The following is a 72,089-nucleotide window of genomic DNA, read 5'->3' as shown; positions in this document are numbered from 1 at the left end:
ATCCATCACCATTGAAGAAGGAAGATTCATCCACATTTTGTTAGATTGTTCTAGTTTGATCATGTGTTTGTTATCTTTATCTCTTTTAATATTCATAACCACGCTCATTATGAGCTAAACTCCATTTACCATCTAATTTCTATGAAGAAGCTTTGTTTTTCTTGATGATTATATTAAACATGTGATTTAGTTTGGTAAAGTACATGTTTATTTTGCAATTATCCTTTGATGAAAATTGTTTTATCACTTTAACTCAATACATCAAGGTTAATGATTAACAATTATTCATGATTCACTCATGTTCTTGGAGACTAGAAATGGTAAAAAGAATACATTGATAACTTATTCAAGATAAAACATGGATCCTTATACTGTACTTAGAAATGATGAGATATAAGCTATGATCTATTTCTCTAGTTTTTGATAATTCTGAAATAGCATTGTTAACATGATTGCTTAGGTTACCATGCTAGTTAAAGAAATAATATGTTAATGGAATGTGTAATTATAAACTAATTAAATCAAACAAGGGGTGGTTGTGTGAGTTAACTATAATCACCCGAAGTTGTTAGAATTGGTATTTGAGAAATCAAAGTCAATCCTAATCTTTCTACTTTACTAAACTACTTGCCTACTTAAATTGACATTCTCGTGGTAGTATGAGATTAAGCAATGATGGACTTGAAAATATGCATGCTACTTTCTTTTATGTCATAGAATATGTTCACTTAGAAATGAGGACTATCCTATCATATATTACTAAGGCAAGTTTATCACGTGTTTACTTATTAATCATCAAGGAAGAATGGAGTGGATTCTTGATCTTAGATGGTAACCTTCATATAATTGATTTACTCATTTAGAATTTCTCTTCTTGTCACCAATATATTATATATAGGTATTTTTATTAAAGTTTGAAAATCAACCCCAAAATGATTAAAACTCTCTGATTGAAGTAAAACGAAGATTCATTATTAGAAACATTTGTGTCCACTGATCGATACTTGGTTCTTACCAATGCTATTATACATATGCGATAGGTGCACTTGCCTATTTTGTGTGTGTTTAGTATTAGTAGAAATAACTATTATAAATTTAAAACATGATCTTGTGTGAGAACTAAAATCCATTCCAACCATTTTAAACACACCGCACACACCACATAATGTAACGAATAAGATTTCAAGTGAACGAATGATGTATTGTAATGGCGAATAGGTCTTTTAGATCTGGTTTACAGCTGGCAAAACAGTTACAACTGCCACACGAATAAGCAGTAAAACTTAACGAATAACAAATAAGCCTTCAAATGTTCATATCTGCAACGGTGAATCTTCAACTCTATAAACCAGTTCCATATTCAAACCAAATCCAAACCACACAAAAACCAATCAAACCCGTCCAAAACTCAACCAAATTCCACACTTAACCATTCAAAACATTCGTCTTATCATTCCAAACAAACTCAAACCAATTCAAACCTTAATTACAATCCAAATCATATTCAATTTTGACCAAAACTAGTCAAAATCACACTTTGTTCCCGTGTAAACTCAAAATCCTTGAATATACCGAATTAATACAATTAAAAATCATAGATGATCAATACACCATTTTGAACAATCCTAACATAAATTCAAATCCAATTACTTACAATTAACAATCAATTTGTACTTCAATTGATGCTAATATCAATCCTATTTGTGATTCAATCATATGCAGGCTCTGATACCACTTGAGAAACCATGTGTTAGCGATATCTATCATGGATATAGTCTATTGATATGATATTACGATTAGTATACTTTAACTAGTGTGTACAGTGTGTGTTGACAGAGTATACGGACAGAGTAACGACACTTGAATGATAATAATTAGAGCTGTTAATTACTTGAATAGATTACATGGGTAGATATAGGATATGACCTCATTCGTTGTACAAACCATAACGAATGAATGTCATTCGCTATCATACGTTAAGTTTCTATACTTTACTATAACGAGTCAGCACATTCATTGTTCACATTCGTTAACATCATTAACGAATGAAAACGAGTAAATACGGGGACTCATTCGTTATTGGCTACTCTAACAAATGAGCCTTACATTATAATGAATGTGCATTGCAATTACCAAAATACCCCTATACTTTACATAAAAGACCAAAATACATTAAGCAAAGACCGAGACGAAGATTCATGTATCAACACAATCACATATTGGTAACGAGTCTATGGCACGTCTAAAACGCGGTAGACCAGTCGATTCCAAAGGTAAAATTTCCTCTCAAATTGGAGCAATTAATCAAAGTGGACAAGTCGAGGTACGGTAAAAGTTCTCTAGAAGAGATATTGGACATGATGGTTCCAGAAGAACCTCAGGTACCTGAAAATAAAGAGCTCTTTCTATATTATATCATGTCTAGAAATTTATAGAATCAAAATAAAGTCAACATCGTGATACTTTTGTATATAATGTAGCTCTTGAAATAATGAGGATTAAGATTTAAAATATGCATGTGAATGATATATATAATTGGCCAAAATGAAAAGACGCAAGTAAGGCAGAGTTAAATTCTCAACCGAAGCAGAAAGTTTTTGGACCGGTAATCCATACAACTGAAGTTGTAAAATTTGCTGGATACAAGCAGGTCTTTTATGAGAATCGTGTAAAAATCAAATTAAGTGATACAAGGAAAATGGTGGCACATGGATTTTGCAAAGACCTGTGATTAATTATGAGGAGATGCATTCTTCAATGGTGAAAGTTATGACTTTCTGATACCTAAATAGTTCGTTAACACAAAGAGAGAATTGATCAGAGTCTAAAAAATATTGTGTTTCAGTTGATAATGAAACTTTAAAAAAAAGTCTATGAAGGATTTGAATTAACAAATCATGTAAATTAAATTGTCGATTACATTATGACACGTGTTGTATTGAGATTCATATTTTAATATGTTATAATTATTTTATATATTAAATATAGTTGGAACTCTTGAATAGTTCCTAAACATGTGAATTCTTAAACGGTTAATTGAAACATCTTAAGGATGTAATTCTTGTATACCAAAAAGCATGCATAGAAGATATTGTACATGACGATTATCATATCTTAATAAGCAAAGAATGGGTTTTGAAATATGATATAGAAATTGATATGTCAAATGAGAAAGTTCATGTAGGAAAACTCATGAGGAGTGAATGCACATCAATATTTGGTTAAGATGGAAAAAACTGTGTGATGGACTGAAAACGCCTAGGCATTAGTATGAAAACATCAATAAATGTTCTACGAGGTTAAGAAAATATGTATGAATTAAAATATTCGGTCAAGCGTGGTATAAATCCGGAGATATTCTGATAAAGAAGGATATAAGTTTGAAAGGTAGTCATTTATCAACATTTCAACTTTAAAAGTTCACTATAATCACAGTTACAATGATAATGTATACATCACCGAGAGAAACTGCCGAGCTTTTAGAGAGATAACTTTTTGAAAGACCTTGACACTGTGTGATTTTTTCTTGACTTATATTTCTAGAATATGTATAATTTGTATGTTTATCAATCCATCAAAGTGCATCTAGGAAATGTTGAGACATTTTACCCTGGACACACTTTATCATTTGAGTACGTTAAAAGGTTGTCCAACAATACACTATATCATTTCATATAAAACGACATATTCTTGGTTCAGAAGTACCAAAAATATTTCTTGTTAATTATACATGAGTTTTTAATCTTTTATTTATATTTATTAGTATGTGTCCAGCAATAGGACATCGAACTGGGTTAACGCACATATTTCAGGTAAGAAAGATATGGGCTTATGTTTTACTAACCTATCAAAACAGGTTTGGTTAGTCTTGTTGATGAAGAAAGACACAATATGGTTATGGATACAGTTGATACGTTTACCAGTTAACACAATCGAAATTTTCACGTGAAGATCATACAACATTGTTCAACTTAAGGATTCGAATGTCAAGGGTCAAACACACCAATGATTGACTACAAAAGTTTGGGCGACTTTCACAGAAGATCGATATTAGCATTTTAACGGGTATATAAACCAATGGAAGACGATACGCGTTGCACTCTTTTTCCCTTAGCTATGGTTTTGTCCCATTGGGTTTTCCTAACAAGGTTTTTAATGAGGCAGCATCTCCAAGCGTATTAAGTTGATAACCAAGAGGGGATTATTATGAATAATTGTTATTGTGGTTATTAATAACTAATATAGATTAGGTTTTTTCTCCAAGTTATCTTCTTATATATATATATTATTGTACCTTATTATATGACACACCTTATTAACAAAATATTAATCTTTCTTTCTATATTTTTTTCATATATTGTTTGGATGTTAGGCTTGTTTCACACCAAAAAGAAATTGAAAAATAAATCATGAAAGTGATGTTATGATCAAGGGTCTAAGGGGTCTTATATGCTCATTTTACTATACTTTGTTTCAAACTCATGTTGCTCCAAACATAGTTTGAGTGGGATTATTAAGTGACTTTATTATCAATTATTCATTATTATTTGATTTATCATTTATTCGTAATTTTTTTCCTTTGCTATTACTTTATCTATGGTGCAAATATTATGAAATATTTGTGTTATCATGAGTTGGTTAATGTTACCATAGTAATGTAATCCCTCTACATTAGAAAAAATGTTTTCGTTTATTTAATAATTGAAATATTATTTGTCAAAATCTTTTCATATGTTTTCAAAAGATGTCTTCTTCAAATTCTTCTCATATGTAATTTATATTAACTATTAATATTGTTATATGGGAGTTTATGTCATTATCAAAACCGGTTTGTACACATAAAAAATCTAGTTAAAAACAATAAAATTAGTATATTCACCATGGGTAGTCATAACATCTCACCCTTAGGTATAATGCGTCAGGTGACGTCCAGTCAGAGTTATGGTTATTTTCAAAAATATAGTCATAATGCCCCACCCCTGAGCATTATGCGTCACGTGGCGCCCAGTCACTTTTACATTTTATTTATTTTTTATTTAAAAATAATCAAATAATAATAATATTTTATTAAATAAATATTGCATTAAAATAAAATAAAAACTACTCGTCTCCTTCGTCTTCATCTTCGTCGTCTTCGTCTTCACCGTCGTCGTCGTCTTCATCAACGTATTCATTGTTGCCCTCGTTTTGATTCTCATTTTCACCTGCGATTCATCCAAAGATGTTGGACCAAATCCCCCTTTAGTGCGTTATGTATTTCTCTTGACCGTACGAAATCCGCATTTTGAAATTTTTGCTCCATACTTGCTGGAGTTTGTGGTGGATCCGAGTCCGGTATGAAAGTTGGACATATTGCTCTACCCTCCTCTTCGATGAACATGTTATGCATTATGAACACGCATACATAGCACTTTTTATTCTTTCTAAAGACCATAGACGACAAGGATTTTAACAAAATGTCAACGTTGTTGAAGAACCCCAAAACACCTCTTGATATCCTTTATCGCAGACTCTTGTACTTTCTTAAAATACTGTCTTTTTTTCATCCAATGGGTCTCTAAATGTTTTCTTGATAATCGCATACTCTGGGTATATTCCATCGCCCAAATAGTACCCATGATGGTAGAAGTTATCGTTAGCCCAAAACGAAGCGACGGGAACGGTCTCAGATATGTAACTCTCCATCACAGACGACTGTTCTAAGACGTGACGTCATTGCTAGAACCGGTAACACCAAAGAATGCCAACCAAATCCAAAGGTCATATGAAGCAATCGCTTGAAGGATGAAAGTTGGTCTCTTTTGGTCACCTCGTGTGTATTGACCTCGTCATGCAGTTGGACAATTAGCTCATTCTCAATGCATACAATCTACACTCCATATCATGTCGGGTAAACCATGCACCCTTGCATGGGCATCGTAAAGACGTTGTAGATCGTTCCAGTTGGGCTCTCTCAAATAATGTGGTTCTATAGTTTCAGTATTTCTATATTTTACACAACTTTTATAAAATAATTGATTAAAGTAAACAAGTGATATAATTTTAAAAAAATGAAACGTACCTTAACAAAAATACTCCAAGGTGTCCCGAGTTGTTTTATCGGCCATCTTTAAATACTCGTCGTTGATGTCGGTCGTGTTTCCGTAGGCGAGCACGCGCACGGCTGACGTAACCTTCTGAATAGCCGTGAATCCTAGCGTCCCTCAAGCGTCAGGCTTTTGCTTAAAGTAATCAAACTCACGCTCCATATCATTCGTGATGCGCATAAATAAATTTTTAGACATCCGAAAACGACGCCTAAAGGTCTTCGGGTTCTTGTATCTCGGCGTGTCGCAGAAGTAATCCGCCATCAACCGGTTGTTGGCTTCGGCACGATCTCGTTCGATATATGCTCTTGTTGAAACGGGGGGTGGAGAGCTAATCGCACCCGTAACGGAACTCATATACCGTGTCGCGAGCATAATCGCACTCGTAACCGCCCGTTCCTCCTCCACGTCCTCGGCTTGTTGGTCGGGCCCGAAAAACTGTTTATCTATAGATGGAGGATCCATATACAGTGAATTTGGTGTAAAGGAATTTTTATAGAGTTGAAAGAGAATTTTTATAAATTTAATGAGGTTTGATTGGGGATGAAATAGTTTAATATATAGGAATAAATTTAATTTTTTTTTAATTCTCCAACGGTCAAAAAAGCAACGGTCAAATTTTGATTTGGTGCCATTCTCAGCGTTTTATATACAACGCGAGCAAAATTGAAATCAACATAACGCAGGGGGGGGCGGTGTACCCCCCGCATTTTGCTTCATAACGCTGGTGGCAAACTACGGGTGGTCTAAAAGGCTTGAAAAGGTGATGTCCAGTTAAGGCGTATGTAATACGGTCTGTAAGTTACAAACATATATGCATAATGTACACGTAAGAGATGAGATGCAGCTTGAAATGAACAAAAAAAAGGTTACAATTCATATTCCACAAAGTACAAGACCATAAAGCCAAGTTCATTTGTAATTGTATATTTATAAATAAATTAGTTAGTTAATTAGCACGACGAACTACTAATCAATCACAAGAAATATTTGAACTGTTAGAAGTCTTGAATTTTATGAATTTAAGAAACTAAGCTAGTGGTGATTAATCAAAATTTGGTATCATCATTGTTTACAAGTGAAAGTGTTTACTGCAAGGTATTAACGTTGATCCCTTGAAACGATCGGGTTTGAACTTATTAACCGGAGTGTGCTAAACATTAAGCAATTCGGCTTTAAAGGTTTGAAATTTGAAGGTAGCTAGATACTAGATAGTTTGGTTGAAGGCTTAGGCCTTAGAAATTTGTTTAAAATCTTGGTATGTATCACCTTTTCTCTAAACTTAAAATTACCACTCATATATACATATAAGTGTATATGAATATTGAGATTCAGCTCATAAAACACTATTCTCTTGCTAATATATGATGTCACTTGTAACACGAAAAGTATTTAATGTATTCAAAGTTGAATGTTCATGTTTGTAGATATTCAAAGTGCAGGGATTATATAACGAAATGAAACACTGGAAAAGGGAGTCTGGTCAGTGCTTGCGCAATCCGACTATGCATCACCAATATCTTTCTAAACGACACTTTGGGGCTGTTTGGCAAGTGCTGAGTCATTAAGTACTGAATCAATAAGATGTCTGAATGATTAAGAGGCCCTGAACCAGTAAGTGTTGTTTGGTTGGACCTCTGAATGACAGTACACAATGACTATTTTACCCCTCCGAACTATTTTGTTGTGAATGAAATATATATGTTTAGTCGAGCTCATAATAACCAACCAAAATACATCTCAAAACAAACTTTTATTATAACCAACCAAATACATCTTACAAGTTACAACCAACTTTCATTATAAATTTATAACCAACTAAAATACATCTTAAAAAACTCTCACCATCAAGAGTTCTTGACATCATGAACTAAAAAAATATAAAAAAAATAAAAAAAGAACCCAAAAAAATTGGCAATACAATCTATGACAACAAACATCTAATGTAGTGGAAACGCTTTAGAATGTTTTAAGAGCTACTTAATTTTCTCGTGCAAATCATATGATGCTTCAAAACTTCATCACATGAAAAAAAAAACGGAGGCATTAAATATTCTCCATTAACATTGAGTTGCTTATTCCGCTTAAAACCCTATATTAATCAATTGGAAATTTATAATGGTGGAGTCAGTTATGTATGAATTCGTAAGTAAATTGGAACCACAGAAAGTAAGATGATTTCCTAACTAAAGAATATTTTATGTTGTGTTATCACTTTGATTATAAGATATAGTAGGAACTATTTGATTAACTTGTAAAAGAAAAATGTGGAAGAAATTTTTATGATGTAAAAGTTAAATAGTAATAATAAGAGTTAAAAGGGAAGACTTGAAGGATGTGTAACGAAAATACAAAGAAACCACCTCTAAGAACTCACTCAGAGTTGAACAAGTAGAGTCATAACCACTAACTGAGACTCAACTCTATTATAGTAGCTAGGAATGTTAGATATCAGTCTTAACACATGTAAATTTGATAATTGTTTGAAACTGAATATTTAAAAAAACAAAAATAGAATAAGAATTCTTTAGTATGTGAAAGTTGGTTTTAATATATAATGCACTATGAGCGGGTGTTTTATTTGTACTTCTACGACCAACAAACACTTTCGTAAATGTCTTTGGCCGTTCAAAAAAATCATAGTTCTTCAGTTTAATAAAGATTTTTACTTATCAAACTTATCTTTGTGTGGATTTATGTAAAATTCACCCAATCAACAACTTAAAAGTTTGAACCAACCAAATAAATGAAAGCCAAAATCTAACAAACCTTTTTCTTTTTTTGAACGACCAACAAAGACTATATAATATTCAAAAAGTAGATACAAAGGTCTAAAAAAAGACAAAAATTACACCCGAGTATAACACCTGAAACACACCAACCAACAGATATTCAAGTTTCAAAACGTCTCCACTTCTTCCAAGTTAGTGCCCTTCTTTTAGACCGATTTTTTATCCATAGAAACGCTAGCAACTTGATGTCTCCAGCAACCTACCCCAATATGGCGGGGCCTCCCGTTAAACACCACCTCATTTCTATCCTTCCAAATTACCCACAATGAGGTGCGACAAACTCCTTGGAACATCTTTTTGTCACTAATATAATGACTTTAACCAGTTCATGACTTTCGTGAAAAATCAATAAGAAGATTGTCAACTTTTGTTACTTTTGTGTTTACGCATGTATTTTGACTCTGTATGCGTTGACCCATATATGTTTTGAGGTTAGATGTAATTTACTTTAATTTCAAAGCAACAGTTAAAACATTCAATTTTTGCAAGCTTCCAGTGTAACATCCTTAAAAATTTTGGTCCAAATTTGACAACTTAGAAAAGTTAAAGAATCAAAATTATTCTCTAAAATAAGTAATGATAAAATTTAAATAAAGAAAATAAAATCATTCTATAAGGAAATAAAAATATTCCATAAATAAAGTTATCTTATGGATATGGAATAAGGAAATTTCATGCCACATTGAAAGATGTAAGAAAGTGGAAGCATTCCACATGGGTAGAAATAAGAAAGTTAAAATCCATCCCACATTGAAAGTGATAAAGATTTGGAAGCTCTTTATAAAGAGATAAAATTACATAGTAATATTCTTTTATGTCTATCATACACCTAGTGGTCCTACGTTACGCAATGAGCCCAGAACACAGGTCATCGCGTATCGCGATGGACGTTGATGAATCAGCAAGACACGTGTCAACGTGAAGTATGGCGGCGGAAAAAATACGGCGCCGCGATATGCGACGAGATCACCAAGACTCATCGAGTATCGCGATGGGTTACAAGTTCAGCCTATAAAAGGGGGGGCTCACGGCCCATTCATTCCTCACACCAAATTTTCTCTCTAAAATATTTTCTCACACTACCTCGATTTCCGTGCCACATATCGAATCGCCTCGAAGTACGTGCCGACGAGTCTTGACGACCAGCACACCTCGTTTTGCATGCCAAACATCGTTTGTGTGCCGAACACCTCGTTTTGCGTGCCGAACCTCATAAAGCGTGCCAAGCTCCGAAGTTCAGTCAACCTGAACCATAGAAGTACTGCTCGTACAAGCTTAGACATAAACTCCGAATACCCATGTAAGGTAGGGGTTCTGCCTAAGTTATTATTTTATTATTATATTACATGGCTTAGACATAGTCAGGGGTATAGCCCAAACCTTGATCATAATTACGTTTACATAAGCTTTAAACATACAAAGGATTATAGTTATGTTTCTTTACAATTAAGAAACACATAATTTTTCATTCATAAGGATATAGTCACAATATAGTTTCTTCACGATTAAGAAAAGTAGCATTTCATATACAAGGAATAGAGCTAAAACATTGTTTCTTCATAATTAATAAACATAAGATTTTTCATACAAAGGTAACAGTCAATGAATGTTTCTTCTTGAAGAAGAAACAGATTATAGATGTTTCTTCATGAAAAAGAAACTCAGCATATGATAAGTAAATAAACAGAAAGACTACAGGTCTAAATATTTTATTCAAACAAATGATCAATTAAGGTCTAAAGCTATCAAAACTAGACTAAAGGTCTATAGCCGGATCAAATCCAGATCCGGATATTTATATACCTATTTTATTATAGGTCAATCAATCAGTCAATCAATCAATCATTCACAGCCAAGGTTTCAAACGCACACCGACGGTACAGGTGAATACGTTAACTTTTTCAATAAATCAAAACATATTTATACTCAATAAGATGAACGGGTGTTTGTCTTAAAAAAAGTGTTACACCCGGACCAAAGGCGGCGGAACATGCCGGGGTGCAACGGATTGTCCAAAACACAAGACACTATTAAAATGACAATATTTAGTCAACTCATTTATTTCATAAATCAATAAACAATCACATAACTTGTTCATACATAACAAAATGAAAACAGGTAAACAAATATATATATATATATATATATATATATATTGTTCGTTTTGCTAATATCCTAATAGTCTTGATAACGTTTTTCGTCAAGATCTCGAGTCAATAAAAATCAAACCTATAACATTGCATAAAATAAAGTTTATCAACACAAAGGTTGGTGAGCAATTTCATAGTTTTTGAACGAATATGTATATAATAAGAAAATGCCACAACTTGTATACGAAACAATAAATAATAGCAAAAAGTTTGATAAAAAAATAAAATCGCTAATAGAATTACGTTAGCGACACCTAGCTATAAGGGGATGCCAAATAGTCTAGGATTTTATAGTTATCGTTAATTGCATTACGTTAACGACACCTTCCTATAAGGGGTTGCCAAATAGACTAGGATTTATAGTTTCTCCAACCAAAAGCGGTAAACAAATAAGCATATAATCATGTAAGCAGAGAATACCAAATCGAGCATTTATTTAAGTAAAGTATACAACAAAATTTGTGGTTTAAGACTCAAGTATAAAACTTGTAGTTTGAATAAGCATGCAATATCATCCCCAAAACGAAAGATAGAAAACGAGGTATGAAAAGTACTCACATTCAAGTAAGAAACTTGGTCGGTAAAAGACGGATAAACGGAAGGATGGAGTCTAACGAGCAAGGCCTAAATAAAAATAAAAAACTTGTATTAGAAAGGTTGTTTTATGAAAACTTTAAAATAAAAGTTAAGAAATGTAAACAATTAAAGTTTAAGGTTTAAAAAATAACTATTTAAGAATCTTGTAATAATAACCCTTTAAAATGTAAGTTTGCTCGAAACCGGGTTAAAGTATCTAACCTTAATATTTACTTAACCTATGTTAAGTAATAAGGTGGGTAAAAATGCAAGAATGCAAGTCCCTTTGAAATATTGATACTAAAACAGGTTTTAACGAGTGTTCGGGTTGTTGGTTCGGGTCTTGATAATTGGTCAAACCCAAAGTCAACTTTCCGGAATATTAAATATTATGAGATAACTCATAAAAATATATTAACACTTAACCAAGTATGTAGATATATTGTTTTAGAACTAAAAACACACGTTAAGCGAGTGTTCGGTTTTGTCGGTCCAAACTTTGTTATAAGATCAAGTTGGATTCAACATTCCAAGTACTTTATTAAAATATTTAAAACCAGTTTGTAAAGTATTTTTAATTAAATATACAAGTCTTGATAGCTAAAAACACATTTGTGTGTCTTAAGCGAGTGAAAGTCGGTTTAGTTCGGTTTGGTTTGGTTTCCATCTCACAATAAGTTCATAGATGGTTTTCACATGCCCAAATATCAAATAACTTGTATAATAACTTATAAATGATGAAACTTAAGTTTTACAACCAAAAAGTTAACAATAAAGTCTTTAAACGAAAGTTCGATTTTGATTCGGATCTAGTTTCGGGTTAAGACCGAGGTTATAATCCACATACCCATAACCATAGAACTTTTATAAATGATTTTAGAAGTTTAAATCAACATAAAACATGTTTAAACAGTTATTTAACAAAACTAGTAAACAAAGTTCGGTGTACGGTTTGGAGCTATTTACAGTTAAACCGAGGCATAGACTCTTCAAACCCATAACCATGGAACTTGATAAATAAGTCAGATAAGTATAAGTTAGCATGGTTAGTAAGCAATAATAAGTTAGATGATTAGATGCGGAAAATATATAACAAAGACCACGAAAGTCCTTCATGTAGCCTTGCCTTATGAGGCCTAATACTTAACCAACTGAGGCCAGATAAGTAACTATCAAAGGTAACAAGGGTTGTATTATATATATGTTGTGTCATATGATTCAAGTATTAGTTAAGAGTTAGTAAACTAATTAAAATGAAAAACTACATCAGTTTGACTTTGAAAGTCAAACCCGAAATAAACATGAAAATAACCTTGTAAAGTCTTTGAATCTGAGTGAGGGAACGAGTTATGAGCAGAGATTTATGTTGGAGAGTGCCTTGTATTTATAGGATGAGCTAAATTTGGTTAAACAAGTGATTTAGAGGGTAAAACTTGGATTTAATGGACCAAAGAACCAACAAGGGGACATAAGAGACAATCTGGTCTGCACCAGGTCCCTATACGCGGCGTATAGGGGTATCCATGGGGTGGTGGCCGGTGATGTCTTTCAAAAACGTCAGAATGGTCCCCGGAGTTCGTTTTAAGTGATTTTAACGCGTTTTGAGGCCCGAAAATGATGTTTTCAAGACCCAAGAAGTGTAAAATAATATTGTAACATAAAAACCATCATTTTGATTATATCATAAGCTTCGGTTTACAAAACGGGTCGATTTACATGTCAAACGAATACAAAAACAAATACAATCGAGACGCGAATTTGACGAATGTCGTAGTATCCCCAACTTTTCGGAAATTTCGTCCCGAAATTAAAATAAACTTAAAGAAAAAAAATAATTACTAACGAATATTGCTTTTCTTAAAATAATTGCATGAACAGTTTTTTTGTAAAAGTATAACGTCAAATCCTTGCATGACTCGAAAAACGTCACAAATGAGAAACATAATAAAGGCACTTATATATAGGATGTACCGGCGTCGTATCCACCATGCCTTATCATAACTCGCATTTCTACCGTTTTTCCGCTATCATCCCCAGGTCTGAGTTATCGCACACAAGTGTACTTACTATGGCTTCCATACGGGGATTTCGGTAATTAAGTGTGCACCCATAATTTTTTAGATCGTCGTATGGTCCACATAGTTCATTGTGTGGTTTAAGAGACATATTTATTTTGAAATCTTCAAATAATAGATGTGTAAATAAATTTGTTGAATTTTACCAGTATTGACAAACCAATACCAGCCGTTAAAAATTTCGGGATTGACTTTTATATAAGGAAATGGAATAAATAATTGAAACAACTAAAATCTTAGAATATAAACCAAGGTGAAATTAACAATTCAATTTAAATAAGTAGAGACGATTGAATAAATAAAATCCAGGGTAGACAATTACGAAACGAGGTTTGAAGTCTATGTCATCAATGTGAAAAGAATAAACAAATTATTAAAATCCATGGTTGTACGTCGGGACACTAAATTCGTATAAAATCCGATAAGTGGAATTTTGATAATGAGAACTCGGATAAATGGGTATGAGAAATCCAATAAATGAAAACGAGAATCCGGAGAGTTAAAATGAAAAATCTGATAAGTGGATACATAAGGTTGGGATAAACAACGATACAATTAACAATAACACCGTACAATAAGTTTCATACGTGAACAGACTTGGGGTTATAGGCATTTGAGAATATGATTGCGTGAAGTGTGATAATATGAGAAATGAGGTGAGTTCCTTGGGGTGACGCATACATGTATCAAACATAAATAAAATTTGATTAACTTGACAAAAAGATCGAATAAATGTGATAAAACGTTAATACGGCCACTATTGTGAAACCATTTATATAATCGTCATTATAGTAATGGTTTCTAATAGCGCCAAAACTTGTGGACAACCACACATAAGCCGCTTAATAGATTAAATGAAATGATGTAGAATAATACATAGAATCGTGTTTCGCTTTGAAATACATAAGTGCTCAAATATGAATAGCATAGTCATGAAGATATCATTTAAAAGATAAACGAAATTTTAGCGAAATTGAGGTTTTGAAAGTATCACACAAATTGTTAATGAATAGCTTGAATTTGGTCATAAAAATAAAACACGAAATGAAATCTCATGTGCATAATATTGTCATCGAAACATCCCATCAATTGAAAAGAAATCGTAATACTCAGCGAGACTCGAATAAAAGATGAAATATGTAAGTCACGTATCATATATTCTTTTGAAAATAATAGAATGAAATTGAAAATGACGTCTTAAGTAAATCCGTTTTGCTGTTTTAAAGAAAATGTATATAATAACAAAGTATCGCGATAACGTGTAGCTAGAGAGACATTTAAATTGCTATCAAATGGAAACTTGTAAGTTAAATTGTTAAAGGAATTTGTATACATAAAGCTGTTGTGATGAAAATAATTTATGAAGAAATGATGCTTGCGATAATAAGAGGTAATAATTCGCATAAATCGTTATCGAACGAAAATTTGAGTCACAATATCTAGTATAAAGCATTTATAAAGGGAAAATTCTCAAAATGATCCAAATGAGGAGAGAGAGAAAAAAAATAATCCTAACTATATCAAGATCCCCAAAATAACCCTTAAAATATGTACTGAGAAGACGCATTGGGAAAATAAATGACCATATTTTTTAACTAGTCAAAATGTGACACGTGTAAAGGTACTGACACACCAGACGAGATTTTTAAAAATCCCGTCTGGTCCGACCATAATTTTAAGTTAATTAACTTTTTAAAAAACCGTCTCTCCAGACGGGTTTTTTATGTTTCTCGTCTGGTCCGTTCAAATCATTATTAATCCTAACTTCATCTTCTTCATCTTCATCTTCTTCTTCATACCTACAAGATCTAATACCCACCTCCACGACCACCGCCACCACCACGGCCACCACCGCCGTAACCACCGCCACCGCCATTGGGACACTCCCTAGCCATGTGACCATCCTCCCCACACTTCAAACACCACCACCGTAACCACCTCCACCTCCGCCACCGTAACGATCACCACCACCATACCCATCTCCACGTCCTCCGCCACCACCACCGCCACCACCGCCACCGCCGCTGCCACGGGTACTCCATTGAACTGATCTTCACTAGACGATGAAGATGAAGAAGATGAAGTTGAAAAAAAAAATTTATGACATTAGATCTTGTAGGTATGAAGAAGAAGATGAAGTTAGGATTAATAATGATTTGAACGGACCAGACGAGAAACATAAAAAAACCGTCTGGAGAGACGGTTTTTTAAAAAGTTAATTAACTTAAAAATATGGTCGGACCAGACGAGATTTTTGAAAATCTCGTCTGGTGTGTCAGTACCTTTACACGTGTCACATTTTGACTGGTTAAAAAATATGGTCATTTATTTTCCCAATGCGTCTTCTCAGTACATATTTTAAGGGTTATTTTGGAGATCTTGATATAGTTAGGATTATTTTTTTTCTCTCTCCTCATTTGGATCATTTTGGGAATTTTCCCATTTATAAATGCGTCCCAAAAATATTTGTAAGACCATGATCATTGCGTTTATGCAAAATAAGGAAAGTTGTAATTTGTTATTGAATAAATCTCGAATTCAACAATCAAAATGAAACCTCGTATTTATAAAGTTATTAAGAGATTTATCACCTTAGGTGACAATATTTAAAACATTGAAAATACGCATATAATCGTTTAATAATCTCTTTGAAAACAAATCCTCATAATAGAATTTTGTTGTCATGACAATCTTAGATTTTTTTTCAAAGATGATTTATAAGATTTGGACATAATATGTAAATCGTTAATCTTTAAAGAGTTTATAATCTATAAGTGATTACTTGAACACATGAGGTTGTTATGAATATACTAGTTGTATATATATAAAAAAAATTAAGGAAAAATGAAACTCACGCGCGTAGGGAGGGGCTTTAGGCTTCGAATAGTGAATGATTTGAAAATTTGGTGAAGAGTGAGTGTGTTTTGGTTGTCTTGCGTAGTTGGGTTTTCTTGAGTTGGATTGATGAGGTTTGTTGAGTTTAGGTCGTTTGAGTGGGTTAGGCTTAGTTGATTTGTGTGAGTAGTGGTTGGGCTATTTAGGTGAGGTTTTGCTTATTTGAGCTCTGGTTAAGTTGATGGGTTGGATAATTTGATCTTGACTAGTTTGGGTTGAGATTCGATTTCTACATGTATTTTGTAAGGAGTGTTCGGGGTTGCTACTTTTGATATCAAACCCTATGGTTGGAAAGGAACGGTGTGGCGACATGGTTTGTGATTTGGCATAGCACAGGTCGAAGGATTGAGTCATAGTTGGGTAGACTTTGGTTTGTATACGTTTCAAGGCATTTGTGGATGGGTTTGTCGGTGTCTTTGAAGTATTAGGATGGTGATTTGATAGGTTTTCATGACGTAAAGGTGTAAGTATTTAAGGCTTTTTGTTAGGTTGATTTTGTACATCTTGGGTTAGCTCGGGATTCAAGTGGGTGAGGGTATACCTTTGGTAGGTTAGGTTTCATTCATCTCAGGGAAATATTTAATTGTGTGGGAAAAACTTTTGAGGTGGAGGGATGGTTTGGTTTAAGATGGCAGTTGGAGTTGGAATACGAGTGTTTGGAAACTTGTGGTTGCGTTTAGGGAAAGTGTTTGGCTAATAACAATTTTTAAATTGAAAATATCATTTAATGTTGAAACATTCATGAAACTTTTGATAAATAAAGTTACAAGTTAATATTTATATATATATATATATATAGAATAAAATATTGAAATTTAAGCTTCTGAATTCACAACGAATTTCTTTCAAAAAGAGAATATAGTTTTCATTAAAACGAGAGTTGTTACGACACGTCGGGTTGGCTTAAGTTGAAAATAATTTACAAGAAAATTTTACATCAAACAAGCCCATGTAACGTAAATCGTTTTCTTGAAATGCTTAAAATTAAGTAGTGAAAATATCATGGGAAACTAAGTTAACAGAGTTTGCATTTTGAAGTTTATTATAAAAATAAGTGTCGATTGTCATGAGGAAGCAAAATAAGTCTTATAAAGGTCAAAACAAAATTCCTTGCGTATAAGGAAATAAATATAAAAAGAATAAGTGAATTTGAATGTCGAAATTTGTTACAATGTATCAATATGAATGATGAAAGTTTGTTTTGAGTATAGAAATTTGTGTAATGAAAATTTTACCAAGTTCGTTATTTAATAACGTATAACAAAAATATCACGATAAGTTAAAATGATCGGCACTGTGAATCTAGAAATCGTCATAAACGATTTTTGTCGTTAAAATAGAATTTCTATGAAGTTTTGCATAAGGATTTCAAGAAAATTACAAGCTATAAGTTTGTGAATTTCTTGAAAAATCAAGGCGAAACCATCATAAGAAATTTAAAACGAGTTGTATCGTAAGATGCAAGTTTTGTTGGTGAAAATTTATAATGAACCAAAAAAAATGCATGATGAAAGTTGTTATGAGAATGGATTTAGGAAGTGAAAATTCTACCATGTGTATTATGTAATATAGTGAAATTTAAAACGTCATGAATGTTGGGTTTTAACAAGATTATCAAAGTCCATATAACCCATTATATGTTAAAATGCAGCGGATGATAATGTTTTAAATCTTTTTAGTATGATAAATATAAAACCGATTTTATATAGATTAACCCAATGCCCAGATCCATATACAAAATACATGCTATCAAAAACACAACCATAGGGTGTTAACATACATACCTTCAAGTCCGAAATGAAAGGGATGAATAAGATGAATGGCTAGCTTCCAATGGAGGAAACCTCAAGCTTGTATACCCAACGAGCTAATCAACAAACACCTTGGTTGCTAGGGTCCTTACACTTGATACAAGAACAAACCCTTTTGTTCTCATTCTTCTTCTTCTCGGCTCCAATAGAGAAAAAAGAGAGGATTGTGTGTGTGAAGAAAGTGTGGAATGCTTGGCTCAAGAATTATGATCCTCCAATCTACTCTCTTGCATGTCTTGAAAGAAACAAAAGGAGGAGAGAGAGGAGGGGGAGGTTTTCCCACCCAAATTTCAAATCCACTTTTATTACTTACCATTTATTTACTTATAATGTTTATGTTATAAAACATAACATAAGTAACATGCAATATGTTATTTAACCAATTTAAATAAAATCTTTCAAAATATAAATTATCCATATAATTTATTTAATACACAAGTGCAAATAATTAGAAAACCATTTTCCAAATATTATAAGTATTGATATTTATTACTTAGATCATATCTAATAATAATTATCGTGGCGTTTGTCTAGCTTATTATTGTGTATGACCCGACTTGGATCATAACGTACTAGCCACATCAATTCTAACATGTGTCTTAGGCAGATCGATTCCAACAGTGAAAATTTAAATAATCGATATTGTGAAATGATAGTTTCAAAAGGAACGGGATCGTTATAAAAATAAAGTGTTTATGAAATCTTATATGAAAACTTTAAAGACAATTAAAGATTTATATAATGGGAATTTACTTGAACATTTAAGGTAAAATTTATCATAAAACCTTTTTAATATGATGAAATTTATATGATAAAAATTTTGTTTTTATAAAAAAAATCTAAATGAACAAATATGGCATATAGAAGATCATTAGGAGAAATTCGAGATATATTAACTTAAATTGAAGAAAAATTGCAATAGTCGAAATCCTGTGATGAAATACGAGAATTAATCATAACGGACAAATAAAATTATATAAATGAGAATTTTGTGATGAGAACTTACATGACAAAATAAAAATGTAAAATTGTTTAAATCTTTGAAATTTGTAAATAATGTCTTAAGATTTAAAGGCGGAAAAATCGTGCATGAACCACCATGAAATGATATTCCGACACCAAAAACCTTTTTACAAAAGGAACGGGAAAATTTTAAGACATTATTTACAAATTTCAAACAGTGAAAATTTAAATAATCGATATTGTGAAATGATAGTTTCAAAATTTAAATAATCGATATTGTGAAATGATAGTTTCAAAAGGAACGGGATCGTTATAAAAATAAAGTGTTTATGAAATCTTGTATGAAAACTTTAAAGACAATTAAAGATTTATATAATGGGAATTTACTTGAAAATTTAAGGTAAAATTTATCATAAAACCTTTTTAATATGATGAAATTTATATGATAAAAATTTTGTTTTTATAAAAAAAAATCTAAATGAACAAATATGGCATATAGAAGATCATTAGGAGAAATTCGAGATATATTAACTTAAATTGAAGAAAAATTGCAATAGTCGAAATCCTGTGATGAAATACGAGAATTAATCATAACGGACAAATAAAATTATATAAATGAGAATTTTGTGATGAGAACTTACATGACAAAATAAAAATGTAAAATTGTTTAAATCTTTGAAATTTGTAAATAATGTCTTAGATTTAAAGGCGGAAAAATCGTGCATGAACCACCATGAAATGATATTCCGACACCAAAAACCTTTTTACAAAAATACTATGTTGGGGTCTAAACATGTGCGCGTACCACCGCGTCTTTTTCATGTTTTCGACTCAAATAACGTTTGTAACAAAAATAATAAATCAGAATACAACGTCATGTCAAAACACTAGTCCACGAACCACCGTGGTTCTATTGTTTCAACACCGAAAATTAGGATGGCGACCAGAATGCTCGCATTCGACAACTTAAAGTGGTCGTCTCATATGAGACAATCGTTAAGGAGATTTGAAACAACGGGATCCAAGTTAAGCTCGTGGCCCATAAAATATAATAAAAACTAATGTTTTTGCTGTAAGGTAAGGATACCTTAGATTATTATGAAAGTGTGTATATGTGTACATTTATGATTTAATGAAATAAATAGGTATATAAATAATCAAGTGTAATGAACAATCAAGTAGGGTAAACACGTATAGGCAACACGTATAAGGACCCTAAAGCAAAAAATATACTAGGTCGTTACGTCTAACCACCTAACTCATAGTCTTGTGGCTCTGATACCAATCTGTCACACCCCAACCAAAGGCGGCGGAACATGCCGGGGTGCAACGGATTGCCAAAAACACAAGACACTATTAAAATGACAATATTTAGTCAACTCATTTATTTCATAAATCAGTAAACAATCACATAACTTGTTCATACAAAACAAATAGAAAACAAGTAAACAAATATATATATATATATATATTGTTTGTTTTGCTAATATCCTAATAGTCTTGATAACGTTTTTCGTTAAGTTCTCGAGTCAAAAAAAATCAAATCTGTAACATTACATAAAATAAAGTTTATCAACACAAAGGTGGTGAGTAATTTCATAGTTTTTGAACGAATATGTATATAATAAGAAAATGCCACAACTTGTATACGAAACAATAAATAATAGCAATAATTTGGATAAAAAGATAAAATCGCTAATAGAATTACGTTAGCGACACCTAGCTATAAGGGGATGCCAAATAGTCTAGGATTTTATAGTTATCGTTAATTACATTACGTTAACGACACCTTTCTATAAGCAGTTGCCAAATAGACTAGGATTTATAGTTTCTCCAACCAAAAGGGGTAAACACATAAGCATATAATCATGTAAGCATAGAACACCAAATCGATCATTTATTTAAGTAAAGTATACAATAAAGTTTGTGGTTTAAGACTCAAGTATAAAACATGTAGTTTGAATAAGTATGCAATATCACCCCCAAAACGAAAGATAGAAAACGGGGTATGAAAAGTACTCACATTCAAGTAAGAAACCTAGTCGGTAAAAGACGGATAAACGGAAGGATGGAGTCTAACGAGCAAGGCCTAAATAAAAATAAAAGCCTTGTATTAGAAATGTTGTTCTATGAAAATAAAAGTTAAGAAATGTAAACAGTTTAAGTTTAAGGTTTAAAAAGTAACTATTTAAGAATATTGTAATAATAACCCTTTAAAATGTAAGTTTGCTCAAAACCGGGTTAAAGTATCTAACCTTAATATTTACTCAACCTATGTTAATTAATAAGGTGGGTAAAAATGCAAGTCCTTTGGAATATAGATACTAAAACGGGTTTTAACGAGTATTCGGGTTGTTGGTTCGGGTCTTGATAATTGGTCAAACCCAAAGTCAACTTTCCGGAATATTAAATGTTATGAGATAACTCATAAAAATATATTAACACTTAACCAAGTATGTAGTTCTATTGTTTTAGAACTAAAAACGCACGATAACCGAGTGTTCGGTTTTGTCGGTCCAAACTTTGTTATAAGATCAAGTTGGATTCAACATTCCAAGTACTTTAATAAAATATTTAAAATCAGTTTATAAAGTATTTAAATAAATATACAAGTCTTGATAGCTAAAAACACATTTGTGTGTCTTAAGCGAGTGAAAGTCGGTTTAGTTCGGGTTGGTTTGGTTTCCATCTCACAATAAGTTCATAGATGGTTTCCACATGCCCAAATATCAAAGAACTTGTATAATAACTTATAAATGATGAAACTTAAGTTTTACAACCAAAAAGTTAACAATAAAGTCTTTAAACGAAAGTTTGGTTTTCGGTTCAGATCTAGTTTCGGGTTAAGACCGAGGTTAGAATCTACATACCCATAATCATAGAACTTGTATAAATGCTTTTATAAGTTTAAATCTACATAAAACATGTTTACACAGTTATTTAACAAAACTAGTAAACAAAGTTCGATGTACGGTTTGGAGCTATTTACGGTTAAACCGAGGCTTAGACTCTTCAAACCCAGGACCATGGAACTTGATAAATAACCAAGATAAGTATAAGTTAGCATGGTTAGTAAGCAATAATAAGTTAGATGATTAGATGCGGAAAATATATAACAAAGACCAAGAAAGTCCTTCATGTAGCCTTGCCTTACGAGGCCTAATACTTAACCAACTGAGGCCAGATAGGTAACTACCAAAGGTAACAAGGGTTGTATTATATATATATATATTGTGTCATATGATTCAAGTATTAGTTAAGAGTTAGTAAACTAATTAAAATGAAAAACTATATCAGTTTGACTTTAAGAGTCAAACCCGACATAAACATGAAAATAACCTTGTAAAGTCTTTGAATCTGAGTGAGGGAACGAGTTATGAGCAGAGATTTATGTTGGAGAGTGCCTTGTATTTATAGGATGAGCTAAATTTGGTTAAACAAGTGATTTAGAGGGTAAAACTCGGATTTAATGGACCAAAGAGGGGACATAAGAGACAATCTGGTCTGCACCAGGTCCCTATACGCGGCGTATAGGAGTATCCATGGGGTGGTGGCCGGTGATGTCTTTCAAAAACGACAGAATGGTCCCCGGAGTTCGTTTTAAGTGATTTTAACGCGTTTTAAGGCCCGAAAATGATGTTTTCAAGACCCAACAAGTGTAAAACAATATTGTAACATAAAAAACATCATTTTGATTATATCATAAGCTTTGGTTTACAAAACGGGTAGGTTTACATTTCAAACGAATACAAAAACAAATACAATCGAGACCCGAATTTGACGAATGTCACAATCAATCAACGTTTACATGTGATTATGTGATCTCTAAAAACGTTATAATGCAAGATAGAAAATAAAAGCAACTCAGACCAATTACACATGTGTCCGGATCCATATATAACTGTTCAGCCTAAACATTCTAAGGCTAAGTGGCTGCGGGCTAACAGTCATACTAGTTCTCCTTTCAGGGGCTACCATGGGTCGGGGAACACTTGGGTGTGTGTAGGGTAGTGGTACAAAGCCCTAAAATAAAAATACTTCTACTGAGTGTACAGAAAACTATAATTGTATTGTAATGTCATTCAAATGATTTATAGAGTCATACGTGTTTACCAGCGTATAGCTGACGTATTTTCCCCACATTTCGGGAAAACAGATTAGTACATGTAGCAAAGAATTATAGACATTCATGGAGTTAGACGCTCGCAAGGTAATGATGCCTCAGTTTTAAATTATTTAAATATTATAAAGATTTAAACATGATTAAAAAATCAAACACTTGGGTATTTATTATCCGAGGAGTTTTCAAATAAACTAATATTTTATTATAACCAAAGTCTTCCACTAAAAATAAACAACTATGATATATTTACAAAACAGGTACCAACTTGTGGTCACACGCCTAGGCCCTAAACCGGGGTGTGACAGGTTGGTATACATTTCTACCTTTTCACACAGATAGGAACACATTTCTACCTTTTCACGCAGATGTCCGATCACAATAGTTATACCAGTCGACCTCGATCCGGTAAAGGAAAGGGATGCATTGGAACGTCTCTACTTCCAATTCCTGTGTCTAGTGATGAAGACTCATATCAAAACGACAATGGAAGGAAATTCATATTCATTCGATACTAAGACTACTTCAGTTCCGATAAATGCAAATCAGAATATGCAAGAAGTAGGGTCAAGTAGATCAAAGAAATAAATGTTGTCAAAGGGAAAAGGAGTAATGACTAATCCAGAAGACAGTTATCAGGAACCACAATATTTCAGTTATCCATAATTACAAAAACCTTATTTTGCTCACACAAGGTGAACGCTTGGATACGGATCAGATTCCTTAGAAGGAATGTATGACATTGAAGATAATTCATTACGAAATCAATGTCACCAAATTAGCAGAAGCAATGCTTAAGAAAGAAATGGAAAACGATGAAAGACAAAATGAAGAGAAAATAAGCAAAAACACCAAGAAGGAAAACAAGATCAAGAAATTGATCATTCGCTTGAAGAAGTAGACAATAAGATCTTAATAGTTGTAATCAGTATAGCAACAGTAGTTTTGTACATTCTTGCTACTACAACATAAATAAAAGATGTTTTACTTTCTTCGAAATATTAAACTTATCTTATGTCAAAGAATAGAAAGCATAAACTTTTAGAGTTATTCTCCCATCAAGTCTGGAAGAAAGAGGATATTAGCTTAAGAAAAAGTCCAAGTGGACAAACTTCAAATATTAACTCCAAGTTAATACCAAAAGAGACATAAATAAACCTAGAAAGAGAATTAGAGATATTCTCATGGGAAGGTATGTACTAGCCAATTCAAAAACATACAATAAAGGAAAATGTAGTAATATCCCTATCAACCATCATCAAGATATTCGGAAAAGCTATAGTAATTATAAGATATATGGATATATCATCTTATAAAATTTTCTTAATATCATTACTCAATCAAAAGGCAAAACATATGGATTATGCCCAAAACAAGACGAATAACCTTAAGGAAAAGTTAGTTGAAGTCCAAGAAAAAGAAGAAGTAAAGTTAGAAAGAAATTTCTTTAAGAATACAACATATTTATCGAACGTTTCAAAGATTTCTTGTACTTGTAGCATTAAGTTCACATATTACGTAGTATATTATCAGTATATAAGTTTCTTTCATAATGATGCAATTCCATTTACAGAATGACAAACTTTGAACAGTCAAACAAATAATGATGAAGTTTCCAGCCAAAGAAGCAACAAGAACATGACAGAACCTGACCATGAGATTCATGAACAATATTTAGTCAAAATACAAGAGTTGATTCATGACACAATGAACCCTCTTATCGATACAATAAAAGGAAAGGCATACAAAATTAAACATTCAAATAAGGTTGTTAGAACTCATCCGTGCCAAACTTCTTCTTATCATAAGAAAGACATTCATAGTTCCAACACAAAAAAGAAGAACTCCAAGAGCCCTTTAGTAATGCAAGTTTGTAGTTTTAAGGACTTCAAAACCTATGAACCAAAAGAATTTTGTGGCAACCAAGGTGTTATACCAACTTTACCATGGCTTGAAGAGATCGAGTCCATCGTCAACATTATTCGATGTACTGAGATTCAAAAGATTAAGTACGCATCTTTGAAATTCAAAGGTGAAGCTCTAGAATGGTGGAACACTCTAATCATAAGAAAGGGAAGAGAAACCCTGTATCAAATGAATTGGGAAGCATTCAAAGAACTCGTATTACAAAACTTTTGCCCCATACCAGAAATTAATCATAATTAAACTAAGTTTCAAAACCACAAGAAGGATAGTACTAATCTCATGGAGTACAATAACAAGTTTCTTAAATATTGTCAATCAACTCCGTGTTTAGATGACTCAAAAATACAACAAAGTTATTCAATACATATCTGGGTTACCTAAAGAGATAGAAGATATAGTACGAACCCATATGCCACAAACAACCTCCTCGGCCATGGAATTGGCCAAGTATTTGCTCAAGAATATGGAAAGAAATACAGAGGTTAAAGAGAAAAATAATATAAAAAGGAAAGAAAGAGCAACAATCAAACAAACGAAGAAGATCAACAAGAAGAAACCATTTAAATTTAAATGACCAATCTATTAGAACTATGGTAAACGACATTATGGAAAATGTCGAAAACATAACAAGAACAATACATCAGTCACATGTACTTTATGTAATAAAACTGGTCATTCTGAAGAAGACTGTAAAAGGAAAGCAGTCGCATGCTTTAAATGTGAAGAAAAAGGACATTTTATAAGGGAATGTTCAAAGACACAATAAGCAACAAAAGGATCAGCAATAATAGGAAAAAGGAAACACAAGGAGCATCTGGCAATCAAGAATAAAAGCAAACAAAAGGATAAAGAATAGATAGTTAACTCTAGTAAACCGTTTGTAAACTCGTGTTTAAACGAGAAGTTTTGTAATTGAAAATGGGTATTCAAATCCCTAACATATGTAAAGAAATCTCATACATATATTGTGTGTACACAAGAATGCGTATATGCAAAGGAAAAGAAACAATTAAAATTTAGAAAGTTTTTGAAATACAAATTATCATCTATAAAAAGATGAAATAAAAAGATAGAATTAAACTAAGACATAAGAACATCCGAACTTTGAAAGTTCGAATGTATAATTGATAACGGAAGGAATCCGTCAAGATAAAGGATTACATGATTCAAGAATAAATATCTTGAAAGTTAACGAGATGGATAAATTAAAAGGATTCAATGGACTGAATTTAAGATACAATTTAGTTAACATCAGTAAATGTTTAGAATACACAAGGTAAGGTAAATAGATAAACACAACTGGCCACTGTGCTTAGCAATTTACAATTACTTATGACATTCTGAACCATTAACTGAATACATCGTCCAAAGATGTGAGTTAACAACAATTCAGGAATTTCAACCATTCAAACAGTTCGAGTTGAAACAAATTAGAAAGAATCTGCTAGTAAAGCAATGAGTAAGAAATCATTCACAACGAATCTCGAGGACGAGATTCATTCCAAGGTGGGGAGGATTAACATCCCCAAAAATTTTGGTCCAAATTGGACAACTTATAAAAGTTAAAGGATCAAAATTATTCTCTAAAATAAGTAATGAGAAAATTTAAATAAAGAAAATAAAATCATTCTAGAAGAACATAAAAATATTCCATATTTAAGGTTATCTTATGGATATGGAATAAGAAAATTTCATCCCACATTGAAAGATGTAAGAAAGTGGAAGCATTCCACATGAGTATCAAATAAGTTAAAATCCATCCCACATTGAAAGTGGTAAAAATTTCGAAGCTCTTTATAAAGAGATAAAATTCCATAGTAATATTCTTTTATGCCTAGCATACACCCAGTGGTCCTAGCGAAGGGTGCGAGGCACCCGATGCGCACGGGCTCGAGCGAAGGGCATTGGGCGCAATGTGGCGTTTTGATGGCGCACTTTACACTTCGCACGCTCGCATTGCCGCAAGCCGCCTTAGTATTTTTGGACAATGGGAGTTAAACCCAGAAGTTAAACCCAGAATCAGCAAGACACGTGTCAATGTGTAGTATGGCGGCGGAGAAAATACGGCGCCGCGATACGCGATGGGATCACCAAGACCTATCGCATATCGCGATGGATTGCAAGTTCAGCCTATAAAAGGGGGGCTCACGGCTCATTCATTCCTCACACCAAATTTTCTCTCTCTTGAATATTTTCTCACACTACCTCGATTTTCGTGCCACATACCGACTCGCCTCGAAGTACGTGCTGACGAGTCTTGACGACCAGCACACCTTGCTTTGTGTGCCGAACATCGTTTTGCGTGCCGAACACCTCGTTTTGCTTGTCGAACCTCGTAAAGCGTGCCAAGCTCCGAAGTTCCGTCAATCTGAACCATAGTACACAACGTAGAGTAAAAGTACTGCTCGTACAAGCTTAGACATATATAAATTCCGAATACCCATGTAAGGTAGGGGTTCTGCCTAAGTCATTATTTTATTATTATATTACATGGCTTAGACATAGTCAGGGGCATAGCCTAAAACTTGATCATAATTAGGTTTACATAAGCTTTAAACATACAAAGGATTATATTAATGTTTCTTTACAATTAAGAAACACATAATTTTTCATTCATAAGGATATATTCAGAATATAGTTTCTTCACGATTAAGAAACGTAGCATTTCATATACAAGGAATATAGCTAAAACATTGTTTCTTCATAATTAAGAAACATAAGATTTTTCATTCAAAGCAGTCAGTGAATGTTTCTTCTTGAAGAAGAAACAGATTATAGATGTTTCTTCATGAAAAAGAAACTTGGCTTATGATTAGTAAATAAACAGAAAGACTACATGTCTAAATATTTTATTCAAACAAATGATCAATCAAGGTTTAAAACTATCAAAACTAGACTAAAGGTCTATAGCCGGATCAAATGATGATCCGCATATTTATATACCTATTTTTTATAGGTCAATCAGTCAATCAATCAATAATTCACAGTCAAGGTTTCAAACGCACACCGACGTTACAGGTGAATACGTTAACGTTTTCAATCAATCAAAACATATTTAAACTCGATAAGATGAACGGGTGTTTGTCTTAACGAGTCAGTCAACGTTTACATGAGATTATGTGATCTCTAAAAACGTTATAATACAAGATAGAAAATAAAACGCAACTCATACCAATTACACATGTGCTCGGATCCATACATAACTGTTCAGCCTAAACAATCTAAGGCTAAGTGGCCGCGGGCTAACAGTTATACTAGTTCTCCTTTCAGGGGCTACCATGGCTCGGGAAACACTTGTGTGTGTGTAGGGTAGTGGTGCAAAGCCCTAAAATAAAAATACTTCTACTGAGTGTACAGAAAACTATAATTGTATTGTAATGTCATTCAAATGATTTATAGAGTCATACGTGTTTACCAGCATATATCTGACGTATTTTCCCCACATTTCGGGAAAACAGATTAGTACAGGTAGCAAAGAATTATAGACATTCATGGAGTTAGACGCTCGCAAGGTAATGATGCCTCAGTTTTAAATTATTAAAATATTATAAAGATTTAAACATGATTAATATATCAAACACTTTGGTATTTATTATCCGAGAAGTTTCCAAATAAATTAATATTTTATTATAACCAAAGTCTTCCGCTAAAAATAAACAGCAACTCTGATATATTTATAAAACATGTACCAACTTGTGGTCACACGTCTAGACCCTAAACCGGGATGTGACATCCAGTGTCCAAAGCAACCATGTATTTATACAAACAAGCCTGTCTTCTCCACTCTGCTCAGGTTAGTTTCAAAAACCAGGTGACACAATACTTTATAAACAAAATATAAAACTCAAAACAAAATATAAAACTCACAGTTTTTGTTTTTTTTTCTTTTTGCATAGACTTAACAGTGTTAAATCAAATATGAGTGGTAAATGAATCAGTAAATGAAACTTTCAAAAAAAGAAAAAACCTTTTCTTTAAAACTAAAATTAGTTTTAATGATAACCAGCATTTAAATGAAACTCGGGACACATTGTTAAAATGAAGGTTGTTCTTGTAAACTCAATCGGGCCGGGCTAATCAGCTGGTCCCAGTCTGACCAATCCATAGTGAAGACAGTGTTAGATATGGCGAAATGGTTCAATACGAGCTATGATTAACGGTTAAGTTCTTGATACCAAATTTTAATATCTCACCGTCCCCAATTTTAAGCCAATCCACAACCGATCTAAGCCAGTAGAGTTTTTCTTCATATCATGACAAATACTAACAAAATGAAAGTAAGTGACCAAAACCAGAATTTGAAATTTACACACTACTAATGCTCAAGATGGAAGACATATTCAGTCAAACGCTGCAACTTGGACGGGTCAATTTTCTGCTCGGTAACAACCGCGTTCTTCTTAACTGTAAGCATTTGAGAAGCAGCATCCACAGTCCACCCCTGTTGCAATACATCTGCATTTTCCATTTTACTTATTTAATTAAACTGAGTGACCCAATGACCAACAAAGTATTCTATATAATTGTCCACAAAGCAATGAACTTACAATTTGTGGCATCATTCTCATTCATTCCCAAAAAGAGAGCAGTGTCATGAATGCTTATAGTTGAATAGGCAGACATCAGTAGCGCTAACATCCTTCGCGTATATCTTTCTGCAAAATTTAAGTAAACATCTTATAAAGTAGATGAAATGTATACAGGTATTATGTGTGTGAAGTTTTTATGTATTTTGTGACCATAGAATTTAAAAAATGATAACTTGCCTGCAAATGAGGCAACAAAATCTTGAATCTCTGCACTCCAGTTAAATCCACAAATTGAGTCATACACACCGGCATAATTTCGAGTCCACAACTGTTGACCGATTTTCCAGATGGCAGTCACCTCTGGGTGACTCTCTTTGATTGAAACAGGTATGGATTTCCACAGAAACCTAGCGCTATTTCTGTCAATTGTAAAAAAATAAATAAATATGTAAAACAAGTGTATCTTAAGAGAAAAAAAAAGGCAGAGAGAATGTTGAATTTCAATTAAATATTCTTCCTTTTAATCACATTGTAGAAGTATAAAGATAATTGGATCACACCTTTATTAATCAATATTTTGGAATATCATTCCCTCCACTACATAATCACGCTTTGTGAAAACAAATAACTCGTCACTTTCCGCAACTAAATGACCAAATGTGATCATGTATCCCACTAGGGGTGTTCATTGTTCGGTTTCAAACCGCGAAACCGCCCAAACCGGCCAACGGTTTAGTTTCACGGTTGGTTTTTTACCTAACTTTCGGTCGGTCGGTTTTAAAAGCTTCAAACCGTAGTGAACGGTTTGGCTTACGGTTTATACCGAAAACCAAACGTATTAAACCGGACCGGACCATAAGAACATTATATATTAAAGTTATGAGATATTTCAAATAAATATATATTAGGCATGATTATAAATTTATAATTAAAAACTATTTTAATTTCAGTTAAGTTTAAAAAAATCAAAAGTAAGCTAACCTGTTTATTTTGTTCTCAATTCAGTAACTTTAGTGTGCTTTTAAAGTTGTGGGTTTTCAACATAGTAATTCTCATATGCTCATTTTATGAAATCATTATAAATTATTTATAAATGCCCATAGATTTTGTGTTATGTGACTTACGTTGAAACCAGTTATATTCCTTTTGAAATTGCTTATGCATCTATGTTCTTTTAATTCTTTTGTAGAAATCGTTTATTTTGGGCATCTTGTATAAAAACCCAACGAGGTCAAACCGCGAAGCCAAACCGGAACCAAACCGTTATTAACGGTTTGGTTTGGTTTGGTTTGGTTTAAAAATTATACGGTTTGGTTTTGGTTTACAAAAATAAAAACCGTTACTAACGGTTTGGTTTACGGTTTGACCCAAAAACCGCGAAAACCGGACCGTGAACACCCCTATATCCCACTTAGTTGTCTATACTTGATCTTCACATTTATCAGAAACTGAATATTGTCACTTTCTGCAACCAAATGATCAAATGTGATCATGTATACCACTTAGTTGTCTATACTTTATCTTCACATAGATCAGAAACTATCTAGACTACAAAATAGCGATACAGCAGTAGTAAACCCAAATTTCTCATATCTGGATTCTGGAAGGGGCAGGTTTACTTTCACCAATAGAAAACAATGCCTAACTAACTTCAAAAGCAACAAACTTCTTCTTGTCATCTAATCTGTTTGTGTATAAAGGAACTTTATCTAAAACCAAAAGGCTGCACTCACTGACTCAACTATATTGCATACCGGAAATGAAGATAAAAAGTCCATGGTCAAGACCATATCCTCTCCATAACACGTAATGCCATAAGGCACCAGCAAATCTTCTATTTCATCTATTATCATACTTTCTTTAGCGTGTGACTCCAAATAATGTATTATGCAGCATAAAAAAATTACGTTTATGATGTATTGTGTAAAGTTTGTATTATACTAAGATTGCCGATTTAAAACATATACTCCTTTACATGCGGGCTTCTTTATCCTACAAATGTCTAAAATCCTACTTTTAAATGCAGAGCCGTATCCTCTATCATAGTTACTCTTCTTACTAGACTATCAAATCAAAAGCCCTAGAAATTACCAAGTCCCTCCAAAAACTTACTACCCAAAACAGTACAAAGATGGAAGAAGCGAAACTGAGAGGCTTTGAGACACTAGACCGAGACATACCTAGAAGTCAGAAACTTAGAAAATAAAAGGCCAAAGACTAGGTTTCCTGTTTTCCAGTTTCAACCAAACGAAAACAATCTTCTCAAAGTGAAACTGTTCCTACTTCAATAAGAAAAATTATGTTGTTAGGCTTATGTTCATCCTACACTAAGAAATTTGAGAGTAATTGTTCATATGTTTCTTGTTCCAATGTTTGCAAACAACAATTTCCATAAAAGAGATTTTACTTTTTCTCGTTTCAAGTGTTTGCTAGGTGAAATAATTTCTTATCTTGGACATCAAATAAGTGGATTTGTGATTTGTTACCAAAACTTATAAACCCGCATTCGATTGTGAAATTTCATTTTGCTGGGAAATTGTTTACATTGAGAACCCTAATTTCTAATCGGTAAATTTCATGCACTAAGTTTAAGAGAATAAGAATCCATGGTGATATGAAAACTTGAAGTTAAAGTGTGCTTGGGTGTTCAAAATTTATGATATTATGCTTGAAGTGTTTTTGGTTCAAGTTGACATTAGTTTTCTGTTACGGATTATAATGTCAATGGTATGTTGGGGAAGCGATGAATTAAGACTTCGATATTCAACGACTGTAGTTAGTAGGAACTCGTATCTTTGCTTATGTTACAATAATCCTTACTATACAATACAATGCATCAAGGTGCGATTAACTAGTTGCTGTGCTGTGAAAATAATAAAGTGAAGCATTGAGGTTATATGTTTAATCATTGGCTAGTGTATTCGTTTTTCAAACTTATACTGTAACATATAAATTTATACATTACATAGCTACATGTATCACAACGACCTTAAGACAAGTAATCAGCATCATCATAATATCAAAATTGGGGTTTCTCCACCCCCTGAATAAGTTGTTTCAACAGTGCACCAATAATCTACAGTCAAAATAAACTAAATACGCATAGCATAAGTAACAACAGAGTAAAGTGGAGTGAGTGAGCTTACAGATCATTTAGGTAAATGTGGCCTAGGAGATGAACAGCGTACGGCCATTCGTCTTGAAACGCAACGCCTTGAGAAGCAATCTAATAACAACAGTAAGATTGAATTGAAGGCGGCGGTTATGAAATTAGGGTTTCAAATCTTCTAATAATAATAATAAAAAGGAGATCAGCATGGTGATAATACCTGAAGCATGAGTTGGTCACAGATATCGGCGACTTTGTTGTACGACCTTGAAGCCATGGCGTCTGTCAGCTCAGAGATATCCATTGGAAGTGATGCTGTTTCTGGCTGCCCTCCTTCTTCTTCTTCTTCTTCTTATTATTATTATTGAAACTTAAAAGGGAAAAGAGAGGAATGGCCCAACTTAATGCGGCCCGGTAGAATTGCTTAAAAAGCCCTGTTATGTTAATAGGATTTCCATTTTGAGTTTATTCAGGTCGGGTTCAATGTTTGAGTTTCGGGTAAAAACGACACCCTGCTTAGGACGTTCATCGTCCAATTCGATTAGTTTAGACAAACTTTAAATGAATGTATAAAAAATCAAAAATAAAGGGTCTCTTTTATTTTATTTTGTTTTGTATTAAATATATATATTGTTTAGTTTTTATATTATTTATGACGTCATCTGGTCCAACCTGTGAACAGATATAACATTTTTTTCTTATTTTCTCTTCCTTCTCGTCAAAAATCAGTGGATCTTAAAAGAGTTCTTTAGACTATATGTTGTCGCTGAATCCGGACTTCGAATTCATCCAATAACATTGTGTTATGCGGTGCTAACTAGACACTCGTTGTGTAACATTCGTTAATTTCGGACCCGAATAATCGAATCGTTTAAAATTTTACTCTATTATTCGGACGTTTGTTATTTCAATCAATAATTTATTTATTTATTTTACTTAGTCTTTGGTCATTTATTTCATTACTCGTCGCTCGAATTAATTTCAGTTACTAGTATAATAATAGAACTATCCAACTTGTGCATTTTAACCCCCTTAGTTTAATATATCTAACATTTAAATAATAGCCATAAATCAGGGACCATTGTGCAATTTGTTCCAAAAATCCCTTCCCTCCCATTCCTTTTCCCGTTTCCGACAACACCCCCCCCCCCCCGGTATAATTTGGCATCGAATCAAGCCGTTATTGTTGGGATCTGATTTGTTTACATGTTTCTTATCTCACGAGATTGAAACTTATGGTAACTGTGGGTAATTGACACTTAATGTGAACCGTAGTGAATCAATTTCATAAACTTTTTATGAGGACTGTTTTGGTCTTGTTTGTCACACCCCGACCAAAGGCGGCGGAACATGTCGTCGCGTAACGTATTAATTGGACAGTAACTCAAAAGACACTAATTAAAGCAACAATAATTATTTAATTTCATTAACATTAAATAAGCACACAAACTCAATAATAAGAAACATTTTTTTTAATTTTGAATAATATCCTAATGTAAAACTAATTTCTTCGATCTTGAACAATGTCAATTATTTGTACCTTTAGCATATATAAAAATAGAGTTTGTCAACACGAATGTTGGTGAGAATACATAAGTTTTAGCTATACATATAGGTAGGTAAATCACAATTCATATGTTAAAGGTGAGCATTACAAATCGTATGAAAATGTAAACAACTAAATAAATGTGGACCTGTTCCTATTGATACAAAATCAATGTACTTGGGTAAATGTATGATCATACTATATGAGAATAGATGAGGATGAGAAACCCAACCACCAAACATAATATAAACAATTAAGCACATAGAGCATAGCCATAGAGCATGCAATAATCACACATACACATATATTGAATTGCTTTTTGAATAGATGTGGTAATAAAACATGAGTAAAAGTGACTAATGTATACATGCTACCCCCAAAATATAAAAGATGGAAAAAAGGGGTATATAAACTCACATTGAATTTAGTGGGTTGAAAGATTAAGATCTTTGTTAAGCGTGTGAATATCCTAACGTGTAAGCCCTAAAGGAAAGTAATAAAGTTAGTTTCAGTTTGTGTTTGATGAATAATTAACTAAGGATTATAACGGTAAGATGATATGATAACTTGTACTTGGAAAAGGAAAATGAGGATGAAAACAGAATTTTGATAGCTTTCTATATAGATAAACTTTTAAAAATTATGAAAAAATTCATAAAAATTATAAACATCTCCGGTCTACTAAACCAATGTGTTAGGAACAACTTTCATTTATAAAATTTGGTCATATTCGGACCTGAGATTGGCTAAAACAACCATTCTTCTAAAAGGGTACAGATCTGCGCACTAATTTTTATTTGACCACTATGGAGTCATAAACATGAATTAAAATGCAAATAATACATTATTAGAACCATAACTCAATGTTTAGTCATAGGCTTTGGTCTTGCACCATTTCATTTGGTTATGATAAAGTTATGGCTTAACCTTTGTTGGTCAAGAATTCTGTCAATTCTGAATCATTATCTATATTATCTATAAAATATATTGGATGGACACAATGGTAATTTTCCAAATTTAAGACGTTTTAGGGAGAGACGCCGCTAAAATAAATGACAAGTGTCAGGCGAAACACTCATCTCCGACGACGACGTTATATGTGAACTTCCGGCGACGTTAACAATCAATTACCACATTAAAAATCAATTATGGAGGGTACTGATTTTGTATTGAATGTGTTATTTTTGTTCATTATCTAGAAATCAAGGTCACCGTTGGTTACAGTTGGGTTCTAACTCAATCTCTGGTAATGATCGATACATTATTATTATTCCCTCAATTGCAATCATTACTATGGTGATATTCTAATCAATTTCTTTTAATTCAAGTTAGTTCGAATTCTTCAATTCGCGAACTACCCTTCACCCGTTTAACATTTGTTAAAATTTCACCATCAGGTATCTTATTTTGATTTAAAAATTGCATATATGCGTTTTGAGAATGAAGGATTGGGTAAAAGATTAGACTATTTTTTTAACTAATTATGTTTTGTGTTAGTTATTGTTGAACACTAGAATTCTCAGATCCAATCAATACGAATTCATAACATATTGATTAGATCAAGGATCTAGATATATGATATACTTTATATGTTAGGTAATAGATCAATAATATTTAGCGAATTATTGAAAGAGTAATTTGGCAGAGTAATGATATATAGTTAATCAACACTTAAATTAAACAAGGCAGAACAACCTTATATAGACGATGAGATGCCATTCGTTACACGTCTTGTAACGAATGGCCTCCATTCGTCTTATTTTACATACGTTAACTTATGGTATAGCGAATGACTCATTCTCTATACCCCATTCATCAACATTCCATAACGAATGGTTCAAATCCATAACGACTGAGGTGTAACATCTCGAAAATTCTAGAATAATATTTAATGTAATACCTGTGTCGGGTGAATTATTTGAGTTAGTGGGTTAATGATAATAATATGATAATAAAGCTTAAGGGGTAGCGGACTTGGTTAATAGAATTAAATATGGACCAAAAAGGAAAGATGGGTCTCAGGTCTATGGGCTTAAGGGAGTATAAAAACCCCTTAAACCCTAATCCTTTCCATTTTTATCTTTACACCATAGCCTACACCTTGATAAACACACACAAACACTATTTTCTAACCCGAGTCAAGATCCGAAGGTGAAAACCCGAAATTTCTGGTGCTAGAACGTTGAGACGAACCAAGACAACATCAAGGCTTAATCGTGTTCGTAAACCACCTTGTTTAAGGTACGTTTATATCTAGAAATCGTCTATTAAGGTTCGGTTTTGTTTGGGAAACCTTAGATTTGTATGTTAATGATAAAAAAGAACCTAGCACAACAAACCTTACTGAAAAACCATAAACGATTGATGGGTTAATCGATTGATAAACGAGTCGTAGGTGCTTAGGTATAAATCGCACCCTTTAAACGTGAATGTTAGACGGATTTGATGATTAGGGTTTGTTGGAGCTGAGAATACGAATCCAATGGTACCAATTTCATGTTGTTTCGTTGAGAATCGAAGGTTTAATCGTAGATCTGATGAAGTTTGATTGTTCTTGTTCTTATCAATTTTGACTTTGACCCTAGAGTCAAAGATATGGATAAAAACTGTTGGTAGTTCGTTATGGTTGATCAGTTTGTTACGCGTGCATAACGAATGGGACTCATTCGTGTGAAGTGTGAATTGATAACGAATGGACTTTTAATTCGTTAGCTACCCATTCGTTATATTAAGATAACGAAGCAGACCACGTCAAAGATAACGAACTAGAGTAACGAATCAGCTAGCGAATCAGACCAGGAAAGGTAACGAACTAACCTACCGAATTAGATGGTGATACGATGACAAATGAGGTTAATGAATGGGGATTTATCAAAGAAGAACAAGGATAACGAATCGGGATGAAAAGTAACGAACTAGTTAACGAATCAGGCTTAATTCGTTATAGAGAATGAGTTAGCGAACTAGAAAAAATAATTCCAAATCCTATTGGAAAATGTGTTATGATAGTTAATGAAAAAAAAAATTTTCCAAGCTGACCTGGCAGCTTAACCCCAGCCAGGGGCTCTGCCCCTTGGACCCCGCTAGGGGCTGCCGCCCCTAGAACCCCACTACCCCAGGACCCCCGTTCGTTGAGGGTAATAATTAAACTAGAAATGCGATATGGAATGTGAGAGTAATCAATACGCATAATTGTTATACAGTTAGCCGTGCACAGCCAAAGAAAAGAGTAATCATTTACGGAAGAAGTAACCAAGTTCAGGTGAGTTTCTAGCCCCACTTCCTTGTTATGTTTTCGGGGTTGTGTGCATAATCGATGTAACATTTCGATTTTTCGCATTTTATTTTAATAAATTGTATTTGCATTCGAATCCATATCCGTATTTATAAACCCGACTAAGCGATTTTAGCATTTCATTTGGTTAATAAATAGTTATATCGTATTGATCGATAAGCGTGAAATTCGTTAGTTTGTCTTCTAGAGGATCGTTAATAAACCGTAAGGATTGGAATGGTCATTTTTGTTAAGAGTTCATATATTCCTTTCAAGTTTTAAACTATTAATAAAGGTCTAGGGTCCTTTAGGTAAATTCGCTAATATATATATAAACCTAAACCAAACCCTAGCCCCCATCTCTTTCTCTTATTTTCCGGTGCCATTTTTCGGCGACCGGAATTGGCTCCGGCGAGTCCCAAAGCACCACCACCGACCTCCGACACCACCACTCTTCTTCTCCGGTAACCCCATCACCTCCGGCACCCTCTCATTTCCTTTCCCTCGTTTTTCCGGCAATAGTTTCTGTGGCTGCAGGCTACAGCGCTGGTTCAGGGCGGTAACTCTCAGCGACGCGGTCGCGTGGATATATTATTTGCTTGATTTCGAGTTCGTTTGACCAAGTTGTGAGCAAAACAAGAAAGGGTTCGTATTCCGGCCGACGGTTCGTATCTTCAGCTGACTGTTTGGTTTTTCCGGCGATGGTGAAGGTGATTTCCAGTGGCGAAAACAGGTATAAATAGTGGAGTTCAATGAGACGAATGCGGTGATATCTTATTTGCCTTAATCGGAGTTCGTTTGTTATGGTTTCGAGCTATCCGACTATTTTTTTTTAAGTATTTTAAAGTTTATAAAACTTATAGAAATTTATATTAGATTTAAATAAACTTTTTTGTAAACCGAACATCATTATAACCTGTTTTCTCGGCTCGATTCGTTAAACTAATTTTATCTATATATATATATGTATAAATATATATTTATACAATGTTTAATAAATACGTTTTAATTAACTAAAAATCGTAATAAATATTAAAAATAGTTTCTAATAAACTTATAAAAACCGACACTTTTATGTTGATCTCGTTTCAAGGTTTTCGTGTTTATGTATGTATATATATGTATCTATATCTATATATATATATGTATGTATATATCGTAAATATAAATAACGAACTCTAACTTATTTAAACCCGACACCATCTTTTGGGTAAAGTTGTTTTTTATAAAAGATGTACATTTTCGCATGATAAACGTAAGCCTTAAATCAAAATCTGTAAATTTGGAGCTTTCGGTGGTCAAATCGATCCCGGCCCGTTAAGGGGCATTTTAGTCAATTTTGGAATAATTCGAATACTCTATCTTCTGGTTAGAACTAGCTTTCGGACCAGAAGACTTTTCTGTTCGTCATAATAGTTTGAGTGTAGTGGTTAGAGCCCGACTCCAGACTCGCAGTTCGGATTCTGAACAGTACCAGCTCGCTTAAACATTGTTTATTTCATAACTCAAATTCCAGACACCGTTAGATCTGCTTCCAGCGGCTACGTTCTAGCTTTTAATTGTATATTATTCCCTCAAAGTTTCAGGTTTATTTATTTTCTGACCAGTCAGCTCGCTTAACCGCATCCTTAAATTTCTCGTTAACTTTATTATTGCAAGGTGAGTACTTTCATACCCCTTTTTCCATCTTTCGTTTTGGGGTGACATTTCATACTTATCAAACTAAATGCTTTATTTACTTGAGTCTTAAACCCACAAACGTGATTGTATACTTGACTTGAATAATTGCTCGATTTGGTGTTTTATGCTTATTTGCCTATGTGTTTACAGCTTTTGGATAGTGGAACTATAAATCATATACCATTTGGCAATGTCAAGGTGTCGTTAACGTAACGCAATTAACGATAACTATAAAATCCTAGACTACTTGGCAACCCCTTGTAGCTAGGTGGTGCTAATGTAAGCTTATTAGCAATTGTCAATAAAATCCTAGACTAATTGCCAATAGCTAGGTGTCACTGACTTGTTTAGCGATAACTATTTTATCCAGGTTTATAGCTCTTATTTATTGTTTTGTATACTAGTTTTGTGGCTTTTCATACTATATACTATTGTTGCTCAAACTTATGAATTGCTCACCAACCTTTGTGTTTTGACAAACTTTATTTTATGAAATGTTACAGGTTAGACTATTGTTGACTCGAGGACTTGACGAAAACGTTACCAAGACTATTAGGATATTAGTAAAACGAACAATATATTTGCTACTTGTATTTAACTTGGTTGTGTGAATGAGATGTGTTGTTTATTGATTTGTTGAACTAAAACGAGTTGAATAAATATTGTCACTTTAAATAGTGTCTTGTGTATTTGTCCAATCACGTTGCACCCCGGCATGTTCCGCCGCCTTTGGTCGGGGTGTGACACTCGATGTGATAGTTAATACACTTACCTTAGGTGGTAAGCGTATACTTGGTATGATTTATGTATGACGATTGCTTGACGGTGCGTGAACAATCTTCGGATATTGCATGTACCGTCAGGGGGTAGTTAAAGATATGATTGATATATATGATGTATGAATGATGTATGTATTTTATGTTAATAGCTTGTCGATACGTGAACGATCTTCAGATATTGCACATACTGCCAGGTTAATAATAAAGATATGAATATTGTATGTAATGTAAGGATGATTGCTTGTCGGTACGTGAACGATCTTCGGATATTGCATGTATCGCTAAGAATAATGATGATTTCCTTATATGGATATTAAATAATAACCCATACATAGAGTTCCCTCTACGGATAATATATAGAGTGTTCCTTTAAAGGAAAACATAGTGTTACTTTAATGGAAAGTATAATGTTCCTTTAACGGAAAGTATAGTGTTCCTTTAATGGAAAGATTAGTGTTCCTTAAATGGAAAGCATAGTGTTCCTTAAATGGAAAGCATAGAGTTCCTTCTATGAAAATACATAGGATGTTCCTTCTATGGAAGTATATAGAGTGTCCTTCTATGGAGAATTTATATAGTGCGTCCTTCTATGGAGAATATATAGCATGGGCAAGAGCCATGGTTCTTTTAATAGAAATTATGTGACGTTCCTCTTATGGATATTTATACAAGGTTAAGATATTAATATGTATCTTCGGATATGTATGTATATGTATGTAATTGTATGTATGGTATGAGGAATGATTAACTAGAACTCACTCAGCGTATCTGACTTTTAGTATGCACGCAGGTGAGCAGATTAAAGAACTAGCATGAGGATGGCACATGGCATGGATTGAACGGCTGGCATCTGAAGATAGAATAAATTATGTTTAAAATATAAGGTTTTGTGTTATGGTATCAAAGAAAAGATTTAATGGCTTCTAATGAATGCTTTAAGTTAACGATTCCGCTAAAGTTTTAATTAACTCTTATTAGTAAGAACTGCGTTTAGGAGTATATCCGACGTTAAAGTGAGACACCGGGAACGGGGCCTTACATGAGGTTCATTCTTTAAACATCCTTAATGAATAGACAATTACATATAACGGTTAAGGTTCATTCGTTAAACATCCTTAACGAATTAACCATAATTAATAACGAATGAGCTCATTCGTTAAACATCCTTAACGAATGAGCTAAGACTCGAGACAAAAAAACCGTGCACTAACAAAATTGTTGAACACCAGAATTCTCAGATCCAATCAATACGAACTCATAACATACTGATTAGATCAAGGATCTAGTTATATGATATACTTTATATGTTAGGTAATAGATCAATAATATTAAGTGAAGTGTTGAGAGAGTAATTTGGTAGAGTAACGATATACTGTTAATCGACACTTAAATTAAACAAGGCAGAACAACCTTATATAGACGATGAGATGCCATTCGTTACACATCCCCTAATTGAGAGAGTAACTTGGCAGAGTAACGATTAACTGTTAATCAACACTTAAATTAAACAAGGCATTACAGCTTTATATAGACGATGAGATGCCATTCGTTACACATCCCATAACGAATGGCCTCCATTCGTCTTCTTTTACATACATTAATTTATGGTATAGAGAATGACTCATTCTCTATACCCCATTCGTCAACATTCCATGACGAATGGATCAAATCCATAATGACTGAGGTCCATTCGTTAAACATCCTTAACGAATGGACAATTACATATAATGATTAAGGTTCATTCGTTAAACATCTTTAACGAATGAACCATAATTAATAACGAATGAGCCTTACATAGAGAATTGGTCATAATTAAATAACTACCCTTTTACATTAGTATAATAATAAATTACAAACGACTATTTCAAAGACTCGAGACGACAAAACCGTGCACTAACAAACACCCCCTCGTCTTGAGCTCTTTGTCTTTAAATTACTTTAACCTCTTCGTCTTCCAATCTCGACAACTATGAATCCCGAACCACATGCACAACGCGTTGGAATTGCATAGCTCGATCATAGTCTTCTTGACGTTCAATAAAATCTTGTTCTCAAATAATACGTCGTTGTCGGTCTCGGATAAGTTAACGAGCCACATCGGATCGATAACTCGTATAAAGCTGGTCTTCAATCCTTTTCCTAGCACAATGACCGCCTCGCTTGTACGATTATTGTAGTACCATCGATTGAACAATAGGTGAAGACTTTGCAGAAAAGTCTCCACTGGCACACGTTTCATGGTCTTAGGCGGTTTAACTTTTAGTACAAGTTTCCTCCAACCCGTACGAGGATCAATTTCATCAATGTACTTACGGGTTGGGACTTGTGGCTTAAAGAATTTAAATTCATGGTTTACCTCGAAGGGCAGATGTTGGTGAAACCATTTTTCTAATCGATCTCCCTCACGATTATAAACGGCCTATTGGCGAGTGTACATACATCCCACCTCGGCAGTGAGAGAACGTCTGTGATATACTGAAAATATTGAACACCTCTCCTACTTAATAATACAAACTTTCAAATCAGATTCGTGCAACCAAGAGACAATATCACCTTTAACTATTTGCATGGCTTTAAATGTAGTCTTCTGATTTGCTTTAGCCCGTGCGGCAGCATCAAGTTGTTGTTCTCGATTGACTTACCTATAAGCTTCAATAATCTTACGGGCTCTTTTGATGCGGGAGGTATGGTGTATCGTTGACAATTGACATTGTACCACTCCTCAACACAACCCGAAGTAAAATTAAATACTCGTTTCTTAGGTGATGCATATCCCAAGAAATAACCTTTAATTGCTTTTTCTTCGAATATTCCCGCATCTTTCTTCAACATAGTACAAGGACACCCAAATGGCTCCAAATACTTTAAAATAGGCTTTCTTTTGTTTAGAAGCTCATAACTTGTCTTTTGTAGCTTCTTCATAGTCAAAACACGATTAAGCGTGTAGCAAGCAGTATGCACAGCCTCATTCCAGAATTGAACAGGAAGCTTAGAATCTGCTAGCATAGTTCATGCAGCTTCAATCAGTGTTCGGTTCTTTCTTTCAGCAACACCATTCTGTTGAGGTACATATGGAGCAATGTATTCTCGATGAATTCCTTTCTGGATGCAAAAGAAATCCAATACAGTGTTTTTGAACTTCGTACCATAATCACTTCGAATACGTCTCACTTGTATTTATACAGTGATTCGATCTTTGTGATTAGATTTTGAACAAGAATAGGTGTTTGATCTTTCGAACTCATAAATAAAACCCATGAATACCTTGAATAGTCATCAGTAACAACTAGACAATACCAATCTCCAGCAATACTCACACGATTCACAGGACCAAACAAGTCCATATGAAGTCATTCCAAAGGAGTACCAATAGAATTAATTTACTTAGATGGGTGTGACTTCTTATTCTGTTTGCCCTTTTTGCATGCAACACGGTGATTGGTCAGTTTGAAGTGTTTCAAAGAAACCCCATCAACCAAATCATTCATAATAAGATAGTTCATCTTTCTGACATGAATGTGACCCATACGTCTGCGCCACATAATCGAGTATTTCTTAGTTGCCTTAGAGACAAAACACGTGTCAACATTAGTGGTTACCTTAGAAGTCATATTTAGAACATAAATATCATTTCATCGAGCAGATCGCACAATAACCATATCTTCAGGATTGACATATCTTGGTTTAAGTATTATGCACTCCTTATCATTAAATATTGTGGTACACTTCTTATCACAAATTTGTGACACGCTCAACAAATTGTGATCCACTTTGTCACAATATATAACATACTCAAAGGTGATACAACCATTTGAAACATCTCCTTCTTTTGTAATCATTCCACCTGAATTACCCGCAAAAGCTACATACCCTCCTTGAATATTTTTGAAATTTTATAGGAGATTAATATTGCCGGTAATATGACGAGAGCATCCACTATCCATAATTCAGTTTTCACCACATATAGTCTTGGATGAACTCTGCACACAAATGAAAAATGATTAGTTCAAAACGGCTGCCCAGGCCTCAGTCTTGGGCACCTCTTTAGTTTCACTTGAAGTTTTAATGTTGAGTGAATCCAAATGTGGTTTAGCTGCTTGTGAATAAGTCACAGGTCTTTTCGAATTCATCTCAAATATGCAGCTTGAACTACATTCGTGTTCACATTCTTGCAAATTGGTTCCATAGGAACAAATTTAGGTTTTAAATTACTCGAATTTTCACTAACATGAATCACTTTGCGAGGATTTACATTTGAAAATAAAATGTGAGTTTCATCGTTACCAGATAAAGGTCTTTTCAAAATCTCCTTAATCACATGAACGGGTTTGGTTTGTTCCTTGATAAATGGATGAAGATTATGTGATTTCTTCAGTCCACGATTTCTGACAACATGGCCTTGTTCACCACAAATAAAACATGTTCTCATGTCAACACGCTCGCGTTGTGGTTTGGTAGACTCTTATGCAACAGAAGGTTGATGAAAAACACCAGGAATGGGACCTTTGTCCAAATCATCAAATGTAACAGACTTCTTTTGAACAATTTGAAAAACTCTGTAAAGTGTCAGTTCCATTTGATTTAACAAATTGAATTTTTTAGCAGATTTTAATAATTGTTTGGCTTTTATTAAGGGATCTATTGTATTTGATGTTTTGGAATTAACAAAATCATGTTCAATATCTTGTATCTTGGATGTTTCATTTTGAAAGACGCTTTCTATCAATTCAGGCTTGATAAGATAAGTGGGATGTCTTTCTCAATGAACACTTTGCTGATGCCTTTCAATTTAAACACTCGACCATTGGTTGGCTTAGGAGGAAAAGGATTGACGAAACGCATCAAATCCTCATCAGAAACATTTGGTTTTTCTGATTTCTTAGCCTTAATCATAACATATCTTTCCTTTTTCACTTTAGATGCATTTGAACCATACACAACCTCCTGAAATTCATGAGGTTCACATAAAATGTGATTTGAACTTGGAATGTTCTGGTTTTTGTGCAAAACTTCAGGTTCAGTTACATCCTCAATGATTACTTTATCAACATTTTCAACAAAGACCTTGTTACTTTGAATATGAGGTTTTTGAGTTGAAGATTGAACATCAACATTGTCATTTTTAACCAAATTAGGTTTTTCTTCAACAATAGCTGGTTCAATAACAATTTTTTCCTATTTGGAGTATAATCATTATGAAACGGTGGTGGAACTTCAACAAAGCCCACACCTTTCTTTGAATCCTTTTGTTTACCAGACACCTCGATGATTTCATTTAACAAAAACGAAGAATTTCGAAACTTGCCTAATTTGATTTTCAAATCAAGAACCTCATTTTCAAATTCAGTTATCTTAGTTCTATGTTTAAGAATCTCTTGAAATTGTTGATCATTGATGGTCATTTTTACTGACAATTCAGCTTTCAAATCATGGTTACTAATAGACAGAGCTTCTATTTTCTCCCTAGACCTCATTTATGATTCTAGTGATTGTCTATATGTATCCTTGATTAAAGCAATTTCTTTTACCAGTAAGTCATTATGCTCTTTAAGCGAATCAATTCTAGGCTTAACAGATTCACATACAGAACAAGGCATATATTCAGATAATTAAACAGAAGAAGGGCTAACCTCGTCAATATTAGCCATGCATGCAAAAGAAGTTGGTTGCATATGGAAAGAATCATCAGAATCCAATTCTTTCTCATTGCTAGAAGACAGTTTGTTCCCACTAGCATCTTGAAATCTTTCAGTCAGCTCAAACATTGCCAGATTTTCTTGATTATCGTTACACGTCAATCTTTGAGTCCAGTCAGTTCCTTCAGCAGAAAGAAGAGATTGCGATCCTGAAGCTTTAGAAGAATTACCACCAGAAGACTTTTCAGGAGAATCATTAACCTTCTTTCCAGAATTTCTGTCTTGATTCTGAGGTCCATTATACTCCTTCTTCGGCTTATCACATTCTTTGGCAAAATGACCAAACTCTTGACAATTGTAACATGTGACCTTTAATTTGTCAAAACCAACTCGCTTGTTCAGATATGGTGAGTCTTTACCAGTTCGTTGCATAAACTTCTTCACCTTTCTAACAATCTTGGCCATATTCCATTTGAGATCCATTAGCTCCAAATCATCTGGATCAATTTGGTCATAGTCTTCATCAGTCAACTCACTTGTAGCAATATTACTACCCACCAAATTTTCATATGATGTCATGAATGCACAAAGAAACGCAAAATTCTATTCAGCTTCTTTCATGTTAACATTTGGTGGTGCAGTGAAGTTATTGGTAGTAGCTAATCCCCCAGAATTTTCATTAAACCCAGAAGCCTTGAAGCATACATTAGGATCACTATAGGTAGATGATCCCTCTTGTGCACTTTGAGTGAGAAACGTCGTATTTGGAGTTGCAGAACTACTCAAAGGCAGGCAACCTCCATCAAGAGTTGGATCTTGAGTTTCCTTTGAAGATTTCTAAAATTTCATATCATATTCTCGATCTTTCACTTTTTTGCATTAATTCCATGGCTGTAAGATCTTCATTCTTGAAATAGTTGTTTTATTTCAACACCATTAGAAACGTTGAATATGAACCAAGTAAAGCATTCCTTACTGTATCAATCTTATCAGATTCACTTGGTTCCATCTTCAACTTGTTCATTTCAGCTATCAAATGATTAAATCTAGTGAGCATTTTTTCAATCGTCTCATCTTTTAATAAATTAAAGTTTCTAAATTGAAACTTCAACATCACTTTCTTGCTTTCTTCCGTATTTACTGTCGGACCGGTGCGGGACACGGTTTCCCAACGATTCACGGGGCAACGTGTTAGAGTGCGGAATCCTCTAACACGGCGATTCGGTGGTGATCAACAACGCGCGGTAACGATTCCTAAGACGGTTTGACACCTAGGGACGGAGGAAAGGACCGACACGTGAAGAACGGGCAGAGAGTATTTCAGCAGAGTGGTGGTTCGTGACTGTGTGTAGAATCTGTGCTCTGTTGTGAAATTTCCTAAGTTTCGTTTATATATCGAAAACTGGTTCGATCGAATGAGTCTCTCATTCGATCGAACGAGACCTGGTTCGATCGAATCAGTCACTGATTCGATCGAATCAGTTTCTTTTGACATTTTCAGTCCGTTAACTTAGTTTCACGATCGTTATCTTCATATCGAACCATCCTGATAGAACTGGGGACATACACATGACATTTCATGTCCTAACAAAAACTCCCCCTTGGAGCCAGTTCTATTTACTTACAATCAATCGAGTTCTCTTGCTCGATCGTAACTCCCCCTTGGAGTTATCTCACTCTCTCTTTTCTCAAAGCTAATGGTGCGCATGTTGCATCCACGAACTCCTTTCATCATGAAGTTCTCTCAGGATCAAATGGTCCAGTCAGTCAGACTTACCATAGGTTCCGCATATCCTGAGAAGCTGTCAATTGAAACTTTAGATAAACATTTAAGCACAATCTATCACAATGTTCCAAAACAAATTACATTCAACTCAAAAACAATTACAACCAGAAGATTAAACCTTTCATTACAACAAGAAACAAAATAAACATGACAATTAAGCTTCAGTCTCTTGTGCATACTTCTTCTGTTGCTCTTTCCAATTTGATCCTGCATGTATGTCATAGGCAAAGCAGATCCTAATGACATTTCTATACGTTAAAGCTTGCTCCATGTCTTCGGGGGCGTAGAGAATCTCTGTCTTGTACAGCGTGTAGACGTCCTCCCGTGACAAGTTTGTGAGCCACATAGGATCAAAGATACGAATTGTGCTCCAATTTCCATTGTCGTTGAGCACGATGACTGCTTCATGCAGTCTTCCGTCATAGTACCAATGCCTGAACGCTTTGTAGAAGTCCTGCTTCATCTTTCTTAGAGGAATCTTCTTCATCGTGAGTGGTGGCATGTACTTCAAAACAATCTTTGGCCTGTTGGTGATCGGATCGATCTCCTTTTTACTTGTATAACGCTTTGGCCTTTGCGGTGTAATCAATCTCCATTTTGAGTTGTATTCCTTTCGTAATACACTCTGATAGTACGATGCGAATGGAGATGAGCTTGCGTATAGCATGTCCAGGTAATTAAGACGATTAAGATCGTAAGTTGGAAGAGTCTTCAAGTCTGTGATTCGTTGATAGTACTCAACCCCCTTTTCCCTTTTGACAGCTACGCAGTTCAGGTCTTTCAGACACGCCCAAGCTAGGATTTCTCCAGAGGTTCTCCGACCCTTAGTATCATATGACTTTGTGTGAGGAATGGTCGGTTTCGCTTGGCGTTTAGACCTGATCTTTTCAAGAATAGCATTGAACGCTTTCTTGCATTCTTCTGTTTTGTCTTTAAATTCGGCTTGATCGGCTTCAGACGGCTGTTTCATAGCATTTGACCTTTCGTCAGCCTTCTTCTGCACTTCCTCCTCGTTTACGTTTTGAAAGAAGCTTGATGAGTTGGGAATATCGTCAGTTTGCGACGTGTAGTACTCAGGATATTCTTCCCTTGTCAAGTCTTCTATTTCGACATCTTCGAAGTGAGGAGGATCGACTTGTGTCGGATCAGCGGCCGTCGGTGATGGTGAGTCGGTTGAAGCAGCTGCAGCAGATGTGGATTCTGTTGAAGGCAAGGCCAGAACTTTGCCTGTTTCTTCGTTTGAAAACTCGAACATTTGCTCTAGCTCTTCTTCCGTGAAGTTGTGCGAAATCTCACCTTCTTCCAAGTCTCCACTTGAGAAGATTTGCTGTTCATCTGGGTTGTCCAAGAGATACGTGAAAAACTCCGCTGCTGTTTTTGACTGCAGCGGTTGGACATTTGATGTATCAGCATCACCTGCTTGATTAATAATCACAACACAAAGTAACAACAAATTTAAGTAAACATATGTAATATCATAAACATTAAATACAATATCATTACATATGAAACTAGGTTTACAAACAAATCATTAATTGAAAAGATTTAACATTTAAGTCCTTACTACATTCACTCAAAATACTCTTAACTACCTTCACCTCCATCATCAGAAGAGTCCAGTTCGTCTGTGTCCACATCGACATTGGTTGGACCTTCCAGACGAAGAACATCACCCTTCAGCTCAGTCACTCTTGCTTCAAGGCGTAGATTTGACTCTCTCAGCTCGGTGATCAAAGAACCTTGTTCATTGATCGAAGATCCCTGTTCAGCGACAGTAGCATTTAACTGACTATTTTCAAGCCTGAGCATTTCGTTCTCAGCTTGAAGTTTAGCAATCTGCTCATCTCTGAGCCGATTCTGTTCTTCTTGCTCTGCCTTGAACAGTAACATCTTCATCATCGCCTTGTGCAAATCAGCAAGTTCGGATGCAACCTTTTGAGGTATGGCCATTTCAGGTTGAGCTTGAGGAATAGGTTGTTGAGCTGACTGCGGTGTTGGTGGCTGTGCTGGTTGAGCAGGAGGAGCAGCAGAAGTCCCGACGGATGGTAACATTGAGGGACGCGGTTGATCGGGAAATAAGCTTCGATACTTCCGAGTAACCTTCTTCTTTTGCCTCTTTGCAGGCCTTTCTTCTCCTACATCTATGTCGGCCGGATTTTCCACGGCTCTGACTTCCTCACCAGTTTCCAACTCTTCTTCATTTAGAAACGAATCAGCCTCCTTTTCAGCTTCGGTCCTTGTATCTTCAGGGACCGCCACCTCCTCAGTGTCAGAGTCGTCGCTTGATTCCTGCAAAGGTAAGTTTTCGACGTCTGAGTCACTGGTATCATTTCTCCATTTCCTTTTAGGAGGGGCCCTGTAAGACGGATTCACCAAATGCCCGAAGCATCTTTTGATTGGTGGCCTGGTTGGACGTTCCTTGTAAGATTTGAGACGGTTGAGAGTCTCATTTTTCATGTGGTCCAGTTTCACCACATCACCTTCGTTTTCTTTCAGTAACCCTGGTGCTTGAGTATCGACAATCATTTGCACGAACCGTGGGAATTGTAGAAACTTCTCACTTTTCCCTTGCTTCAACGTGATGTTCTCGACCATATGACCGAAAGTCATCTGAGAGAAGTTGTATGGTCGGTTCATCACCAAAGCAGCTACAGTGAACTGCATGCTTTCCCTCAGCTTGTCAAAGCTGGTTCGTTGAGGGCCCAAGCAGTGCATCACAACGTGTGCCAAATATTTGAACTCGGGGCACAAGTTGGCCTTATGAAGCAGACCGGCATTGAGGTCGCCGTCATACTTCATACGTGCGAAACATCCTCTTGTTGCAGCAGGATGTAGGGAGGTCGGGTCTGATTCATCATCTTCAAATCCACAGACTTCTCGAATGACCTGGGCAGATATAACAATTGCATGCCCTCTAACGGTGGAGCGAATAACCGACGGCACGACTGTTTTGTCGTGCGTGGCATTCCTCCAAAACTCTTGTTGGATAGACATGATAGGCTCAATAATCCTAGAGATGGGTCCAGAGATCCTCGACCTCTTCAGAAACTTTATCACCGTTGCAAAGTCTTTCCCGTGGCTCGACTTTTCGTCTAGAAAAGCCACGATGTTGTGCTTGATGGACGTTTTGTACGGGGCAACCACTACTGCAACTTCAGCCATTGAATCTGTAAACTTAAACGTGTTAGAACGAACAGATATTGAAACGACTGAATGCGTTTAAACTTTTCAAATTTTCTGGACTAGTTCGATCGAACGAGTAACACATTCGATCGGTTGAGCTATTCATTCGATCGAATGAGATCTGGTTCGATCACAGACAATCGAATGAGATAGATCTTATCGTTGACTTCTGATTCGATCGAACTAGTGGTCGAATAAGTCACATTCGATCGAATAAGAAACTCGTTCGATCGAATGGACTGGTTCGACTCATTCAAACAGAAACCCAGAAACGAAGAACACCGAACCCGGAAAACTTAAACGATCAAGAACTCGATCAAAACACGGTTAAAAACAAGTAAAACTTACATTTTCGTGATCTACGTGAAAAATCGAATAATATGATCGGATCAAAAAGAGGGTTTGAGGAAAATCAATTTGAGAGCAAAAATCCGTAAAATATTTCGAATAAAACTGATCGATCGAATGAGTTTGAATATTTATACTATTTTTGGACTTATTCGATCGAACGGACTTGTTCGTTTGGACCATTCGATCGAATGAGATTCTTATTCGGTCGAATGAGTCTCTTCGCAACTGTTTACATTCCTCAACCACTGATTCGATCGAATTTGTTCATTCGATCGAGTTATTCGTTCGAATAGCAACCTATTCGATTGAATGAGGGAAAACATTTGAAAAATAAATTTTTAAATTTCTTATTTCCCGTCCATCGATCGTGATGCCTTTGAACCTGCACGAAAACATAAACTTTTGACACTAGGTTAGTTTTCGTAGACATTTTCCAATCCTGAGAGCTTCGTTCCTACAGAACATATAGATCATAAAACATTAGTAACAAATGGAAAAATATCAGGCTCAAACATCTTTGGGTTTTCTTGTCACTTCATTCTTTCTTTCATGCACAGCCTGTTGCACAGATGAACATTTAGCAACCTGCATGAAGTTTTCTTTCATTCCTACACACTGGATAAACATTTAGTAGGAACAGACAGGGATCAGACTACCTGTCACGATGATTTCTCATCGATTCTCAAACAAACAGAAATAGATAAAATGAGAAAGAAAGAAAAAAAAAATAAATAGAAATAAAATCTTTTTTGGTTTTTATCAAAATATTTACAGGGAGGGACAGGGATCAGACTACCTGTCACAATGATTTCTCATCGACATTAAAGCAGAATAAAATTAAAGAAAAATTAATTCAGAATAAAAATGTTTTTGAATTTTTGTCTTGTTTCTTTTTATAATATTCAAACTGAAATAAACATCTGTACAAAAAAAAAAAAAAAAAAAAAAATTTAAAACACATTATTTTTGGTTGAGAAGGATCTATAATAAGAAATCATACAGACGTATATGACTATCTACTGAGAAATTTTTTTTTTTTTTTTTTTTTTTTTTTTTTTTTTTTTTTTTTTTTTTTTTTTAATATACGAAGTTGAACAAGACATAATGAATATTCTTTTTGTGAGAAAGATCCGAACAAGAATCATACTAATTAAGTGACTGTCACATAGATCCGTGTTGAGCTGTATTATGACATAAAGAAACAGGTTATGAGCATGAAAATAACTTAAAATGGTTTTCATCGTTTCTGTGATACGAGTTAGGTTCAATTATGTCTCAAAATTTAAGTGAATAACAACTCAGAGATTATGATGCCTCCTATCTATTCTCAAGGCGTATTTGGCTTTCCCCAAGTCACCTCGAATTGACCTTGACCCATAGTGTCTGATTAAGGTTGTAAGTGTCTTCATCTGCTTCCCGTTTTCTTTCTTACTCCATAATTGAGAAGTCTTGACATTATTAACTCTAGAATGTTTCAATAACTCATAAAGAATCAATTTTTTTTTTTTTTTTTTTTTTTTTTTTTTTTTTTTTTTTTTTTTTTTTTTTTTTGTGAATGTTACATAGACTTCAGAGTAGTAAAACAATTGCAAGTCCCGAATCTGGATCACTGCAGTTTCTTCATGCACTATCTTTACGGGAATCAGAACACTTATGGGCTCGTGTATGACTGGGTAATCGCTTTTCTGCCTATCATTCGGAAAGATATATATGAAGACAAACAAAACTCTTAAGGAGTTTCCACGTAAAATCGAGTAGATTTAGTTTGTATCACATCTACTTTTACGCACCATAAAAAGCTACCATGACACACAATGACTGTTCTAAAGCCTTTTAAGCCTAATAACTTCACTAGTTAAGCACACAGAATCAGTGTATCTATCATTTTCCAAGGTTGGATCAATTTCTCATTTTCTGAATATAAATGAATGTCTTTAAAAAACGTTTAAATTATTTCGCCCCGATCAAGTCAAAGTCTTCAGGTAAACGGCTATCCTGAAGATCCAATGGATCAACTGGACCGACCACATACGAGTATGTGTCCTTCTAACTAAGTATAACCGACTATTTTTCAGCGAAAGAATAAAAACCATCAAAACCCGCCCCGATCACTTTCAGTCATCTGGTTAATGGCTATCCTCATAATCTACTAGTAGAAATAAGGACCAAAACACATCCGAAAATGTGTCCATCAAACTGAGGTAACCGACATAATTTTAAGCGATAGTGATGTATAAAAATTTAATATAAGAAAAATGAAAATAAGCTGTACAGAAATAGCAAATCTTTTTGATGTCTCAGTATGATAGCGTCTGTGTACTATCACCTTTCTTGTGATAAGATCAACTTCTCAAAATTTTGAAAATTTTTTAATGTTTTTGGGTTTTTGTATTTTATATTGTTTTTGGTTTTTCTTGAACCTTTTCTCCCCCTAGAATTTATAAAAAACAAAATCTTTTTGGTTTTTTTTTAAATTTTTAAGAAAAGAAAAATGAAAACAATTTAAATGATATCTTCAGGAACATCATCTGATATACGTTTAACGCCGTTGATCTCTAGTAAATATAAAAACCGTGGTTTATCAAATGCTTTAGTGAAGAGATCAGCGCGTTGTTCCTGAGTGGGGATTTTTATCACATCGATTAACTTCTTTTCGTAGCAGTCACGAAGGAAGTGATATCGAATTTCGATGTGCTTCGTTTTGCTAAAATGAACCGGATTTTTGGTAATTGAAATTGCAGCAGAATTATCAATATATATGGGAGTAGTAGAGCATTCAATACCGTAGTCACGCATTTGTTGCTGAATCCAAATAACTTGAGAACAGCAACTGGCAGCCGCAATATATTCCGCCTCAGCTGTTGAAGTGGAGACTGACGTCTGCTTTTTGCATTGCCACGTTACTAAACGACTTCCAAAGAACTGACATCCTGCTGTTGTTGATTTGTAATCGAGTTTACAACCACCATAGTCCGAATCACTATACGCATGTAGATCAAAGTTATCATCATAAGGATACCAAAGACCCCAATCTGGAGTACCCTTCAGATAACGCAAAATTCTTTTGACTGCAATCAGATGGGAGACCTTCGGCTTTGACTGATAACGTGCACAGAGACACGTAGCAAACATTATGTCTGGCCGAGAAGCAGTCAGGTACATTAGAGATCCGATGATCCCTCTATAGTGAGTTGGATTGATCAATTCACCCTTCTCGTCAGGATTAATCCCGTGATTAACCTCTAAAGGAGTTCTCTGTGAAGAAGAACTCAACATCTCAAACCGTTTCAAGATGTCATTGACGTATTTTGTCTGGTGAATGAAGATACCGGAATCTTTTTGATCAACTTGAAGTCCTAAGAAGAACTTCATCTCACCCATGGAGCTCATTTCAAATTTTTCTTTCATCACTTGTTCGAACTCCTTACAAAGTGTTTTATTCGTGGACCCGAAGATGATGTCGTCCACGTACACTTGTACCATAATTAGATCTCCTTCTTTTTCTTTTGTGAATAACGTGCAGTCAATGGTTCCCCTTCGAAACCCGTTGTTGAGAAGGTGTTTGGATAGTTCTTTATACCAAGCTCTCGGGGCTTGGTGAAGACCGTACAAAGCCTTATTGAGCAGATAAGCTTTGTCCTTGTGATATGGGTCTTCAAAACCTGGAGGTTGTGCCACATATACGGTCTCTTCGATGTGACCGTACAAAAAGGCACTCTTGACGTCCATCTGATATACTTTGAATTTCTTGAAAGATGCATACGCCAAGAACATCCGAATTGCCTCCAAACGAGCAACCGGAGCATATACCTCATTGTAGTCTAGGCCTTCGATTTGCCTAAACCCTTGGACCACCAGGCGGGCTTTGTTGCGAACAATCACTCCACGATCATCACGTTTACATTTTAGTACCCACTTAGTGCCAATTTTCTTCTGTCCTTTGGGGAGATCCACCAGCTTCCACACACCAAGTCTTTTAAACTGCAATAATTCCTCTTGCATGGCTGTGACCCAGTTGGGATCTTTCAGCGCATCGGTGGTGCTGTGTGGTTCTTCTTGTGCTAAGAAGCATTCATGGGCATTAAGAGCAACTAATCCTGACTCCATCATTTCTGTGTAGAGACCAAAATTCAGCTGTCGACGAGTTTTGACACCCTGTTGAATGTCCCCTATAATGTTGTCTTGTGGATGATCACGTTCAGTCCTAACAACCGGATTGTCAGAAACGACAACATTTTGTTCCAAGTTAGTTAAGTTCGGCTCAGGAACTGGAGCGGATTGTGGTGCCTCTGAAGTAGACGTTAGAGGCTGATCTGCATTCGGCACTTCTTGATTTGACGATGAAGGTTGTGACGTAACCTGAGTTGGTGCCGATTGTACATCATCTGCTGGAGATTCATCTTCAGATTCAGATTCGGAAGATTCTTGAACTTGATCGCTAGACTCTGTGGAGGAAGATGATGACGGACCAGGATGAGTTAAAGATTGCAAAGATTCATCAGGAGGTGCATTTTGCGCCTCATACATCATTTGAATAGCAATCTCATACAGATTGAATGACTTGAACAGTTTGTCATAATCAAACAACCAGTCTTCTCCTGTCCCCTTGGCTGGTTCTGTGTAGCGTTGAACATCGACATGGTACCATTCTTCAACTAATTTTGTTGTTCTGTTGAAGACCCTTTTGAGAGGTATGCTGTAACCCAGAAAATAGCCGTTGATGATCTTCTCCTCGAACTTATTATCGACTTGCCTTTTAAGTAACGTGCAAAGAGCCCCGAATGGTTCCAGGTGCTCTAAGTTAGGCCTTCGTCGTTGAAGAAGCTCGAAACTTGTCTTGCCGTGGCGCTTGACGATGCCTACCCGATTTAATGTGAAACAGGCGTTGGCAATTGCCTCACTCCAAAACGTAACAGGTAACACTGAGTCGGCTAACATTGTTCTTGCTGTCTCGATTAACGTACGATTTTTCCTTTCAGCAACCCCGTTCATTTGAGGAACATATGGGGCACTGAACTCCTGAACGATCCCTTTTTCTTTGCAGAAATTTTCAACATTCGCATTTTTAAATTCTGTACCGTTATCTGACCGCATTCTTCGAACCTTCAGATTGTATTGAGACTCAATAGTTGTAACCAGCAGTTGTATACACCCAAACGTTTCTGATTTTACTTTCAAGAAAAACACCCAAGAGAATCTAGAATATTCATCAGTAACCACTAGACAGTATGAGTGCCCAGAGATACTTTTGACGCTTATTGGGCCAAAAAGATCCATATGAAGGAGTTCCAACGGAATATCAATTGAGTGGAAACTCTTAGACTTGTGGGACCTTTTTATCTGCTTTCCGGCTTTGCACTTCACACATGAATCAGGGAGACGAAAACTTCTCAGATTAACTCCCTCAACTAGTCTGCGGTGCACAAGCTTGTTCATGTTCCTGACATTTATGTGTCCCATCCGTCTATGCCATAAGACAGTATCACGTTCGGATGCCTTGGACACGAAACATGTCGCCGTTGGAGACGTTGACCCTGCCTTAGCCATATCCAGAATGTAAAGATCACTCTGGCGTGCAGCTGACATTAAAACCTTGTCTTCAGGAAAGTTGAAATCCTTAGGCAAGATGTGGCAATCTCGGTCGTCAAACATAACTTTGAAACCTTTGTCGCAGATTTGACTTATCGACAACAGGTTGTTCTCCAACTCTTTGATGAAATTTACTTTCTCAAACGAAATTCGCCCATTAGACACCATTCCTTGGGCCGTGATATAACCTCCTTGATTTCCTGCAAAGGAAACTGCACCTCCTTTTATTTGTCTGACACTTGAAAGGAGATTCATGTTTCCAGTCATGTGCCTGGAAGCTCCTGAGTCTATGATCCACATGTTGAATCTTGGATCATATAGAGCAACCTGCACACAAAAACAAAAGGTTTAAATATCATTGGAAACCCAAGCCCTTAAGGTCTTGGGTTTTCCATCTTCATCACGAATGAACAATTCAATCCATTTACCCTCATTAACACTGTTTTCAGATTTGACGTTGTTATCAACAGTGTTAGTTTTCTTAGGTTTCCAAAAGTCAGTCTTCTTCTCAGCATGTTTGAGATAGCTGGTTGAAGACTGAGTTTCACTTGTCGAAGTGGAAACACTTGGATCTGAGGGGTTTGGGGATTGGTGTGGTGAGGTTGGCTGAGGTTTCCGAGGAGAAACCGACCTCGGTGTGTGAAACCGTTCTTGACCTTGAATGTCAATGGTCGGTCGCCTCCTAGGAGGTGACTTGACATACCTCGGATCCGGAGTCGATATGTACTGCTTAGGATCCGTGTACTTATAGCAAAATCTTGCTATATGCCCTACCTCTCCACACGAAAAACAGTAGTTTCTCCCCCTTTGACTTGGTGGAGAGAAATAACTCTGGTTTTGTCTGTTATCATAGTACCCCCTGGATTTGACATTTTGGGGTGGAGTTTGTCTAGGAGGGTGTTTTGGGAAATTATGTTTTTCATTAACGTTACCCTCCTTTACAAACTGGGTACTATGTTCCACATAGACTTTCTCAGATTTAGGATTAAACTTTTTCTTCTGAGAACTTCTTGTTGTTGTTGCCTTTGACTTAGATGGTGGTGGGCCCGGTTTAGTTGTAGAACCTAAGTCTGTGGCATCAACATTTTGTTTGGACTCAGGAGCCGGGTCAATGACTTCTTTACCCTTAGACTTAGAAATTTGGTTTGTGTCCTCGGGTATATAATCATTTGATTCATCATCCGGCACAGCTCCTGGTGTGCTTGAAAATTGATTCAGGATCGGGGGTGGGACATTGTTGTATCCCACTCCTTTTTCCTTTTTGCCTCGGAACTCGGGAATAATGTGTTCTAATAAATAAGATGAATTTGAATAACTTTTTAATTTGAAATTTAATGATTCAAAATCAGCTTTCAAGTTTTCCAATTCTTTTTTCAAAACATTATTCTTATTTATGTGAAAATTGATAGAATCTTGTTGATTAAGAACACATATTTCAAGTTCCTTGTTCTGACGCTTAAGGCCATCAATCTTTTCTTTAAAAACAGACTCTTTCTGCTTCCAAGCCTTATTCTGTGCAAGCGCGTCAGTCAGTTCCATTAAAGATCTTGAGGCTGCTTGTTTGTAAGCCTCGAGATCTTCAATTCTCTCTTTTAGAGATTGAATTTCTTGTTCATACAACTCACATTTTAAGCATTTAACATTTACAGATTTAGGAGTTGAAGGGTTAGAACTTACCTTGGCATTTGATGAAGTGTCTGCCATGAACGCGGAGCATAGTTTCCCCGCTCTACCCAAAAACGATGGAGAAGTTACTTTAATTTCTGCTTCTTTGACTTCTTCAACTTTAGCAGCCTCTGCGGGAATTGTCGAACATGGGGATGATTGAGGAACATTTGACTCTTTTTCGTGATCCTCCTTAATCTCCAAAGATACCACTTCAACCTCAGGTTCTCCTTCATGGACTTCAGCAGCTGGTTCATCGACAGTATATTCTTCATTGGTCGAGGAAACAACAGACTCTGTTTCAGAGTTTTCATCTACTACTGTGACATCAGCCATGTTGATGCTCAAGTTCCATGTCTCGCCTTCATCCCCTTGAACTGCAAGAGCAGTTTCGTTGTTGATGTCGACGTTGTTTGCTGCGGTTTGATTTTGAGGGACCAGTTGTCTCTCAAGGTTGACAGTTGCAGCTGCTGCAGCAGGAGTGGATGATGATGAAGTGGTTCGGAAGGGATATTGGTGACCTTCCCTTCTTGGCTTCGAGCACTCCTTGGCAAAGTGACCAAGTTCGCCACAGTTGTAGCATTTTACTTTGCTTTTATCAAAGCCGAACTTGGATTTGTTGTTTATTGAGAGGGCCTGACCTGTTTTCTTCGTCCACTTTCTGGCCCTTCGGAACGCACTGCCAAGAGCCCACATAATGTCTATGCGTTCCATATCATCTTCGTCAAGCTGTTCATAGTCATCGCTGTCCAGATGACTATTTCCTAGCTTACCCGCCACCATTAAACTGTAGGACTCAATTATCGTGCCTAGAGTTGCCATGTGTTCTTTGGCAACCTCCACTGTTACTGTTCCCAAGCCTTCAGTATTCAACGTTGCTTTCTCCGTTGACTTGGGTCCGGAGTTAGTACTTGAGTTTCCAGAAGTTGATAGTGGGACGGAAGATCTCGTTTCAGTCCCCTTTGATTGATTTGACGTTGAGGAGACAAAAGCAGTCTTCATCGGAGCATGATCAGTTGAATCTGACAAAGGAGGTTTTGACATGTAAAGTGATTTGTCAGAAGTTGATCTCGGTTTTCTGGAAGAGGCTCTTAGTTCAGCCTCTTCGTGTCTGATTTCTTTAATAAAATCAGACAGGAGAATCGTCTCCAGCTGATGACTTCTTCTCATTACTGTCAGGAAGGTGCTCCAGCTAGGTGGAAGTCCTTGTGCAAGACATCTAACTTTCTCAGTCCCTGTAGTTTTGACGTTATAGGACTTGAGTTCTGACATTAGATGGTAAAATCTCGACAGTAACGACTCAATATCTTCTCCCGACTCTGGACTAAACAGATCAAATTCACGCTTGAGCTCCCGTGCGTGAATTTCTCTAAGGGAATCAGATCCTTCACATCGGTCAACCAGTGCGTTCCAAAGAGTTGACGCTGTAGTAAACTGGTTAAACTGATGAAAAAGATCAGTGGAGAGTGCTTGTGATAGTAAGGAGAAGGCTTTCTTCTCAGCATCGAAGGCTATCTTTTGTTCTTCAGATAGCCTAAAGTAGCTCAACGACTCACCATCATCATTCGTTGGATGCACCCAACTTGTCTGGACAGCTTCCCAAAGTCCAGGATTTACACCTGTTATATGAATTTGAAATCTTGTCTTCCAGGTTGTAAAGTCGTTTAATGTCATCAGCTTTGGTGGCTTGTTGTAGCTTCCCGATTCAGAATCGCTTTCGAGAATCGATTGGATCCTCTTGTTGGTACTCGAACTTGAAGCCATTTTTGATCCTTTGGTTAACTTTGAACTGTTGATCGAATGAGACTGGTTCGATCGGACGAGTGCCTTATTCGATCGAATATGTCCTGATTCGATCGAATGTCTCTCTGGAAAACCGAACTGATCTTTCTGAAAGTTATTCGATCGAATGTGTAACTGGTTCGATCGAATGGGTTAACAGATTCGATCGATTGAGTGTATGGTTTGATCGAACGGGTTCTGACAGTCGAATAAGACAGTGATCGAATGGACGGATCGAATGTGTGACTTATTCGATCAACTGGAGACTGGTTCGATCGAATGAACGAATCTGGTTCGATCGAATGAACTTGGAGTATTTCTAGGCGGGAAAAACTGATTCGGTCCAAGTTCAAACTGGTTCGATCGAATAGGAGGGCTATTCGATCGAATGAGTTCCAAAAATAGACTGGTTCGATCGGAAAATCTGGAAATTCCAAAATTAGGAGATTTTGACGGATTTTCGAATTTTGAACCACAAACACGAATCTTAGAAGATCAAGGAGCAAAGTAAGATCAAAATGAGACTTTTAACACAAAAACAGATGAACACCAACCAAAAAACGGATCAAACACACCAAAAACACGAAGAACACGAAGAACGCGAAGAACGTTCTTGACGAAACTCGAACTTTTAACACACTTTTCCAAGATCAAAACACCAAAATATGACAATTTTAACAGTTTTTGACAAGAACACGACGAACACTAAGATCAAAAACACCAAAAATTCGGAATTTTCCGGCAAAAATAACGATTTTCGCGAGAAAAACACGAATTTCACCACGAATCTAACGTGAATCAAGAACCAAAGGCTCTGATGCCACTTTGTCGGACCGGTGCGGGACACGGTTTCCCAACGATTCACGGGGCAACGTGTTAGAGTGCGGAATCCTCTAACACGGCGATTCGGTGGTGATCAACAACGCGCTGGTAACGATTCCTAAGACGGTTTGACACCTAGGGACGGAGGAAAGGACCGACACGTGAAGAACGGGCAGAGAGTATTTCAGCAGAGTGGTGGTTCGTGACTGTGTGTAGAATCTGTGCTCTGTTGTGAAATTTCCTAAGTTTCGTTTATATATCGAAAACTGGTTCGATCGAATGAGTCTCTCATTCGATCGAACGAGACCTGGTTCGATCGAATCAGTCACTGATTCGATCGAATCAGTTTCTTTTGACATTTTCAGTCCGTTAACTTAGTTTCACGATCGTTATCTTCATATCGAACCATCCTGATAGAACTGGGGACATACACATGACATTTCATGTCCTAACATTTACCATACTTCTCATCTTGATGTGTTGAAACAATGATGCACATATCTTAATACTCCCTACTTGATGAAAAATGTTATCGGGTAATGCCATAGTCCAAGTAGAATATGCTTTAGTCTCAATCTCTAAAGCTTTCTTTTCCTCTTGCGAGTATTAAGAAAAATCTTTTGGAGTAAAACCCGTAGTTTCACTAGCAATCATTGGAACTGTGTAGACATTATCAAGACATCGAGAACAGTCAGGATACACGGAACCAAGATGTGCTCGAAATCGTTGTTCCCATTTAGCAAAATCACTAAATTTCATTAAACGAGGACATTTCGAATGAGATCCAATTTCAGCATCAAGATGTAACATTTGCTGCATTAACACATTCTGAGAAGCTAGTGCAAAATAACCAGCCATTTTTAGTAAAATAAAAGTTTAAATCTTAACAAAATCAAACTTAAGGGTTTAAAATGAAAATTTAATAGCGAATGAGTGAGGATAGGTGATAAAGAATGAAGAACAGTAACTTAACAAATGACCAGTGAATAGCTTAACGAATGAGGTAATGTATGGATGATGAATGAGTGAGAGAATGGGTAGCAAATGAACAACTGAGTAACGAATGATTAGATGAATGAGTAGACGAATGTGTGACGAATGAGTAACGAAAGGTTGAAAGAACAAGTAATGAATGATTGACGAATGAGTAGCGAATGGTTGAGCACTAATGACAAATTCTTAGTAACGAATTAGCTACGGTGATGAATGATCAATACAAATAAGTAATGAATGGATGACGAATGAGTTTGTTAATCTGTTGTAACAAACTTAACACGTGTCACGAATCAGTTAGGATCTTATAATGAATGACTATCGCACGCGTAACGAATGATCAAATTCATTATAACGAATGTGTGTGAGTATCTTCAAATCTTCAAACAACTTTTCCAGATCTGGAAAATTCCAGATCTATCTGTTCAAGCCAAACAAATAGCCTTATGGATTACTTAGTCAATTTTGTACCAAACCAAAAAATCAATAGCTCAAACAATCCGTCTCAGTCCCTCGAACCCACTCTAACCATTCTGCAATCCCCAAATCGTTCCAAACTATACCAAAAACCAAATAACCAAAGAACAGATTCCCCTATTCTGAAAAAACTTCAAAATCGATCCAAAACCATCTCAAACATAATCAATTATCCAATTCATCAAACACACAGGTTACTCTATCAAACCCGATCTCAATTTCACCCAAATCAACCTCCAATTAACATCTCAGCATGTTACTTCAGATTAATTCAATAAACTTAAACTTAAACCAAAAATTAACAATTAACTACTGGATTATCTATCAATCCATAACGAATTACCTTAAAACACAAGTAATCTAACCCTGGTTTCTCTGATACCACTTGTTGAACACCAGAATTCTCAGATCCAATCAACATGAATTCATAACATACTGATTAGATCAAGGATCTAGCTATATGATATACTTTGTATGTTAGGTAATAGATCAATAATATTAAGTGAAGTATTGAGAGAGTAATTTGGCAGAGTAACGATATACAGTTAATCAACACATAAATTAAATAAGGCAGAACACCCTTATATAGACGATGAGGTGCCATTCGTTCTACATCCCGTAATTGAGAGAGTGATTTGGCCGAGTAACGATATACTGTTAATCAACACTTAAATTAAACAAGGCAGAACACCTTTATATAGACGATGAGATGCCATTCATTCCACATCCCATAACGAATGGCCTCCATTCGTCTTCTTTTACATACGTTAACTTATGGTATAGCGAATGACTCATTCTCTGTACCCCATTCGTCAACATTTCATGACAAATGGATCAATTCCATAACGACTAAGGTCCATTCGTTAAACATCCTTAACGAATGAACCATAATTAATAACGAATGTGCTCATTCGTTAAACATCCTTAACGAATGAGCCTTACATAGCGAATTGGTCATAATTACATAAATACCCTTTTACATTAATATAATAATAAATTACAAACGTCTATCTCAAAGACTCGAGACGACAAAACCATGCACTAACAGTTTTAGGTATGTTTGTGAAGATAAAAATCCAAGCTTAATCTCGATCATTCATATTCAAGTTAGGGTTCATCTTTGTAGATTCAGGTATTTGATTCAATTATGCGATACAAATTTGTTTTTCGCCTTGTTTTGTAAATCTATTAGCCGCTATGAACGATTCTAATGATATTACATTCAATTGACATTAGATCGGTGATTTTGTTTGTGATATTCTTATATATATGTCACCTGGATGATATATGAATAGGTGATGATTATTATACATTAGTCGTGAGCGAATTGAGGCGTTATAGCTTGATATGGAATTTAGATGCTCGATTCTTGTTACTAACTTGATTTAAGATAGTCGATTATTGTTTGCATTGATAATTTTTATTTTTGCTAAAGTATTGGAAGTATTTGGAGATTTAATTAGGTTTTTTGCTAAAGTTTTGTGATTTGTGGTTCTGCCTTGGGTGGCAGTTGAATAGGTGGCCTCGGATGTAAAGTTCATTCAAAGTGAGTAAAAGTGTCTTATCTAATATTTACTTATTATATTTAAAACTCTGTTTATGGCACGACATTTTATATTAGTTGTGTTTGGTTGCAAAGAATGCGACTCGTGGTAGGACAACATACATGCACTGCAAAGTGATGAGAGGAAGGAGTACAAGTGTGCTTTGTTATTTGGTAGCATTAGGTTATATTTATTAGATTAATTAGTGTCAAATGAAGTTATGAATTTGAATAACCTTTTGCAGGTTGAATGCCCTAAACATATGACCTCAGTTTCCACATTGAAGTATGTGCGGTCTAGGCGACCGGGAGTGCTATTGGCACCATTTCAAAGGAAGGTTAGTCTCACATTCAAGTCTTAATAATAATAAAACACTTATAATATGTGTGTTTTAACCTGCATATGTTATGTAGGTCGTTAAGAATATAAGCAGTGGCGAATGGTGTCAACTACCACATTAGCATCTTTAGGGGACACGATACTGATAACGAAAGCAGATTTGGAAGGGTACAATTTCTCCAAACTTATGGTTATTTAAGTGATTACATTGAAGAGTTGTTAATGTTGTGTTTGAAGTTGTTGACATATCAAATGAGCATGGTTAAGATCGCCTGCGGTTGATATGTTGATGCATCAGCATATGGACTTCATCTTTCTGATTATTTGACAGACTCCTTTAAAGAACATCTCTATGGTGCGCATTTATTTAATTCTTTAGAGCTTTAGTATGTTAAAATCTGAGTTTTTTGTGCAATTATATGCTTGCACCTTAAGCTTAATTGATTACATTATCTTGATGTAATTCTGGTTGGATGTGTCGTGTTGTTGCCGCTTGGAATCAAGTAATGGAAACAAGCTCCATTGTCAGTGTCATCATAGTGGCGAGTATTAACAAGGTTTTTGAAATAAGTTACGCTAGACCGAATAAGAAACGTTGTGTTTCGCGAGAGATTAGGGGTGGCGAACATAGCAGACAATATAAGAGAGTGGAGATTGAGATGGTTTGGACATGTAAAGAGAAGACAGACGACGAATCCTGTTAGATCCGTAGAAAACATTACTATAGAGGGGAGGAGGGGTAGAGGACGACCGAAATTGACTTGGGATGAGAGGATTAGGCATGATTTGATAGACCTAAACCTCTCCGAGTACATGGTTGAGGATAGGAATTCGTGGAGAAGTAGAATTAAAGTTAAGGATTTTTAGAGAGAATTGAATACCTTAGGGCTTAGACTTAACTTATTTAGTCCACATACCATAATGGTATTTCCCTTGCATATATTATTATTATTATTATTATTATTATTATTATTATTATTATTAGCTTTTATATAGCTGTTAAACTGTGATCTTATTATTAATATTATATAATAATATTAATATTAATATTAATATTATTATAATTAGTAGTAGTTTTTATATAACTGTTAAAATTTGATTTCCTTTATTTTGCTTTATTTTCCTTTATTTTGCTTCATACGCATGTTCTTAGAGCCGAGGGTCTCTCTGGAAGCCACCTCTTTATTCCTTTGGATAGAGGTACGGTGTGCCTACATCCCACCCTCCCCAGACCCTACTTATAGCTTTGCTGTCGGTGGGATTTTACTGGGCATGATTGATTGATTGATTGATTATTAAAATCATATAAACTTATAAAACTATTTGATCATGATAAAATTAAAGTTATATATATATATATATATATATATATATATATATATATATATTATGTTTTATATAAAGTATATGATTAAAATATTAATGAAATTATAAAAAAAATGCATACACATTAATAAATAATAAATGAGCGGAGCTCGAGATTGAAAACTAATCACGAGCTGAGCTCCTTTTTTATAATTAAAGCTCGCTATGAGCTAAGCTCGAGCTTGAGCTCTTGTACTTGTAAGTTGAACAAGTCGAGCCCGAGTATGTAAAACTAATCATGAGCCAAGCTAAGCTTGATCTCTTGTAAGTTAAATGAGCTGAAATCAGATAATTAACATGACTAATTTGGTGTAGAGAATTGCGATAAGAAAACATACAAGATGAATTTTTGGATATTTGTTTTTTGTAACTAATGAATATTTTTAATAGTTTTTTGTACGAGAACTGTCATGCTGGAAGCGCCTATCTCCGGAGGTGTTCCTGCAATCGAGGCTGGAAACTTACATTCATGGTACCAACTGAAAACCCGAATATTAAATTATGTTTTCATTAACTGAAGTTACTTAAATTTTGTTGTTGCTATGTTTTTTTAAATTGAATGGACTATATGTCGTTTATCGAGTTGGGGCACAAAAGAAGCTTACAAGATGGCAAAAATGAACTGAACTGGTTTCAAGTTTTAACCTGGTCACACCCGAACCGAATAGGGTTTAATTCGGTCAAACCTGAACCGAACAGGTTTCAACCCGGTTATTTCCCCTTCAAGAATTGGTATCAACCCTAACCGGTTGGGGCAAAAAACCAGGTTTAACTTTCTTTGACCAAACCGCCCTGGTTTCAAGTTGAACCAGTTTGGGCCAGCACCCGATTTAAGAACCAAAATGAGACAAATGGGTTGAAAGTCACCCAAAGTTTAGTTATAATTTTTTAATGCATACGAAATAAATTGGTTTATTTAAATATTTAGTTTGTCAATCATAATAATATATTGTTTTTGTATTCGTAGTTAAAATATAGTATATTAATAACACAAGTGGCACCAAAAAGTGTTCGTTGGTCAATCCAAGTTGCCATGGCCCAGCCCGTTTTAGCACATACCAAAAATGAATCGTTTTGTACTTAGGTAGTTCGGTTATGACCTGTTTAACTGTACTACATTATGATTAAGGGTAATAGATTGAATTTACTATGTTTTGTTCTATTTACTTCATTAATAAAACGCATGTTCATAATATTGGTTGCCATTAGAAATTGTAGATTGGGTTGAAGTTGCGTATTTTGTTATATTATAAGCAAATTACTATAATTGATTTAACTATCAAGTTTTTACAAATGTCTGCCTTAATTTTTAACTGATTTGCAGGCTTTAGAAATCTCTTGCCAGTGAAAGTGCAGTGACTAGGTTTTGTCATCAAAGTTGTTTCCTGTTGGTGTAATTTTCTTTATCAAAAATCTATGACCCAATTACAAATTTTGTCCTTTAAAATAAGACGAATTACGGTTCGTGTCCTTTTTTTAGTTTCCTTGCATGCGGTGTACTTTAAACTTTTTTTTCTACAAGTTTTGTCCTTTACGCTAACTGGGTTAGAAAACCTAAGTTAAATACCCTCACGTGAGAAGCATGTGAGGGCATTTTTGTCTTTTCACCTGTACCTGCAAACACCATCATCAATCAACATCATCAATCTCACCAACCAATTCTCCATCACAGGCTAAGAAAAATCCACCCTAAACACCCCCGCCGGACTCACCACCACCACCACCGGAATCAATAGCCATGAGTGGTGGCCGGAAAACCGACTATAGCTGCTGCTGTACACCCCCTAAACACCCCCGCCGTAGATGCTGCCGTACTGGCGGCCGGAAAACCGACTGTGACCACCATCGTAGGATTCAGATCTACGATTTCGATTTTTCAGATCTGCGATCTGCGGTTTCGACTTTCAGATTTGCGAGGATTATGATGGTAGAGGCGTAGTATTGTTCCGATAGACGGTGATGATGGCAATTGAACGATGGTGGAGGCGTAGCGGTGTTCCGGTGATGACGGCGGCTGGACTTTGTTCAACCTTGTTTTTCGACTAATGACCAATCTGTTCTTCATCTTCCTTGCTTGTTCTTTATAACTCTCTAAACTTTGTTCAACCTTGTTTTTCGACTTCAATAAGCCCGGGATAATCTCCAATGCCCGTTCACACATTGGTGGGTCACGCCATCCAAGAAAAGGGCAATCCGATGTCTGGAAAAGAGGAGAAACATGAAGTATAAACAATTGACTGGAACTTAAATCGAATTACACACTTACCATGTCCGGACAAGAGAAAAACCGACGACCTGGATTTCTATCAGTCCATGAAGTTCGAACAACTGCTACCTTGCCACAAACACAGTAAGCCATCACCAATTGAGCCCTGGTATTTGAATTTCGCATCGAGCCCTAGTTGATTGAAGCCCTAATCGTACCCTGATCGATTGAAGGTGGGGTTGGGTTAAAAAGAGGGGGAAGACTGATAAAGGGGGGTTTAGTTGCAGAGATATATGAAAGGGCAAAACTACCCTCACATGTGCCTCACGTGATGGGATTTAACTGACTTTTTCTAACCCAGTTAGCGTAAAGGACAAAACTTGTAGGAAAAAAAAGTTTAAAGTACACCGCCTGCAAGGAAACTAAAAAAAGGACACGAACCGTAATTCGTCTTATTTTAAAGGACAAAATTTGTAATTGGGTCAAAATCTATATATGCAAAATCTAAAATGGTCTTCAAGTAATGCTATTTTGTTGCGTTTTTAGATCATATACATACTCGTCATTGTAACAACCCATTGGTCTTTGCCGTAGGGTGTCCTGGTTGAAAATGGTGTTAAACTACTGTTAATTGTCAAATACGAATGCAATGAAAATGTAATGTATTTGATAATTTTCAGGTTACATTTGCACAATGTATTTCATAGTATGTTTGTATGCTGGATAAGCATGTCATAAAGGATTGAAATGATTGAGCCATTTTTCTCTTTGGAGAAGCAGAAGGTGCTTGCTAATGTTGGTGAAATGTAGAGCTAACCAGCAAAGACCAAACAAGAAGAGGTTCAGACAACTTAATCAACTTTACAAAAATACGTACAAAAATTATAATTATATATGTAGTTGGTATAAATATTTTTACTATCACAACCTGCAATTTTTTTGTATTATAGTTACTTACTACAGTAGTAAATGCGCTGCAACGTGTATGTGCCGCAACATGTATGTGCCAAACGGTTGTTATATACAATATGATCGATAAACTAACAAACTGAGTATGTTGTTTCAAATTATCGTCACCATCATTAAACATGGTTGCTTGAATTTGAGTTCTCTGGAAATATAAACGTATTGATATCTTTGTGTTTTTAAACAATAATATATACAATATATGTAATTTATATAACATAATGGTTGGTAACAAAATGCAAACTTACATCTTCATCAGTCAGTTCAACATTTAAAAGGCAGCCCTCGCCTCGTGCATTCTTGTAAATAATAGCGCATTGTCCCATTAGACGTGACACGGACTTTAATGGTCCAGTTTCTTTGATACGGGTTCAATGAAGCGAGCGGGTTTACACTCCTGCTAATTGACACAAAATGGAGCTTTTGTTTAGATTAATGCAATCCGAGAGTCTAAAGCCGAACTGTGCGACACTTTGTTCACTTGTAAGGGGTTCATCAATATTAATTTGTATACTAAATAATAAATAAATATTTGTAACTTATCTAGTTCCTAAGTTGGGTTCGACTAATCTAACTGGTCCTATGAATGTACCAACTAACAAAAATGTGTTATTCAACACCCTCATAAAAACCCGTCGCAAAGCACGGGCTCTTTGCTAGTAATTATTAATGTCCTTTACATTTTAAAATGGTTTTTGATGAAAATAAATTATAATCCATTGATGAGGTTATGAATAAATCATATAAATAATATGTATCATCAAACCCTTATGGTTATTGTATAAAAGAAAATCTAAATAAAACATAAAGTTACAAGGAATGTAAGAACTTTGTTAAGGTGTGACCATTGAAGATCATCTTCCAACCTTTAGTTCCTTATCTCCTCCCCAACGCACACCATGGTGTATAGATTATGTGGGATCCTTAACATGAATATATGATGGCTAATTTGCAACCACGTAAATGAAAAATAGGACAAGAATAAAAGGAACCTTAAAGATAGTACAACTAGTGCTATACAAGAACTTGATTACCTTAATTTTTGACAAAATAGTAACAATAAGAAAAAAATGAAGAAGAGGGAGAGAGGAGAAGATAAATTCTTCTTTGAATTTCAAAGGAGAAGAATAATGGTACAAAAGAAAAATATGGGATGATAGTCTCATATAAATAACAATATTTGAAGGGGCTAATTTAGGAAAGTTTGTTTTTGTAAAAGCTGTAAGACTTGGAGAAGAGGAAAGGGGGTGGGGTGAACGGTTTTATGGGTCTTTTGGGTTGTATTATTTTAAGATATGGGAAGAAATATATGACACAATGATTAATTAGATATAGTATTTAGGCTAATTAGATGTTTAAAGGTTCATGTAACAATTTATTGTGTTATAAAATGAAAGAAACACGCTTATGAGTTATAACTTATTATGTATAGAAAAAAATACATATACATAACTTATTAGGGACTCCAAATATCGAGTTAGGTTATACGAGTTTCCAAACGCTTCAAATACGTAACACAGTATAAGTAACGACACGAGGTAACAATTTCGACTCATCAAAACTTGTGAATATGTTAGCATAGTAGATATGATATAACTTAAGTATCAATGACAAATAACATGATTAAAACATAGACATCCAGCAGTTCATTCATTATAAATGTTTAAGATCACACCAAAAACAAAAGCGGGTCGGGTTTAGGGTTTCAAAATTAACGAATGTTACATTGTTACTCTATAAATAGACGATGAACATACAATTAAACTAGCACACGCCATCCTTGGATCATCGCAACTTAGAAATCCGATTTAATCCAGTTTGTGTTCAAGACCGAAACTTTAACCATCTCGTTATCTTCCAATTCGTGTTCCAATAAGGTAATTGTTATTTGAATTAGGTTCGGATATCAATGTTGAACGAAAGCCCTCTTTTAATTTTGATTGACATAGGTTATTTGTTGATCAACTGGAAGAAATTGGGAATTAGGGTTTCACTATCTAGATATCTATTTCCAGTTCCATCTTATAACCAAGTTATGACGTTGGCATGAAGCACAGCACCTGTTTCATAAATATTGTATATCAGCCTAGGCGCGGGTTCGAACCCCCAAGGTCAGGTTTTTGATGTTTTGTTTTTGTTTTGTTTTACTTTAATTATTTTTTTTCCTAAAATTGTTAATAATCACTTACTATATTACAAAAAATTATTTTTACTACCCACTTAATGAATCAAACCATATTAAGGGTTCAAAATAAAATTTTCATTTAACTTTCCCGTTAATATATACATATATATAGGGGATTGTTCAAATGAAAACCACTCCTTAAATTAAAAACTTTGAAACCATCATTAGCCAATCAAATAATTTTGTTTTTCTATTTCATTTTTTTAACAAAGGGCACATTTGTAATTTTTCATTCTATATTTTAAATTTTCAAACTCTGGCTCCATATCTTAAGTATAGAGGTAGGGTACCAAAAAGACCCAAATATCCTTAAGTATCACCCGCGGGTCAGAGGAAAGCCCCTCATATACCACCCGCGGGACAAATGGATCACCCGCATAACTCACTAAAGGAAGAACAACAATACGTCCTAGAGACCATGCGCGGAAGCATCCAGGCACCCTCAAAAGTCATCCGCTTGGTAGCACATTCACCCGCCAGGATGGCCGGAAGGCAATGCCACAGGACAGCTGTAATTAACTAATTACCTTCTAAAAGAATTACCAAGATCCTTTCTTCGAGAATACGTGACCCATCAACCAATGAATGAAGGACAGCTGGTCAGGTTGTTATAACCGTGCACATGGCCAGGGTTATTTCGTCCTATCATAAAGAGACACGTGTCCAGGTTGTTATAACCATGCACATGGGACGTATAGATCAACCTATCATATAAGGGCATGTGTCCAAACGGTTATGAGACAACTTCTAGAACGGGACAGCTGGCCCAATCACATTCCCACACTCTTTGGCTATAAATACTTCACAATCTCCATGAGGTAACACATTCACTCCCCACTATCTACTGAAAATACTTTACTTTCTCTCCATCAGAACTGTACTTATTCTC

General features: G+C 35.1%; 1 protein-coding gene across 1 annotated transcript; it reads right to left on the bottom strand.

The window, feature by feature from the left end:
• Positions 1-29,489: 29,489 nt before the first annotated feature.
• Positions 29,490-59,183, bottom strand: LOC143635628 (COP9 signalosome complex subunit 8-like). The gene is made up of 6 exons (XM_077103413.1): positions 59,180-59,183; positions 33,253-33,353; positions 33,070-33,149; positions 30,157-30,342; positions 29,942-30,045; positions 29,490-29,849 (listed from the first exon to the last, which is right to left on the bottom strand). Exons 2-6 carry the CDS (start codon positions 33,334-33,336, stop codon positions 29,710-29,712), a joined length of 594 nt encoding a protein of 197 aa, XP_076959528.1. The 5' UTR covers positions 33,337-33,353; positions 59,180-59,183; the 3' UTR covers positions 29,490-29,709.
• Positions 59,184-72,089: the final 12,906 nt, after the last annotated feature.

This window comes from Bidens hawaiensis, unplaced genomic scaffold (assembly GCF_021521415.1).
Source record: "Bidens hawaiensis isolate Kalapana, Puna unplaced genomic scaffold, B.hawaiensis_p1.1 tig00000536_1, whole genome shotgun sequence".
In the NCBI taxonomy this organism is placed as follows: Eukaryota; Viridiplantae; Streptophyta; class Magnoliopsida; order Asterales; family Asteraceae; genus Bidens; species Bidens hawaiensis.
This window is presented reverse-complemented; position numbering and strand designations above follow the sequence as displayed.

Excerpts from the sequence above, each read along its gene's own strand:
- LOC143635628 (XM_077103413.1), bottom strand. The coding sequence starts at position 33,336 with ATGGATATCTCTGAGCTGACAGACGCCATGGCTTCAAGGTCGTACAAC. Across the intron at positions 30,046-30,156 it reads GTTGCCTCATTTGCAGGCAA|ATATACGCGAAGGATGTTAG; the intron begins GTTATCATTTTT and ends TTTTGCAGAAAG. Across the intron at positions 29,850-29,941 it reads TGAGAATGATGCCACAAATT|ATGTATTGCAACAGGGGTGG; the intron begins GTAAGTTCATTG and ends TGGAAAATGCAG.